Source organism: Triturus cristatus, chromosome 9, assembly GCF_964204655.1.
Source record: "Triturus cristatus chromosome 9, aTriCri1.1, whole genome shotgun sequence".
Taxonomy (NCBI): domain Eukaryota; kingdom Metazoa; phylum Chordata; class Amphibia; order Caudata; family Salamandridae; genus Triturus; species Triturus cristatus.
Genome location: NC_140592.1, coordinates 722,168,333 through 722,240,421, shown reverse-complemented (window position 1 = coordinate 722,240,421; position 72,089 = coordinate 722,168,333).

Here is a 72,089-nt window from a genome sequence, read left to right as displayed (position 1 = left end):
CTATGTGCAAAAACTTTTCTCGTTTGATCCAGAACGAGAATAGGAAACAACTGACCACGTAAACTGTTGGTCCTGTGGTATCAGTGTTCAGGATTCTGTAGGCAACCTGATGTTGCCTGACTCCAATGTTTAAGCAGATCAGTCGTATCAATCTCCTACGGATCTTTTGGTATTTTGTGCAGAAAAAGAGAATATGCTCTTCTGTCTCCAAAGTTTTGGCACATGGGGGCACAGTTCTAAAAATAGTCCTGCCACCTGATTGCTGGGGAACCGTAGTAAGAGGTTTCCATACCTAAATCTGATATGTAAACTTTTTGCAATTGGTGGCGTGATTTGGTCTAGAAAGGGCTCAAAGGAAGGGCATGGCTTAGCGCATAAAAATTGTGAAGTTAATTGGCCGTTTGCTGACTTAGTGGCATAATGTTCTTCCACAGCCGCCCAGTACCTAATCTTCACCTTTGGACAATATTCTCTATTTGCCTTCTCTGGTTGTTCCCATAATTCTGTCATACAGAGTGTTGCAAACCAACTTGCAACATGCTTAAACCAAGGGAGGCTTTTAGCACCACTAATCTTCAAGACCTCCTTTAGGGGGTTGCAATAATCAGAGAGCTGCGGTGTTGTCCACAAGCACAGCCAGTACATTAAAGGTTTCAGTGATGCCATATCACCAATTCTTTTTGTCCACCTAGATGTTCGCAGTCCAGGCTACTGGAGGTACCGGATATAAACATACAAATAATGCATAGATCCTAATATATAGATAAGGGTCAGCGAGTACATTGGGCCAAGTAACTCTTCTGCGATTATTGGTAACAAGAGGTTCATCCACCCTGGACAGACAGCAGGATGGCTGTCTGTCCAGTGGGGAGCCCCTCAATTTTAACAACAAGGGATTGTGGTCGCTGTCTGACCTCGGGGCAATTAGCATATCCTCAAATAGTGACCAAATTCTAACATCAACAAGGATGTAATCAATTACACTTGTGCTGGTGCCACGCTTAAAGGTGGTTTTCATGTTCACGTCAGAAAGGGTCCTCCTGTTACAAGCCCTCAAACGCCTACCTGCAACCAATGATGCAATCTGCAGGGACACAGCTGGTGTTCTATAGCAGTTTTTGGCTGGTACCAAACTCTGTATGCCCCAGATCTCATTCTCCTCCTCCAATAGGATACTCAGTAGGGCGGAGGGTTCAAAGGTGGTATTAAAGTCACCTGCAACTATGATCTTAGACTTGAGTTGGTATACCCCCAGCAGCTCATCTAGCTTTGATAATACAGCAGATTCATTATTCTAAGTTTCGGACCTAGCATAGATATTAACTATAGTTAGGTTAAAGCCTGTCGAAAAAGTACGCTGAATCCCTAATATATCTGGAGATTCTATTGTCAACTGTTCATATTTACAAGCTATAGTGTTCTTCACAACGATTATCAGTCCCCCACTCGTTCTGCCCATTTTTTCTAGGTGGTTTTGCTTCCACACTATAGGTCCTGTAGCCATTTATGTGTAAGTTAGCCACTGCTCAAGTTTCTTGGAAGATACAAATGTCATTAGATCTAACAAACAGGTACCATTCTGGGTCTTGCGGTTTAGACTGTATCCCCACCAAATTCAAGGATACTATTTTTAAGCCATTATTTGGCTCATTTTTAGATATAATTGGGCTTCTGCAGGATTCTATGATGGTCGAATGCCCGTTTTCAATGGTTGGGTTAGGCAATCCAATGGAAGAGTTAGTAAAGGGTACACAACTTCAGCTGCACCAGAAATACTAAAAAAGGATACATCATTACTTGCCTCAGGGTACAACATCGCTACAGGAGACTCCCTAATATTATCAGCCTCGGGAGGTATTGTGCATGAGGGTACATGTGTGAGGGAGGTAAGATTACTGGTGTTACTGAGTCAATCTACATCTTGTGCTGGAGATGAAAGCCCTACCTGAGATATATGACCCTGCCTTAAATCGTATCCCGCTCTGCAACACTTAAATCTGATATGGGAATTGTTTAAGGGATCTGTCCTGAAATCTAGTGCCACTAGATCATCCACCATCCTAGCATCTTTTCAATCGAATCAAACATAGGGTTCATGTTGGATGTCCTACGGGTGTGGAGAATGTCTTCTCTAATAATTGAGCGGCACCCTCTGGTAGGTCTTATCCAGGGAATGGTCTTATTTGTAAGGGAGCCTTCGGGTTCGAACTTCGCATGTGGCGGTAGTTTTGGCACATTTATCATGATTACTTTATTTCTCTGGGTACTGGGCCTATTTCTGGTATAGGATGGAGTTATCAGATTCAACCCTACATTAGTAGCAGCTGGGGTAAAGGGAGGTTGTAAGTAATGAAGGTTAGGCATCCTGGAATTATTTAAGTGACATTGGTTAAACTGAGTATTCAAATGGTATTGGGGTTTGGTCTGGCTGGGCGGTCCTCTCCTAGTCTGTCTTCCCACCTCTTTTGGGCGCGAGGCCCCCTGATGGTCACGAGCAGAGAGTTGGGATACAGATTGTTGCGTACCTAACTGTTGGATAGACTGGGCAGGTTGGGTGGTCTATGCACACCCGCTGTTCAATGTAATAGAAGTATCGATGTTATTCACACACTTTAGCCTGTTTATAATGAGGAACAAATTAGATATGGCAGTTTTTAATTCCCCCACTTCAGTCCTTAATTCATTGACTAGAATTGTACATTCCCAGTTTTTTTGTAATTTGGGATCAGATGGTGTTGTCCCCAGGGAGAGTGTGAGGGGAGAAGATACAGGGGAAGCAGGGGTTGCAATACTCTCTACAGTCCCATCGGGCAAGTCCAGCAATGGCAAAAATTGGTTCTTGCACTGGACGACTACTGCTGGTGTTGATGCATGAGATAGTCTCGATGCCTCCTGACTAGACAAATTCCCCATTGTTACCATCTTGTCTATAGGCAGTTTAGCTGCCTTTCCAAACATACTAGGTATGTGAGGCTGTAAGCTAGGTGTGGAAATGCCTGCTAGGGTAGGGTCCGGGGCGGTTATGGAGTTCCGAGGTGCCGATGGTTCAGATTGTAACAGATCTTCGCATTCGGTGATTAAATTATCAATGCGATCGATTACGCAGTTCCCATCGAAAGATTTAACTGTTCTTTTCTTTTTTTTTTGCTTGATGGGAACCGTAGGCCCTTCAGTAGCCTTCCTCTTTCCCATAGTGGATATGGTGGTCGATAATACAAAAACGGGAACGGGAAGAAGAGCACGGGGCACAGGGCAAAGTGACAATTGAGTATGCTTGAAACTATGTCAAGGTACAACCCAACCCCTAGGGCTATAATTGTCTGATAGCCAGGGGTAGGCTCCGTGAAGAGGGGGCCTGATATCAGTAATAGAAACAGTGAGTGTTACCAATACAATACAACAAAGTCTTCCTTCCAAGCTTCCTGGATCACAGTTGTTAGGGAGCCTCCTCCGGGCTGTGACAGGCTAGGACGGGCCCGCCCTTGACCCGAGCTTGGCCCAGGCGCGGTCCAGGCACACCCGCGTGCGTCCCGGGCTGCGGGAGCCCTGGCCATCCTAAAAGTGCCTCCAGGCGCAAAACGAACTCTTCGGTGGCGTCCTGCCGCGTGGCTGCCTGTGTGCTGTAGTTCCTGCTCCCAGGCTGTGTGGACTAGCTGGTGGCTCCGGTGCACCTCGGGCAGCAAGGAGGTGGCGGCGATGACAGAGAGCATTCCCGCTCCCACGGACACCCGCAGACCAGTATAAACAGCAACAATGAGCAGAGTCGGGTTCCCGCTCTGCGGGAGCCCTGGCCGTCCTAAAAGCGCCTCCAGACGCAAAATGAACTCGGCGGCGTCCTGCAAAGTGGCTGCCTGGGAGCTGTAGTTCCTGCTCCCAGGCTGTGTGGACTAGCTGGTGGCTCCGGTGCACCTCGGGCAGCAAGGAGGCGGCGGCGATGACAGAGAGCACTCCCGCGGACTCCTGCATACCGGTATCAGCAGCAACAATGAGCAGAGTCGGGCTCCCAATTCTTTTGCAACGCATTATCGTATATGTAGTTTAGTTTACTCACATTCCAGTCATGTTTTCGGTCAGGCTGTTGCTCACTTTACAAAGAAATCTCTTGACATTTGTTTAATGTTTTTACAATTCTTCAGGAGGGAATATTCCTTCACTTCAAGGGTGCTTACATGCTGTGTATATATTACTGTAGTGAAACACCTGGGGCCCTATTATATATATGGGGCACTTTCCCTGTTTATCCCCTGGTGCTAATTAAAACAGGTGCGCTGGGCGCAAACAGGGAAAGTGCACCCTATTACATAGAATGCGCTGACCTCAGGGCAGACGCGAACTCGTGCTGCCCTGTGGCAGCACATTCAAATGAAATGCGGAGCAGCTTTGAAGCAGTAGCTCCGTGTTTCACTGTGCAGGCGGCGACCCGCTGCACTTTGTTTTTGATAAACACATTTTTATTGATTTTGATGAATTGAAAGAAGACACCAGCCAGTTATCAAGACAGCATGAGAATCCAGGATCACATATAAGAGTTAGCGCTATCCAGTTTACAAATACTAATAAATGCAAAACAACATGAATTTGGACGTTCCCTTTGTGACTAAACCATACCCCACCAACCATTTCCCCCAGACCCTACAATATTTTTTGGCACACCCACGTGCCTCATACATAGCTTTCTCTTGCTTGGCGCACCAGTCCACCCCATTCCGCCATCGTCCAACACTCCGGGGTTCAGGGCATTTCCAGGAGGCCGCAATGTCGCTTTTAGCAACTACCATTGCTGTAGTGAAGAACAGCTTCTCGTTCCGAGACCCATCCAACCTGTCAGTGATGCCCAAGATCGTGTGTTTTGGGTCATGGGGAACCTCCCACCCCAAGACTTTGGTGAGCTCTTCCTCGATTTCCCCCCAGAACCGCGTCAAGCGGGGGCACGCCTATACCATGTGGAGGAAATCAGCTGGGTCGTGGCCACACCTAGTGCAGGCAGAAGTCGGGCTGAATCCCGCTCGATGACGGCGCACCGGGGTGAGGTAGGCAGCATGTAAATAATAGAGCTGTACCAATCGTAGCCAGGTGGATGCAGTGACCATCCTAGGGGCCATAAGGGCGTCGCACCAATCCTCTTCCTCCAGGGTGCCCACCCAATCCTCCCACTGAGCCCACAGTCGGTCTAGGGAAGTAGTGGTATTGTTGTTCAGTGTGCGATAAATGCGGGAGATGCCACCCTTCCCAGGTCCCCAAACATAATCTGAGCCTCAGGCGGGCTATGATCAGGAAGCCATGTACCTGTTGTGAGGTGCGTGCGGAGCGCGTGTCGCAGTTGCAAGTGCCTATAAAAGTGTGATTGGTGCAGGGAGTATATGTTTTGGAGGTCTTTGAAGGAACGCATGTGATCCCCCACCCATATATCGCCTAATTGTGAGATGCCTATAAGGTCCCAAGCCTTGAAACCCTGCAGCTCGTTAACCTCTTTGATCCAGGTCCCCTGCCACAAGGGTGTACATTGGGTCAGTGTGTGTGTCCATTTGGTGTGCCGCAGTGCAGCCCGCCAGACCAGTAACACAGAGCGTGTCACCTCTGGTAGGCGAGTTGGAATAGGGGCCCCGTACAACATGGACTGAATCTTGGTGAGGCCCAATTCTCCCAATTCGAGCCTGTAAGCCGGATCAGACCATCCCTCGTTGAACCAGTCATGTATGAGAGTAGTCGCGTGGCAAGGTAATACAGATAAAGGTGAGTCATCCCCAGACCCCTGTCAAACGAGGGGATCCTACAGACATTTAGCGCCATTCGGGTCCTACCTTTCCCCCACAGGAAGTTATTTGCCATGCTATCCAGTTTGCGTAACCAGGCCCTGGGAAAGCACATGGGGGTATTTTGGAGAACGTAGAGGAATCGGGGGAGCACCATCATTTTAAAGAGGTTGACCCTCCCCATGGGGTTCAGGGGCAATGATTGCCACTTCTGGAGGTCCGCCTTGGCCCGTTTCACCAGGGGAGTGACGTTGAGGGCCCAGCTAAGCTCAGGGAGTAAGGTCATCCATATCCCCAGGTATTTGAAAGATTGACGGCGAAGTTGGGTTGCCAGTTGAAGAATTTACGGGACAGGTGGAGGGGAACAAGAACCGATTTGTCAGGGTTCCGCCGGAGGCCTGAGGCCCGTTCGAAAGAATGCAGAATGCAGAGAAAATGAGGGCCTGACTGGGCGGGATCTGCTAAATAGATGAGAATGTCGTCTGCATAGAGGGCAATTTGTTCTGGTTCGGTGCTGGGCCATTCCCATCCCCGCACGTGCTCGCATGACCGCAACAGGGATGCCAAGGGCTCCATCACCAAAGCAAAGAGCAGGGGGGAAAGAGGACAACCCTGCCTCATTCCCCTGCAAACCGATAAGGGCCCTGAAAGAACCCCGTTCACCAGAACACAAGCCCGAGGAAGGGCGTAGAGAACCTTGACCATGGCACGAAAGCGGGGACCGAGTCCCATCTTATCAAGGACATCCTCTAGAAACCCCCTGTCCACTGAATCAAAGGCCTTCTCAAAGTCTACAAGAAGAATCGCAACGTATGGGGTGAGGAGATGGCGGTGGGCCAAGGCTGATTGCAATCTACGGAGACAGTGCCGGGTAACCCGCATTGGTCCGGATAAACCAGCGCGGACAAGTGGGGTTTGAGCCGATGGGCGAGGATCGTGGCAAACAGTTTAACCTCGGTATTGATGAGGGATATAGGACGGTAGTCTGCACATCGTGATGAGGGCGTCTGGGACTTAGGAAGAACCACAATGGTGGCCATGTCCGTCTCTTGGGGGAAGGAGCCTTTTTCAACAGCTTCCCGAAACAGTTCAGCAAGATGGGGGATGAGAATATCCCTGTAGTGAACATAGTATTCTTGAGGGAGACCGTCTGGACCTGGTGTCTTGCCAGAGGAAATAAGGGCGATTGCTTCCCCAATCTCCTCACGGGTGATGGGGCGGTCTAGATCATCATGAGTATCGGGGTCAGGCTAGGAAGGCGGCCGCTCCTAACCACCAGCAGACCCGCAAGAGAAACTGTTGGAGTTCTAGCTGCATATAGCTGGCGGTAATAGGAGGCAAAGGCATGGGCCATCTCTGCTGAGGAGCGGCACACTGAAACCATCCTGTGCCATGATTTCAGGAATTATGCGGTTTGTCCTAGGATATGTGGCTAGGCGGTGAAGGAGTGAGACATTTTTGTCGCCCCACCCATATACCCTGGCCACGGGTGAGCACCAAAGGAGTTTGGCAGCTTCCAGCGACAACTGCTTGATCTCTGAGCGGAGCTGGGTATGAAGTCTCGCATCAGAAGCATCCAGGGATTGGACGGAAGCTCGCTAAAGGCGCAGAGCCTGCGCATCCCGCGAGGTAATTTGTTCCAGCTGAGCCTGCCGCTGGAGCTTGAGCTGGCCCTTGGTGATCCCTCTAATGGTGGCCTTACCCGCCTCCCACAGGGTGCCCGGGGAGGAGACGGATCCGTCATTAGAGAGAAAGTGTTGTCTGAGTTCCCGTCCAACCACCTACCGAAATTCCCTGTCCTGAAGGAACCAAGCATTTAACCTCCATGTTTGCCACATAGAGGTGGGGGGGGGCGTGCGAATCATTACCGGGGAATGGTCAGAGATACCTCGAGGGAGGATAGCAACATCCAGAGTCATGAGGCAGTCCGTCAAAGGAACGAAGATGTCATCAATATGCGCCTGCGAGTGGTGCCTAGGCGTGTGTAAACTGTTCAGAATGTGGGTGCCATATATGCCATGCATCACATAGACCCAACGATTCGGACCAAGTCGTCAACTGTTTCGCCTGTGCGAGTCTAGTAGGGGAAGGGGGATCGGTCTCATCAAGGGCAGGTGAGGAGACCGCGTTGAAGTCGCCCCCGAGGAAAGTGGGACCCAGGGGCAGGGATGCCAAGAGGTCAGCAAATTTGGATAGGGTTGCCGTTAACATTGAGGGAGGAGAGTAGAGCGACACACGATTGAGGGGGCTACCGTTTAGTGTGCCACTGAGGGCCACAAAGGTGCCCTGAGCGTCAAGTAATACTTGCACAGGCACAAGGGGAAGGGAACGTTTTACCAAGATCGCCACCCCTCGGGATCCACGAGTGATTCCTGAATGCCAAATCCTGTCATAGCCGTAGCGTGTTAAAAAGGGGCAGTGATTACCCAACAAATCATCTCCTGTAACAGTCGAATGTTCACCCCAAGGCATTGCGCATAACGTAAGACAGCCATGCGCTTAAAACGGTCCAAGAGGCCAATATAATTCCAGGACATGATGCACAGGGAAGTGCTTAGTAGAGGTGTGTCAGGCATAGTGGCAGAGTGTGGCACTGTATCAGTAAAATTCCAAAGGGAGGCCCGGCATCGAAATGGGATGCTAGAAGGCCCAGTTAGGTGTCCAGAGAGAAGTCCGTGCATCCCACCGGGTGCAAATCAGGGTGCCATGTGACTGCTGGTGTGACAAAACTAAATAACAAATGAAACAAACTAAAAGAAAAACTCGGGACAATGGTCCCCCCGTCCCAACTCCCACCCCCCACCCTACACTTCAGGAACAGAAGTATCTGTCACCCTAACAATGAACAAGTGAAACAAAGACCAAACTAGAACGCTTGGGAATGGGGAAGTATGGAGGACCCCCCCTCATGACGGATATGCATAGTCGAGTCCATCAGGAAGAAAATAACTATATGAGTCTAAACACAGTCTCCGGCTGCGGAGCAAAGCCCGGCAGGCAGAGACGAGTTCAAGCAGGATCCATCAGGAGCATTGGGCTACGGGAATGGTCCGTGTCTGGGAGGTTCAGCAAGGACGGCCGGGGCGAAGCACCTCCACGGTCCAGGCGGCCGGATGAGCCAGAGCGCCGCCCAGCCAAGGATTCTTCAGAAAATAATATTGGTTGTCGGGAGGGTCCCGGTGGGGAGTCCGATCGGGCTCGTCTCTGTCCACGGCGCCTGCGGGAGCGGTTACGTTGAGGCTGGGGGGCAGAAGGCGCGGGATGGACGGGTCCACCATCCACCCCCCCTGGGAGTGGATTCCAGTCACAAGTCCTCAGAGGGCGCTCCTCTGTCGCCCAGGCTCAGGCCTCAGTAGGAGTGTAAAAAAACAAGGTCTTGTTAGCGAACACCACTCGCAGGCATGCCGGAAAAAGGAGCCGATATTGGATGTTGAGTGCCCTCTGTTTTTGCTTGACTTCACCGAAGCAGCAGTGCTGACCCTGGACCTCACGGGTATAATCCGGGAAGATCATGATTGTGTGGTTTTTGTAGTGGAGCCGCTGTTGTTTGCGAGCTTCAGCCTGGATGGCGTCGCGGTCTTGGTAATTGAGAACCCGCATTATGACTGGTCGGGGGGCCGCACCTGGCAGTGGTTTAGGGGCGAGAGATCGGTGGGCCCGCTCAATCGCGAACCATGGAGAGAGAGAGCCCTCAGGGACCCGGGATCGTAACCAATTTTCCAGGAAGTCCGCCGTGAGGCCCTGCTCCGCTCCCTCCAGGAAGCCAACCAGGCAGAGGTTGTTGCGCCGGGACCTGTTTTCTGCATCCTCCGCCCGGCGATGCAACTCTCGAGTGTATTACTGGAGACGAGCCATCTGTTCCTTAAGTTGCTGAACGTCATCTTCCACGGTGGAGATTCGAGTTCCAGTCTCCTTGATCCGGTCTGTGGCATTTCGAAGGTCCTGCGGGATGAGAGTCATGTCCACTCGCACCTCCGCGATCTTGCCTTCCACCGAGGTTTGTGAGGCATGGATGGCTTGTAGGATAATGGACAAATCCGCGGGCGGTGGAGGCTCCTGTTCAGCGGCACCCCTGGTCGCCCCCACATCCGAGGTGGTGAAACGGTCCATTTTTGTTTGGGTGGCAGGGGACTTTGCCGGTTTGTCTGTTCTGCCCATGGTGGCACTCCTTAGAGCTGAGGATTCCCACAGTCCCCGCAGGTGGATCCTGCAGCATGGGGCTAGTGGTCCACCCCAGATGGGCCAAGATTAGTTAGGGGGAGCAGCCAGAGCAAAGGTGAAGCCCACTCAAATCCGCCGCAGCCCGATATGTGCGGCCGACTCCACCTCCCCAGGCAGAATGAACCTTCAGCAGCAAAGAAGGAGGGGGGAGAGAAGGAGAGAATCCTGGACCAGGGCCACAGGGAGGCCCCCGCCCACCAGGGCCACAGAGCACACAGGTAGGGCAGCAGAGGAGAAGCCAGCAGTCGGCCGCACCCCTTTAGGCCACAACTCCGGTGTGCAATGGTACGGGGGAGGGGGCCGCTCCAGAACCTCGGCCACAGCAAGATGAAACCAGGACCCAGGAGATGCAGGACGAGGGCCACTTATGGAGCCCTTCATACGCAGCTGGGCACCACTCGGCATGCGTGGCCGAAAGCCCCTGTCGCCGGATTCTCCGTCTTTAATGATGGCGGGACGGAACCAGGATGTTGGGGCATGACCAGGGGGGGTCTTCCCCGCAACAGCTCCGGCGCTCTCTTCAGGTCAGGTGGCGGTAGGCCGGGGGACCAAGAAGGCGGTTAGGGGGCCCAGTCACAGGCTTCCTGCCGCTCGATTTATGCAGCCGATGACATCCCTCTGGCCACTGCCAGCCTGGGGACTGCTGCGTGCCGCAAGACGCTGCCTCGAGATGTCCCCAGGGCTCAGGGAGCCGGCCCAGATATCGCTTGGGTCCGGGGGGGGGAGGGAGATCCAGCCAGGCCAAATAGTGAATGGGGCTATTCGGGGCTGGCCCCCACCTCAGCCGGCCTCCCCCGCATGTGGGGGGCCTCCAAAAAAATGTCCCCGGACCCCCTCCGCCGCCAGGACTCACCCGCCTGATGATCCGCCACGCCTCGGCTCCCGGGCCGTCAGAGGCACCTCGTGGTGTGCAGGAGGCAATAGCCGCTGTCTTCCAACTCCCGCTGCCCGATGCGGCAACTGGTGTCGCGGACACGCCGCTGGGGGAGGCCGGGCGCAAATGGGAACGTAGTAGCAGGAGTAGGCAGTTGGGTCTCCGCACACCAGGCCCGCTCCCTCCAGCGCCGGCAAGGGAGACCAGGAGGCGCGGTGAAGGATGCGAGCACCGCCTAGGGCCGGCAATTTCCTCTGGGTGAGTCCGCAGCAGAGGAGCACCTCCGCACGCCCAGGTGCCCGGATACGGGGCCAGGCACAGCACTCCTAGGGCGGCAAGTGCCGCATTCAAGGCGAGGGAGCCGCAATCTTGGCCGCGAGATACGGCCGGCCGGTCTGCAACAGTGGGACGATGAGGCTCGAGGCTCCGCACTCCCAAGGGCTCAGCCAAAGTTGCTGCGCTGAGAGAGCAACCGATTCCAGGGCAGGATGGCTCTCATAGCGTGAGGATTACGGGCGGATGGCGGAGGGGTCCGGGAGCACTCTCAAGGTGCGTCCACCATCTTGGCTCGGTAAGTCACGCCCTCCCCCGCTGCACTTTTAAAGGGGATTAGAGATCCCCTTGCAGGCGGGTGTAGTTAGTGACTGCACCCACCTGCAAGAGGATGTCTGAGGGGTCCATGGGACCCCCTTTCCCCCCCGCCAGAGGGCTGCAATCAGGGGGCGTACTGTCAGTGCAGCTCCTGAGATCATCTTTGCCTCTGCGCCTGCGTCTGTAATACGGCGCATATGCAGAGGAAAAGGGATTCCCACATTTGCATGGAGCCAAGCCTCCATGCAATTGAGGGAACGCCCTCTTGAGGAAGCGCTGGCGCTATATGTGTGCCAGCACTTTCAGAATTACAGAAAGGGATGCACAAGTGTCTGCGGCCCCTTCGATAATGCCAAAGTGCCCAGAGGGTGCGAAAAAACGCATTGTGCCCTGGGGGCACTTCTATAATGCGGCCCCAGATGAAGCATGGTGTGTTCAAGTGACTAGGCTATTGATGTAGGACTTTCTTCCTTCTCAGAAGGAGCCCATTTAAAAACCTCAACAGGATGTGGATTACACTCTCTCATTTTGCACGAATCTTGCTACAATACATTAGGGTAGATGCGGTTCTGCTTACTGACATTGTAATAGTTTCACGACATTGATTCAAATTGGTCTCTTTTTTGGCCATTTGCAGTGAGTGGTGCAATAAGTCAACTGTGTAAGAGGACTTCATTTATGGAGTTCTTGCTCTATTCTCGGTATTGGTTAAAGAACCCTACTTTGGTAAGGGAAGAACATTTACAAGCTTTTGTATCAAGTGGTGGTCAAACTAACCAGTCTATCCTAAAACCAGAAAATATCCACAGCTTGTGCGGTTGTCAGCTGCTTATGTCCAGTGGACAGCTTTAGATGGGGTTGAGCTCTAATGTCAGGCTGATTCAATGGCTTCATTCCCACCATTCCTAGGCTTATTAGCTCCTGGTTGGGTAGGTTTTTGTAAACATTCCATGACATAAGTGAACCTCATCTTCCAGTCATTCCATGTAGGGATTTCTATCCCGGCCTAAACCGGCTATTTATGCAGATTCACAATTGTTCCTGCATTAAAAAATGGAGCAACATATTACTTTTCACTTGCAATAGTAAAACACCATATGTTGTAATGTGAATGGCTCCTCAAAGCGTACAGTCATGTCCCCCTTCCCTGAGTGCCTAACTTTGAGTATCTGGTCTCCTGGTGACTGATTTTTTACACTAGCCTCATACTAAATTAGTGTGTGTCTAGGCCCGTCCTTTGGCATAACTGAGGCCCAGACCTGCCCTGTGATTTGGAGGGCTGCACAGAGAGAGCTCTCATTTACTAGCAGTGGACTACTGTCTCTTTCGTAGGTTTAGCACGCAAAATGGTGGTGACAACAAACTGTGTTTTGTGAATCTACATTTGTGATCAGAACCTTTTACTTGTGTCACCAGAATCGATGCCTACTGGCTAATTTGTGTGAAGTTCTGCTTCTAGGTGCTAATCCAGATTCTAGTGCTAACATCCCAAGTGTATGCACGTGGCCTTTGTGGTACATGCATTTTGTGTATGGGAGACCTTTAGTAATGGAGGGCTCTGGGTTAAATTTTGGAAGCCCCTGGCATGTTTCTGTGCACAAATTGAAAGTGATGATGTTTTGACAGAGATTGAAAACGAATTGCTGACATACCTGAAGCTGGAGAGAGGAAACCTCAACACTGAAGTGGGGACACAGGAGACAAGGCTCCTTTAGAAATTCAATGAAGGCTTTTGCTCAGAGGAGCTGCTGATTAGCTTCATGAAGCACTGCCATTTGACAGATAGTTTGGGTGACCAGTGAAACTGCATTTTCTTGTTCAAGGGGAAAGGGTCCACTTTGGGTGAAACCAGGCTTTTGTTTCTTCTCTGATCACTGCTTCGTGTGGATTTTGATAGCCAGGTGCAGGAATATAATACCCCTTTCGCCTCTGTTGTGGGTTCTCCAGACTGGAGATCACCCAGTTGTGAGGGCCTTTATTCTACACAAGGTCTGTGTCTGAGGAGCAATCTAGAGAGGACAATTGAAAGAAGAACCCCCACCAACTGGTCTTGGAAATACAGACAAAAATCCACGTCACTGGTTTGCTTTGGCTATAAAAAAATGGGAGCTACTGGCCCACTTTTTGTTCCAGTTTCAAGTTCCCTTTGACCAAGGAAGGGTGTGCTATGCATAGCTGAGAGGATTGCTAATCAACCATAGCTGGTGTCAGCCTGACAGGTTACTACCCAGAGGTGATGAAACATCATTCATCCTCAGATCTGAAGTGACTAGAAGCCTACTTCCTGTTGGAAGGGGGAAGGTACCTACCAACCGTGCAGAAGGTATGACTGTTGAGGGAGAGCCAGAAGCCACTTGACCCTTGGTGGTGTACAGGTCTGCCAACACAGGGAGGCTGTGGAGAGCAATCTACATACCCTTAGGAGTGTGCGCACAATCTCTCCATACAAACAGTTCCAAATGGGAATCGTGGCAAATATTTTTGCTGAGGGGACTGTACTGCTGGAGTACAGAATTGTGCCTCAACATACTGCACCACTTCACCGAAGAATTGAGACCAAATGCACAGTGCCACCGCATTAAAGAATTGTGCCTGATCAGAGTGTTCTTCTACAATGAAGAAGTGTATAATACAATACAATGATTAGAAGTTGGTAACCCGCACTCCTTGCTAAGTTCAAGTTGATCAAAACGATTGATTTCGGGGTGCTATCCTGGTGCGTGCACCATCCCTGTGCCCCCAAGTATATGTTCAATGAAGCTGATACAATTCTGTAGCAGTCCCAGGAAGCACTCTCCAAGTAAGATGAAAAATCATTGTGACCCAAGTTTATCCATTTAACCAATTTTCTCTTTATTCGTTCTTTTTGCATTATCAAAGGGATGGTGCACGCACCAGGATAGCACCCCGAAATCAATCATTTTGATCAACTTGAACTTAGCAAGGAGTGCGGGTTACCAACTCCTGATCATTGTATTGCATTTTTCGGTCCCACCCGGGACCCAGCACCCACTGACTATTTGCATTCAAATGAACTTTCAACATCAATGGGATTGAACGCTCGCATCTCTAACGGATACTTGAAGTGTCATGTTCATGTTTATGTTTATTTTGCAATATTCATGCAATATTTCATGTACTTTCATAAGATTGTTTGTATCATATGCTTTTAGCTGGGTTGTTTATATGTCTACACGCAGGGAGGAATCACGTGTTTTTGTGGGTTACCTTTCAGGTTATAAAGGGAGGTATTTTTTAGTTTTTTGTTAACGTGAGGCGGATTAACACGGAGGTGTTTTCAGTTCATTAATTTGCTTTATGGAGGTAGGAGGAGACCAAAGGTTTAAATGTACAGTTGGGAATGTAAGGGTTACGGGTTTAAAAAAGCATTTTACTTTTTGGTTTTGAAGTGTAGCATTGTCATGAACACGAGGGTTATGAGCCTTTTGTTGAAAGCATGGTTTAAGGAGTATGTTTGTATTTCACTTTTTATAACACGGTTTTTAAAGTGAGGATTACGGGGTTTTCATTAAAGGTATGATTTAATGACTACGTTTGTATTTCACTGTTTGAATGACAGGGTGTAGCATTAGAGTGATGCTTTTCACATTATATAGTTTTACAGATAAAAGGCATCTTGAAGATGTAATTTTGTATGCGTTGAGAATGACGTTCCTTGACGTGCGTTTTTTAAATATTCACAGTTACCAGCGAAGAAGGGCAAAAATGGCCAAAATGCATTGGGTTTCATTACTTCATGTGACATAATGGATGGAGCATCTTAACATGCTGTAAAAAGGCCTGTATTGACATTTTACAAGCACTTGAAAATTGAGATTTTCTGTTCAAACATCAGATAACGCAAAAAGAATGAATAAAGAGAAAATTATTAAATGCATGAACTTGGGTCACAATGATTTTTCATCTTACTTGGAGAGTGCTTCCTGGGACTGCTACAGAATTGTATCAGCTTCATTGAACATATACTTGGGTGCACAGGGATGGTGCACGCACCAGGATAGCATCCCAAAATCAATATTTTTGATCAACTTGAACTTAGCAATGAGTGCAGGTTACCAACTTCTAATCATTGTATGGTTTTTCCCTGTGCACAGACAGCACAACTCTTAATATGCTGCAGAACATCCTGACGAAATTCGGCCACCAGAAATGACATGCAATCAAGGCAATGGTCTTGTGCATACCCAGATGCGCCCCCTATCATAGAATTGTGTGTCCAGGTCAATGCTTGGCTGTGCAATGCTTCAGGGGGTAGAAAAAGAGCCTGGGGGCGAAACAGGAAGTCCCCTTTTTGAGACAGAAGGGCTGGTTCTTCCTGGATCTAAGCATGTTGATCCATGAGCACTGAGTGAGCCTTTACTTCATCCAAGAAATCGGTGGTAGTGATAACCGCCTGTTCTGGGCTTGGGAACACCGCGTTTTGGGGGATAACAGGCTGTTCCTCTTTTTCAAGTTTGGTTGTGTGATTCTCCCTGGAGAGGGCGTCTGCCTTGCCGTTTTGTGGACCAGGCCTGTATTTGATCATGAAGTCATACTCCGAAAAGAATAGGGTCCACCTCACTTGTCTTGGAGTAAGAGCTCAAGCTGTCTTTAGGAAAAGCAGATTCCTATGATCGGTATAGATTTCTATGGTGTGGGTGGCTCCTAGCAAGTAATGTCTCCATTCCTCACATGCTCCTTTTATAGCCAGCTGTTCCTTGTCTGTAATGCTGTAGTTACATTCATTGGGGTTGAACTTCTTTGAAAAATACACTACTGGATGTAGTTGTCAATTGTCCGGATGTCGTTGCAATAAGATGTTCCCTAAAGCAAACTGAAAAGCCTCAGTTTCCAACACAAAGGGCACCTGAACGTCAGGATGACGTAGGATAGGGACCTCTGTAAATCTTGTTTTTAAGTCCTAGAATGCTGCTTCTGCTTCCTCACTCCTGATGAATTGTGCTCCTTTTCTCAATAGCCGGGTGATGGGTTGCACAATACAAGAGAAATCCTTAATGAACCTCCTTTAGAAGTTCACAAACCCAAGGAAGCTTTGGAGTTCTTTCACATTCTGAGGCGACTTCCATTCAGTGATGGCCTAGACTTATTTTTTTGTCCATTCGTAATCCTTTCTCATTTATTACCTACCCCAAGAACTCGGTCCCAGGCACATGGAACAGGCATTTTTCAAGCTTCGCATAGAGGGAGTTCTCCTGTAAGCGTTCCATCACGGCCCTCACATGTCCGACGTGTTATTCCATGGTGGTTGAGTAGATAAGGATGTCATCTATGTAAACTATGCAGAATGCATCGAGGTACCCATGTAACACCTCATCCATGAAATACTGAAAAGCTGCGGGGGCATTACAAAGCCCAAAGTGCATCACTTGATATTCGTAGAACCCAAACTTCGTGCGAAAGGCCGTTTTCCACTCGTCGCCTTGTTTTACTCGTACCAAATGATAGGCACCACAGAGATCTAATTTGGTAAAGACCCGAGCCCCCTTTAACTGGTCCAGCAGAACAAAATGAGTGGTAAGGGATATCGGTTCTTGACAGTGACTCAATTGATTGCCCTGTAATCAATACAATGCCTAAGGTCCCCCTCTTTCCCAGAGATGAAGATAGAGGTGAGGATGAAGGACAAATGAATCCCGATCAGAGGTTCTCCTCAATGTATTCCTTATAGTGTTGTGTTTCAGGCTCCGTTAGAGTATAGACTCATCTGAATGGAATGGTAGCTCCCAGGGACAGGCCAATGCGGCAGTCGCCTTCCCTATGTGGGGGCATTTGACTTGCTTGTTGTCTGCTAAATACAGCATGGTATTGGACATACTCTGGAGGGACGGAGACAACGGAACAACACAGAGGAATGCTACAACCTGCTGCAAAGTAACCTGGTTGTGTTATTCAGGTCTTCTGCTGACAGACTTTCATATTGCTACAATGTTCTTTGCAGAACGGAGAGTTCATGGTTACTGAACAAGCAGACCAACTCACGAAAGGATCATGCAAGGTTAACCATGGCATACCCAATATAAGGCGGAAATAAGCGACATCCTTTTGATCAAATTGAATGTATTCGTAGTGGTCTTCTCCATATTGCATCAACAGAGGCCGGGTGTGGTACTTCACTGATCCCGACGTCAACGCTGTCCCGTCCACAGCCTTCACAGGTTCGGGGTTGCGCTTTAGTTCACATTGTAATCCTAATAGTTGGGCATAGGTTTGATCAATGAAGTTACCAGTGGCACCGGAATCGAGTAGGGCTAGCACTCTTTGGCGGAGTTCATATCCCAACAACAAGGCGACGACCACATTGATATGGGCGACCAATGTTTGTACAGAGTTTGCCACAATTGAAGAGATCTCGGGGTAGTTTCCGCTCGAACAAGAGATCTCAGTCTTGTTCGAGTTCTGCAGTTTTCCAAATTCTCCCACTGTTTCCATCCTTGTTGCAGGACTGCATGCATCTGTACTGCTGGTGCCTTTTCCCCAGTCCTTGTTCGGGCTCTTGACTTCCTAAGAAAATGCCCTCCTTTACCACAATATCGACAAAGGCTTGTTTTGCGTCTCTTTTCCCTCTCCTCCAAGGTTAGCGGACCACGTATCCCAATAATCTGCATGGGTTCCAAAACATCGGAAGAGCGAGATGCCTCTTCCACCACTGGTTTGGATCGAGGGAAGTAATAGCGCAATTCTGTCTTCCCTTTGTCACCCTTCCGCTCCTGAAGACGACGGTCTAGCTGTACTGTGAGTTCGATTAACTCATCACAGGTCTGGGGCATGTGTACCACTTGGGCTAGTATGTCATCGCCAACTCGCCACATAAACCTTGGTAAAACAATGAGATACGCTTGTCCACAGGCCAATCCGTTTCAACCACAAGTCGATTGAAGATGGTTATGTAGGTCAGTAAGTCCTGTGTTCCCTTATTCAAGGTAATCAATTCTCTATACAGAGAGAGATGATGAGATCTCCGGTCAAATAGTTTCCGCATCTCATCACAGAAGGCTTTAAAGTCATACAGAACGGGAGCATCTCTTTCGATCAACGTAATAGACCAGCTTGCTGCACTCCCCCCCAGGTATGACATCACGAAGGCTGTCTTGTCTTGGTCATTATGAAAAACTATTGGTTTGCAAAGGAAATGTAATCAACACTGATTCAAGAAGATGCTAAACTTCTTTGGGTCCCCAAAGAACCGTTCACGAGGAGCAAGAGGTATCTGTGGCTGCTGTATCACATTAATAGGAGCATGGGTGCCGTTGTATTGAGGGGAGGTATGGTTCACAGCAAAAAACCTGGGGTTAGGGGTACTCCCTTCAATTGTCTGTGAAGGAAGATATTCAGAAGAGACTTCCTCTGAATGTAAGGGAGGTGGCAGAGCCCATTATCTAATGTAGGGCCCTCTGGTACTTTCCGTTTTTCCTCTCCTTGACAGCCCTGCTACTTCCCTGCACATAGTCCCTAGCTCCTTGCGCAAATCCTGATTTTCTGCTCTGAAGGCCTGAACTTCAATCTGCAAAGTGGTTAGGGTCTCTAGTAATGACGTTAGTGTTTCGTTGGGTTCCATCATCCAGGCCGGTAAAACAATGTGGACTTGTCGTTTTGTCAGGACTGGTATACAATTAGTCACTAACCTTCTAGAACGCCCAGCGGGGATGATGGAAAGATGCTTGACCCCCAGTTCACTCGCACACTGTCACACAGGGAGTATGCTGTACTACACTTCCCTGATAAGCAGTGCACCCGGGAAAAGGGGAAATGGGACAAAATAACAAACACAGCTGAGCTGCGGATTCGCCGGTCGGACCTCGCTGGATTATGGTAGACCACCAGGAAACATGTGCACATTTTCCAGGACAGAAGGACCCTTTGTGTAAGAGAGGGAACAAGAATCAAAACACATGCATACCAGTAAGCTTCCCCCTTAACCTGATACCCTCCTCCTATAGAAACATACTCACAATCTCAGCATACATCATAATAGTAAAACAAATGGTTTTCCACAATGTCCTGCAAAATTGTGCCCATAAACCAAAGAGAATGCCAAACACGTGAGGGAGTGTCTAATAGTGAGATCGGAAAGTCCTGCAACCCGGGCACTCTTCCCGTGCAAGGCTAAACAAGGATTAGTCTTGAGGTAATTGGCAAACGTCACCACCACAAAAATAGAACAAAAATGGTCAAGGAATAAAGAACGCCGTGTGTTCTAATCACTTATCTGTCCAGGAGGGAAGCTGCTCCCTGTTACGTCACAGGAGCAGGCGAATACGAAGGAAGATTGAAGGCACACTCTTCAGGACTCGTGCCGCCTTTCGATACAATGAAAGAAAACAGATCCAACGACAGGTATCAGCCGGCTTCCACGGCAGGAAAGAGGTACCCCAAGTGGAACAGCGAAACTCCGTAATCCACTTCGCTGTTCCCGGACAGGAAAACGGCACAGTAACCCAGCATGGCTTCAGCGCTGAAGGCAGAGCAGCACTCACACTCAAGAGTGCGAGTCAGGGATACCCCAAATGAAAGAAAATGCTAGAGCAAGTCCATGAATCCAAGCAGTAAACGGAACAACAAACCGTTTCCTTGACCAGGAGGTGCTAGATCCCGCACAGCTGACCTACCTAGCCACTTCCTGAGTCAACCCTAGAGGATGCTGGGGATTGCAGTATGGCAGGCACACGCTTCCCATTCACTCGGTATATCCTGAGGTCGTCTTTTAGTGTATCCTCAACTGGACCCCGCCTCATCCCTGCCACAATCATGACATTTTATACAGCTTCAGTATGTTTGCATGTCTGATATAAGGAGAATGCGGTAATGGAACCCACTAAAAGTCATGTAAGAACTGCTCCAGATAAATTGGTTCTCCGTAATGTCCAAAACATAAATTACCTTAACTGCAGGTAAATAATCCATTCATTTATCTCTTCAGGAATCGACAAGAAACAATGGAAAATCAAACCTCCATCAACTTGAAGCATCAATCAGATAAGTGTCATAAAGAAAATGAGCATGCTAGTATAAAGCTGTGAGCAAACACCATATCGACATAGGATTTATGCAGCTTTTCTTTTGTTTGTTCTTTAAAAATAGGTAAAACCTCCCAGAGGGGTTCGGGAGCCTACCGCGGTTGGAGAACAGATTCTAGGAAGCTTCCCATTGGGTTTAGAGCCTACCGCGATGAGGATACGACGATCAAGAGACGAGTGCCGTGCCTTGAACTAGGAAATCCATAGCCCGGGGAGCTGCGATGAGGAGCAAACCGACGATGAGACGCGACGACCTGGAAACACAGGTAAGAACCTGGAAGCAACTAAGCAGTCCCGAAGCGGAACGCGAAGTGTCCCTGCGGCTGGATTTGAAGCTCCTTTGCCGACTTCCGCGCATGTACAAACGAGGGAGTCGGCCATCTTTGTAGTTCGCTGGCCGCTCGCGCTCGGCACACCTGACCAGCGGGATTCAGCCCCATTCTACCACCCTGTATCCAAAGAGAAGGCGTGAGTGCGTCACAAAGTCAGTCGGTCTACCTCTACGTCCCTGTTTGCAAAGCCAAATCTCCAACTGATTCCAATGCACCTCAAGTTTACCGGGCCATCAGGTACTTTGGAGAAGATTGATACTTTTAAGGAGGCCATGCTGCAGATTTTTGGTGCACTTCTGGCTCCCTGTGGCATGTGTTTGGGCCCCAACAAACCTCAGGGGCTTCTAGCTCAAAGACCTACGCCAATCCGTTCCTTGTCTGCATAGTGCTGATTCCGCGCTAATGTCTGATACTGACCCAACTTCCGCCCGATCTCAACTGATGTCACATTATACAAAAGTGCAACCGGTTGTAATACAGCTTGACTCCGAACCAGTGCCTCTACCCCGCAGCACACCCCAGCAGAGGCTCAATTATCTTTCCAGGTCTGGGAAGTGGGGTCCTGGATTTGCAGCTGCCTAAAGATGACACACCAAAAAATGTCCTTACAGACATTTTGCAGCCAGGGCCAGCCATGCCTGAACTCCTACTCCCCTTTAACAAGGCCCTTACTAATACCTTGAGGGGCACTTGGTCAAAGCCTCGTTCCTGCCCACCAGTAAATAGGCAGGTAGACAGTCATCACAAACCAGTTCCAGGGGATCCCAATTTTTTGACTGAACATCCTTTTGCAGAAAGCCTGGTGGTTCAGACTTTAACCAGGAGGGTGAACACCAATTCGTTCCCCACGACTCCTTCGGTTAGGGACTTTAAGAGGATTGAGATGTTTGGAAAACATATCTTTTCTTCTCTGAGCCTGACATTGAGATCAGTCAATGGTGTTTATTTATCAAGTCGCTACACAAGTGCTCATGGGAACATGGCCCTCAAAATCTTGCCGTCAGTACCGGAAGACCTTTTATAATGGACAGAACATGACCACAAATGTGGTTTGTGCTGGCCTAGATGCCACTGATTGCCTGGAGCAGTTAAAACCTGTGTTGTGCTCCACTGATATGCATGGATGTGTTCAACTGGATTTTCTGGAGATGATCAAGCCTCTGTCATAGATATACCTGTTGATGGTTGGTAAAAATCAGATTCTTTCTAGGAACGTTTTAAAGGTAGTAGACCCAAAACATGCTCCATGGGTCTGTCAACCCCAGCCAAGCAGTTTCAGCATAATTTACGAAAATTCAAGGGCTACTCCAGGGTGCTAGCGTATAGGCAACAACAGTCTTCCCATCTACTGCTGTAATCACACCAATCATTGCGAGGCTGGGTACGTGGGTCTGGAAGGCAACATGCAGGCCAGTAGAAACAACAGTCATAACAGTCCCCAGCTCCTGCAGTCAACGTCACACTTTAATTTACCCTTAGTAGAACACACACATTCTGTCAGGGGCCCAACTCACCACTTCCTCCCAGTGTGATGTTCCACAGGTGCAATGTAACTTGTGGGAGCCCCCCTACAAGGTAGTTGGAGGGGCCCTCTCCGGACTCAATCGGGAGCTCACTGCCAGAGCACTGTGCTGAGAGGGCCCCCTGGAGCTTGGCCCCCGCACCACGGGCGATACAGGGGCCTGTGTTATGCCACTGTGGTGATCCATCACATCTGACAGATGAGTCTTAAAAATCATTCAGCATGGTTATGCCTGACCCCTTTTTTTGCCCCTTCAAATCTTTCCCCCACATCAGAGCTACTTTCAGAGGAGTCTCTGTCTATTCTGTTACAAGAGATGCAAGTGTCCAAAGTTTCCAATAAGGACTGGGGTCTCTGACCGGGCCCTTCAACCTCTCAATGCTTTCCTGCTGACGGACAAATTCGAAATGCTTACGCTGGCCCAAATCCTGTCTGCTCTTCACTGGGGGGAATGGATGGCATCCCTGTACCCTCAGGACGCATATTTTCATATACCCGTCATATACCAGAGGACAGGGATACCAATTTTCTCCTATTTCGATGGCTCACTGTTGAAGGCAGGCTCACCACAGTCAGTTGTTGACCACCTCCAGACGATGGCAAAGCTCCTGACATCGTTGGAGTTCACACTCAACAAGGTGAAGTCAAACTAGACACCGGCTGTTCATCACCACACTAGAGCTGAAATATTTCAACTCAATACCCCTAGAGCAGAAAGTGCATGCAAAAGCACAGTCAGATCATCCAAGCACTATTAAGTAACTGGATGAACTTACTGCATTGTTTGTCCCATACCATACCGAAGAACTAAGGGGGCAATCGTTATGTTGATTACTTTTTGCTGTCAATGTATAAAGGTAAACATCACATACTAAAAGTGAAGTATTTAGGGGTACATGCATCATTGTAAATACTGGTTGCAAAGGGGTATATTTGCAGAATCTGCCCCCTTGCGACCAGTATTTTTGCATTTGGGATGCATTAACTCAAATGCAATTTTGCAATTTAGGTAATCGCAAATTTAGCAATTTAGGTAGTAGCAAATTTTGCAATTAACTAAATGCAAATGCATTTAGGGAATCGTAAATTGCGATTTGCAATTAAGGAATATGTAGGAATCGCTAATATTTTAGCGAAACCTACATGCATAGGCAATTGCGATTCCATAATTGCGATTCCTTAATAAGCGCAATTATAGAATCGCAATTGCCTACATTGATGCATGTGCCCCATAGGGGCACATGCATTATTGTCAATACCGGTTGCAAAGGGGCAGATTCGCATCATCTGCCCCCTTGCGACCGGTATTTTTGCATTTGGGATGCATCAACCCAAATGCAATTCCGCAATTTAGGGAATCGCAAATTTTGCGATTACCTAAATAGCGAATGGATTTAGGGAATCACAAATTGCGACTCACAATTAAGGAAAATGTAGCAATCGCTAATATTTTAGCGAAACCTACATGCATAGGCAATTGCGATTCCATAATTGCGATTCATTAATAATTGCAATTATGGAATTGCAATTTCCTACATTGATGCATGTACCCCTTAATTTCCACTAAACTAACTGAAAGTTGTTGGAAGTCCTCACATATGTATTGTCATTCTGATGGCCAATATAAAGCAACACATGTGCCAGATTTTTCTACTAAATACATGAACTAGTGTTTCCTCACTAATATATTTAACACTTTTCCTAGGTAAGATATCAGTTCTCCTAGGATTCCAAAGTTACCCGATACTCAGAGATGAAAGTTGCACATGGCGTTATTTGCGCTTTGTTTAGAGGAATTTGTCAGTTAAAATGTGTGTCCACAGTATGACAATCCCAATCTTGCTCTCACTCCCTTAAAGGCAATTGCTCGAAACCACAGCTGAAAAGAACTTTTAAAAATGGACACGTTTCCCGTTCCCCTAAAAAAAGTTGCATTTCTTCTCACGCAACCGTATAATGTAATTAGCTTGCAATTCCCAATAAAGGCAATATCTGTTTCAAGTGCCTGGGGAAAGGATCTATGTGGTTTTAAACGTTACAAAATATAAAAATAGACTTCAGCCCAAGAAAGGTATCACGCTTGCAAGATTATATTGTTACATTTTCTTTGGACAGTGTACTTTTGCTCTGGCTGACACGATAATATCCTTATGTTGCAAAAAAGTTGATTTTTACGATCTGAATGTGTTTTCTACAGACATCTGTGCCATGAGTTTGCCCATTGCCCATTTGTAGGGGGGTCTCAGCTGAGGGGGATTCTCCTGTGAAAGAGAATGGTGAAGGAAAAGTCTCTTCACAAAATAGTTAGTCTGGCAAGGCTTGTCATGTTTTTTTTTCCCACTGACTTGAGTGAGCAGAGACTGAACAAGTGGAAGAATTTTTATGGTTTGATCAACAGCCAAAGTTGTTGCAAGTTAGTTCAGCCATGGAAGGTAGGTTGTGGCTTCAATTGCTTGGCCTTGTGACTAATTGGGTGGCCGCCTTACATGGAGGCAAATTCTGGGCAGTGACTCTAAAATTTCAGGACAAAGGCTCAAAATTCAGAACCAAAATCCTAGGCAAAACATCAATTTAATTTGACACCTTTGAGGAGGGGAAGAAATAAAGTAAGTAAACGGATGGTCAAAACGTAGAAATCAAAATAGGTTTATGTTCTTTCGGTTGTGTAATACATAGCAATGTAAAACTGCTCTTATTTCAAGATTAAAAAGTAGCACAAACATATTCACATCAAATAAAAAATGTGATGGCCAACATGACGAGCAAATAAAGGAAGATTTCACGCGGGATCCTGCTCAATTACCTTGAATGATAGTGACATCAGTTCTTGTTTGTTGCCAAGCACAGACTCTCAGCTCTTAGGCAGTTGTACTATTACTTTAAGTTTTCCTTTTTGAAAGAGGGTTTTTTGTCACAATTGTCAAACTTCAGAAATTCCTTGTTGCTAAGAAAAAATCAATAGAAATCTGAGATTGACTATTTCAAATTCAGTAGCACCTCTTTCATAAGTCCAACATCAGACCTAATTCTTGCGTCAGTGCAAGTGAATTACATTAGCGATATGGCTTCTACATCAGTAGCCTATGTGAAACATAGGGGCGTATTATCAAGAAAACGCAATAAATATCGCAAATCGCGCTTAGCGTGTTTTTCATTATCGCCCTCTATCGCTGAATTACATTGCCGTGTTAGTGGCGTATTAGCAACGCTTTGCTAACAGGCGATGTACAATCCAGCGATAGAGTGCGATAATCATCATTAGCGTGTGAAATCCTGCGATGATCTCACAGCGCTAATGAAATGCGTGTTAATAGGGGAGTGTGTACCTTACCACACAATCCACCTCCCATAGGCAATACTGCTAAGTCAGGTTTTTTTCAGGCATTAGAATCATGCGATAATGGGGGCTTAGCGTGTGTTTTGTTATCGCTTCGCTGTTCAGGGGCAGCGTTGTTGATACAGCGATGTCGTATTTGCGTCTTTTTACATGGTGTTTTTCTTGGGAACACCTATTTTGCATCTCATTAGCGATGTATATCACTAACATGAAAAGCGTTACCAAAACGGCAGCTAACATGCGCTAATGCATGTTAGCGCCACCTTGTTAATAGGGCGATATGAATATCGCCGCTTTAGCGGCAAAAAGTGCCGCTAAAGCAGCGATTCTGCCCTCGATAATATGCCCCATAGTGTGTTAGGTGAGCCAGTTGGTATGCTTCCCAAATGTCACCTGCTGCTTTGGTGTTTACACAGAATATTGGAACCAAAAATATCATGAGACAAAATATAGTCTAAAGAATATCGAGGACAAAAATATTTTGAAGGCAAGTTTCTCTAGGTAAATAAAGTTTTACAATATGTAACTCCCATATATCTACCTTGACGATGTAAATATCTTCAAGATACATAGATGTGGAGTTAAGAATAGTAAATCTATACTTACCTATTTGCACTTTACCTTCTAGATATTTTGGTCCTCAATACTTTTTGCACAATATGCTGACCACATGAAATTTTTGTTTTCTATATTACCTCAGTGATCCGTTGCTCTGTGGCACTTCATTGTAAAGTGTTCACATTTCTGCTTATTAGCAGCGGTAAAGATGAACATGTTTCTAAAGATTTGTTTTTGTTACAGCTTCTGTACTGCAGCCTCTCCTTCCTAATCTCCCATAATTTGATCACACACACTGGGTGCTGGCTGACACTTCTACATACTGCTCAGGCTCACAGTCTGCATGACAACATAGGGACATACTGCAAAAACAACAGTTGATGGACAGAATGCAAAACAATGTCATACATTCACCCCATTACAGAGATCTGGGCCTAAATCCATCGTTTTTTGCTCACCATGCCATTCCACTTTGAACCCAGCTATATGCAAATCAGTCTTGACCCTGTGCCTCATGGGAACAGTCCAGCCCGAACTGCCAAGCCAGGTCCTCCCTGGACTAGAACCAAGCATCCTAGGACCGGTTTCGGGGTTTTACCCCTCTTCAGCCAGGATAGCTTGATTACAGTGGCATGGAGAACACGGGACCTGACACAAATAGACATTCTTTTCTCTGGGCGGTTTTGAGGTTGAGCAAACGAGAAACCTGTCTGATCGTAGGAGACATACTCTAGGCATGCCTAGAACATACTGGGGCTTGGAGCCTGTCCATTGATTATTATTGGTTGGCTTTCCTATCACTCTCATTTGCTGGCTTCTTATTCCTGTCTCAGCTTGTCAATCTTGTGCTTGTCCTTCCCATGGAGCATAGCCTCTTCCCTATCTTTTTTGATTGGTTGGCATCTATTTTACCACTGCTTGCTCTTCAATCACTACTTTTCATCTTTTTGATTAAGTGTTCCACAAGAATGCATGTGTTTTCCAGCTCTCTCCCTCATGTACTTCTCTCCCCCTACACTCCATTGCTCACCGTCACCCTTCTGCATTTCCCCACCCCCCTGCATGTTGTGTCGATCTTTTGTCCTCCCAGGTGCATTCTCGCCGCGTGCTTCTCTCTCACCCGCTCCACATTGCTTCTCGCCCTCTGCTAAGTACACACATTAATATGGTGCATGTTTAAATCAATGCACTACATTTTAGTGAGTAGCCTTCCTTAATCAGCTATAAATGAGTACTAAGGTTTACATTATTCAAAGCACAACTGCCACATTAATCTCTTCACATTGCCCAAAATATTTCTATCATTTAACCCTCACATGTTATTACAATTTACGTTCTAATGACCCAAATGTTAACACAACGAAGAATAAATGCAGGTGCAAACTACTCATGATTATGATGCACCCCTACAGATGAAACAGCACAATCACGCTCCATCAGTCCCCCCCTCTAATGACAAGTATCATCACAATCAATCACAACTCCCTGTAGAAAGAACTGACCTAAACAGAAGTTGTAGCCAGTCTTTCATGTCAAAACCTTTCAAAGCTTTTGAGATTCTCACAGTGACTGTACTGCAATCTCTCTATTCTCCTCTCTTGCTGTCTAAGAGATCCCTCAGTCTGTCCCGCCTTCCCGCCTTATACCACTTATAAGCCTTTACCATTCCAATCAAGAGAATCACACAAACCACTACTATGATGATGGGCTTCAAAATGTAACCAAGGAGATTCCCTTACCAAGGTTGGCAAACCAGCTTCTAATCTTTCCAAAACCTTTCCTCCCTTGTCCCAGACTCCTTCTGTTGCCAAGTCATGCACGTCATGGTGAATGTCAGTGATGTTACTTATGTACTTCCTCAGATCCTTGCTATGGTCTGGGATAAAAGTACAGCACTGTTGGGCCCTCAACATTTTACAGACTCTGCCCTCTTTTGCTAACAAGACGTCTAGAGCAAGGTGGTTCTGCATCACCATAGCTCTTATCGACACCATCTCTCCATCTACAAGCAACAAAGACTGAGCTGTATTCGCTGACAGCTTATCCACAATAGTTGACAACCTTCTAATCTTTATATCATTCAGAACCACTCCCAGACTTGTTATCATTTCTCCAAATACATCTCCAACAATGTCTCCTGCACTCGCACCTCGCTTCTCCCTCTGATGTAACCCTCCTTCCAATGGTCCCAAATCTTCAACGTGGTAGATCTTAGGGAACACAACAGCCACATAACATGTACCATACCAATTCAGTGGCAATCGTACATAGGCATTTTTCCGACACATGACAAAATACACATTTGGTACTACTTGCACCGCATCTTGCAAAAACTTCTTTGCAGTGGCTTCAATTGTGAAAATGTGATCACACACGCTGTATCCCACAAAGATCTTATCATAGTAAGTCTGTACTTATCTGGTGCAAAGTTTTCCTCACTGTTCAAAATCTTAAACTATTGGACAATAACTCCCTTTCGCCTTGTGCGCTAACTCCTCCTTGGTACATTCAAATTTTCCTTCTCTATTACTACGTTTTACTGCTAATTGTCTATGTCTATCTTCCACTTGATCTAAAAACTTCTTTACCATATTGGTTAGTATGCATGTCAAATTATGATGATGTGCATAAGCTGTATCTAGCGTAACGGTAGATATGAAATACTTCCCCATTCTATTCTCCTGCTTGTAATAATCATACTTATTAAGATGCCTATAGGCTGGAACTTCTGAAAGCACCGCATAATAGTTGGAGAAATATTATTCATAATGACCCTTACCATAAATCATACTAAGCAACAGACTACATGTAATACCATACGCCAAGGGGAGGTGATGATAACAGATACACTCCTCCACTGACTCGGGCAAATGCACACACACATAACAATCTCTCACATCCATCATATTCACCTACTCACACAGCAACAACTAATGAACAGTGGTATAATGCCTAGGTATATTGGCGCCGCTCAGGAGAATAACACATGTATTTGTACTTAAAACCACTTATTTGGAAGACGGTGCTGTAAGGTGAGGAGAACCACCAAGCTCCCCAAAATAGCGGCCAAAGCCAACAAAATATACAAATAAATCCTCAGCACACGTCATAGGTGTATCAACAATTCGTGCATGATGTAAGCACAAATTATACACAAGTTATTTCAATTCTTATTTTCTTTCTTCTTTTGGTCTTGCTTCAGACAGCCAACACGTGTTTTGTCGCTTACAAAGGGAAATCGTCCTGCGACTTTCTCAAGGCTATGTCCTTTTTGATAAAGACCTTTCTTTTGTGGTGATATTTCCAACCCACAAAGGGATTCAGTATCTTGCGCGACATCAATAAGGCAGTCCATGCATCTGAGGGATACTATTTTGTCCCTAAATCTTCAGCTCGTGAGTCTGACAGTCTCATCCCAAACTTCGCTCTCTGTGTAGCTCGAGTACTCATACAACAACTTCGCATAGGCATTCAACGTATAGTTACCCTTAGACAGATCTACACGCAACATGCAACTAGTTTGGTCTAATATAGCTTTCTCAGTTCCTACGATACCCTCATTTGTGCTTGAAGTAACAGATGTGGATGTCCCTTGCACACCCACCATTCAACTTCCGAATCATTTAAAATTTTTACAGACACGATAATAACTACTGCTACCACTATTATCACTCCTACTATGAGTGTACCTATCACACACTTTGCTCTACGGTTCGAATTTCTAGACTCCATTTTCAATTGAGTACAGTTTAGCACAGCAAGAGGATCAACTCAAAGTCTCTTTCTCTGCCTCTGATTATTGTTCAACAAGCTCACACACAATTCATTGAAGTTCTGGAAATCAATTCACAGTTTGTTGCACTTTTATTTACCCAGTTCAAAAGACTTCCTTAGCCCTCTTTCTTCTTCAATGGAACATTTCAAAATGTTTTGTTCTTCCACTTGGACCTAAGTTATCTTCTTTAAAGCAAGTTTATTTACAGTTCACAGCTTAATCAACAGTCCCTTATAAGCTCAAAGCCAATTTCACCAATGACACGCTGTAGAATCTCAAGACGAAGGGCTGCAATCTCCTGAGCCGGTGGCTGATATCCGAAAGTTGGAAAAGACAAATCTCACAGAATCAAAATTTGCACCCTGCTCAATATCGGAGGTCTTAGTACAGTCACCGTCAACACCCGCTCTATTTCTAGTCCAGGGACTACTAGTTCGATCTCAATCTTCAGTTCTGGAATTCTGCTGACGACTCATGAAGACCACAGTCTCCCTGTCCCCACTGTTCCTGGCATCTGTGATCAGATAGGTCCACTCTGGGGCAGCGTACCTCTGACAGGGCACCCTTGCTCTTCTTGATCTCCTCAGGCCCTCTTGTGCTTGCTCTGCCTCACTTAACTTTGATTCAGATGTTTCAGACACAGGGGCAAGATCTCTTTCAGATGCCAGTCTCAAGTTTTGCCTCTTCTGTCTCACAGGCCCCGATTCCCTTGCAAAACTTGCTTTCCTTGTCTGTACCCGATCACCTTGAACACCAGTTCCTCCAGTTGAGTCTGGCTCTGTACCACTCGCAATGTTACCGTCCCCCTCAGAGTCAATACCTGGGCCTTGTGTAGCATGACCCCCCCCTCAGCTTGCTCTGGTGGGCAACCATCCTCTTCAGTAACCCTCACCACTTTGCTTGTCCTCTCTGGTGGCCTCGCAGCCGCCGCTGGATTCCATTTTGGGAGAGGAGCTATTTCTTCTAAGGGTCCTGAAACTCTGCGGGTGTGTGAGGCGTGAATACAGTTCGGCAAGCCTCCATACTGCACAGCTGTATTCTTCATCAGAATTACTTGGTATGGACCTCTCCAGTGAGCATCAGACAGTTCTTCCTCACATGCTTACGAAAAAGTATCCAGTCACCTGGACACAGGTCTTGGCAGAGGTCCTTTGAGGTCAGGGTATTCACAGCTTCAACCTGGTGAGACACAGAACGTACCACGTCAGCCAGCCCTTTGCAATAATCAAGGATCAAATCATCTGTGATGTTTATCAAGGCTGTAGGTGGAACTGCTGGCAAGCGCATCGCCCTCCCCTTCAAGATCTCGTGGGGTTAGAGTCCTGTCCTCCTATCGAGGATGCTACGCACACTCATCAACACCAGGGGCAACGCATCAAGCCATTTCAGAGACGTGGATGAACAAACCTTGGCCATTCGCATCATGAGAGTTCCATTGATCTGCTGCACAATACCAGACGCCTCCGGTCTGTAGCTATAATGCAGTCTTTGATCAACTTGTAAGGCAGTACAAAGCAACTTCATAATCTCACTATGAAAGTGAGTTCCTCTATCTGACTCCAATGAGGTTGGAAATCCAAACCGCAGTATCAACTCTCTAAGTAACAGCTTTGCCACTGTGACTCTATCACACCTTCTGGTTGGATATGCTTCCACCCACCGTGAGAAAACACACACCACCACTAGGATGTACCTCAATCCATTACACCTAGGCATCTCAATAAATGCAAGCTGAATCCTATTGAAGGGACCCCCAGATCTTCTATTGTGACTCAATCCGACAACATTTTTCTTTCCAGCTTTCATTTGTTGACATGTAACACATCTGTGACACACTGCTTCAGCAAACGCACGAAACAGTGGATTAAACCACGTCTGTCTGAACACTCGCAGCATGGCATCCCTTCCAATGTGAACTGCTCCATGAATCTGCCTCACCATAGAGCTCAATAAATCATCTGGCAGTGGCAACACCACTCAACCATCAGTTGAAACCTGAATACCATTGTCTCTCTTCTCACAATCTGTTTGAATCCATCCAGCTTCTTCCTGCAGGCGCTTGATCTCATCCCAAGTGTCCGCTATGGCTAACATCATGCTGAGCTCGGTTCTTTCTCTGCTCTCTGCAGTATATTCCACAGTGAAAATGCACCCTTGTTCAGCACTGAAATGTGCAACTTCATCGGCTTACCTAGGATCACAAAGTCCTCCCCCCTCCCATGGGCAACATATTTGACCACAGTTATCTCCTTTGGTCGTTGTAAGGCTCCCAACAATTGTCATACGTATTCTCCATATATGATGGGAGATCCTGATGATGTTAGGAACCCCCTCTGTCACCATAGCTGTCCGAAGTTATAAACCACACCAAACCCCTATTGGCTATTCGGTGTAGATGGTGACTCGGATCTGGTCAGAGACCAGGCGTGCAAGTGTCAAAGCAATGATCTCAGCCACCTGTGCAGAGTGTGCTCCCTGTAAACAAGCAGCTTCCACAACTCCAGAAATAGTACAGACAGCAAATGCTGCTCTCAAAGAACCCACATTGTCCCTTAAGAATGAACCATCTACAAAAAGGATTTAATCTGATTCAGGCAGAGGTTCATTGACACTGTCAGGTCTCGGTTTGGTGCAAAGTTCAGTCACATCGAGACTGTCATGGTCTTCACAATCTTCATCTTCAACATTCGGAATAAGCATCAAAATAGCAGGATTCAATACAGAACATCTTTTCAGAGTCACATTCTCTGAGGCAAGTATGACTTGCTCATAGCGTGTGAGTCTGTTATTTGTCAAATGCTGTGTCTTGGTTCTCGTCATCAAAAGCTCAACTGAATGTGGAACATATACAGTAAGAGGATGACCCATCACAGTACTTTCACACCTCTCAATGCTGACACCGGTTGCAGCAACGGATATGAGACATCTGGGCAACGCTGAAGCTACTGGATGTAGGGTAGCTGAAAAATAGGCAATTGGTCTACGGACACCTCCATGAGTTTTTTTAGGACTGCCAGTGCACAACCCTCACGCTCGCAATAAAATACCAGGAATCACTTATTGTAATCAGGCATTCCTAGAGCTGGAGTGCAACACAAGCTTTCTTTCAGCTTCAGAAAGGTAACCAAACAGTTGTTATCCCATGGTACCGGATCATTCACATCCTTGTGTGTCAGTCTCTGCAGAGGTTTTACATTCAACAAGAATTTGGGAATCCACTTTCGGCAGTACCCAACCATTCCCAAAAATATCCTGACTTCCTGTCAGGTTCTTACCGGATGGGATTCTGCAGGAGCGCCACCGAGTCCCCACGCTGCTGTTGCGAGGTGCAGAGGCTAATTCCCAACCGTCCCTTCTCACACCGTGTGGCTATCAAACCCTAGAACACACGGGTAAGAAGGGAAAGAGGGGAGACAAAACAAGGAAAGGAGGGTAGCATCCAGAGAACTGCCTTCTTTCTCGTCACTGCGGTCTTTAGAGAGCGGAAGTCTGAAAAAGGCACAAAGAACATATAATAATAATGAGAAGTGAGGTGATGATCCCTAAAAGCCCCCTCCCACCTGTCCTGGCTACCAACAGGAGGCTCGCCTACCTACTGGACTGGTTGTGAAGGGAATCCTAAGAAGTTTACTGGAACTGCCCCTGGTGTTATGTGAGACGCATCTATGAAACCATAAAAGGAACAGGATAAGGATGAATGCTCATAGTATGGGAACTAACACCCCCTCCCTCAATGCTCCCCCGGCACAGTACCTTGAGATGTGAAGAAAGGAGCCTTGTATGTAGTCCCGACTGCCAGCTGTAGTGAATATGGCCAGCTCTCCAAGTTAGGGAACGAAGGAAAGCGGGTCTCTGGAGGATGGGGCAGATAAGGAACGAAACAGGGAAGGAAGCGTGGAATGACAGAGGTGCAGGAGCAGTTAAACCCGGCCGGCCCACGAGACAAGGTCCGGTAAGGTGGGCGGAGTACACTACTGCCTGCTGAATTATGCTCGACAGAGCAAAGGAACAAGGCGCCAAACGGCGCGAAACAAAAAGGAGCCCCCGAGCGGGAGGAAACAGGCTCGGGTGTCAGAGCTCTGACAGAGAGGGTTGCGGTAAAAAATTGAGCAACCGCGGAATCCTCAGAAGAGGATGGGCGAAGGACACGGGAACAAAGCAACTACCGAGGTAGTCCAGGAAACTCAGAACGATGAGGATAAGTATCGCAACAGCCTGAGGAGCCCCACTGGAACGCGAAGCTCCGAGTAAACCGGAAGTCAGGCTTTTCAACTCGCCTGACCATGTTGCGCCTGCGCACTCGGGAGCGGCCATCTTGGACAGGGAACGGATTCATCCGGGGGCTGGAATCGGCAGGCGTGACAGTATACTCCCCCTAGAACCCCTCCCACAGGTTTAGGCTTGTGAGGATGACGTCTATGGAAAAGACGGATTAATCGAGGGGCGTGGACTTGACTAGCGGGTTCCCATGTACGTTCCTCTATACCGTAGCCTTTCCAGTGTATCAGATACTGTAATCGCCGTCTGTTTCTTCGTGAATCGATAATGGCTTCTACTTCATATTCGTCATCTCCCTCTATGGACACCGGAGCAGGTTTTGGGGGAAGCCGGGTCTCAGGTTCCATGGGCTTTAATAACGAAACATGAAAGACAGGGTGTACCTTGAATGACACTGGCAAGTGCAGTTCCATAGCTACTGGGTTGATTACTCTTTTGATCTTATAAGGCCCAAGGTACTTAGGTTTGAATTTACAAGGACCCTTTAAAGGTATATATTTTGATGATAGCCATACCTCATCCCCGGGTTGATACAAAGGTTCTGTCTGTCTGTGAGCATCCGCCCCTCTTTTATACTGTGCCTTAGCCTGGTCTAGATTATCCCGCGTGACCTTGTGTATATCTTGAATGTTATGAATGAAGTCACTGACCGCTGGGATGACACAGTCCGAGACGGTTACTGAGGGAAGGGTCTTTGGGTGGAAACCGTAAGAACAGTAGAAGGGTGTGTTTTTTGTGGATGCATGTTGATTGTTGTTGTATGCATACTCTGCTGTCCATACCATCTTGTCCCATTCTGTTCTAGAGTGTAGCGACTGGCTTCTTATGTATTGTTCGAAGCACTGGTTTACCCTCTCGGTCTGGCCATCGGTTTGGGGATGATGACTTGAGGACAATCTGACTTCTATCTGTAGCAGGGAGCACATTTTCCGCCAAAACCGAGAAACAAACTGAGCGCCTCTGTCTGAGATGACCAGGGAGGGAAACCCGTGTAACCTGACTACGTGATGGAGGAATACTGTAGCTAGTTCAGCCGCCGTAGGGAGGCCTGGTAATGGAACAAAATGGGCCATCTTAGTGAATAGGTCTACTACCACCAATAATGTAGTGTGGCCACTGGTCGTGAGAGGTAATTCCACTACGAAGTCCATGGACACTGTGTGCCACGGCATCGGGGGGGGTAGGGAGAGGTTGGAGTAACCCCATGGGCCTCTGTCTGGATGTTTTCCTTTGGGCACACACGTGACAGGTTTTCACAAACAGTTCTACATCCTTTCCTAGATTTGGCCACCAAAACCACCTTCTGACTGAGGCAAGAGTTTTCTTTATTCCAGGGTGTCCGGCCAGAGGGTGAGCATGACACCATTCCAGAGCCTGTCTTTGCAAATCCAAAGTAGGAAGAACCAGGCCTTCCTGCACATACAGGAACCCCTTCCTTGTAACGTGTTCAACTGAATCTACCATCTCTTGTCCGCTCCCTGTCTGTTGCTCTGTCCTTACTTTAGTGCAGAAATCCTCCTCTGAAAGTCCTCCCACTATTCTATGTTGTGGTATGATGTGGGGTGGATCTACCGGTTCTTCTGGCATCTCAAATCCTAACCGAGACAACGCATCAGCTTTACCATTCTGTCTGCCTGCTCTGTATTGAATAGTAAAATCATATTCACTAAAGAATTGGGCCCACCGTAATTGCCTCATGGATAGGGCCTTGGCTGATTTTAGAAATTGCAAGTTACGGTGATCTGTGAATACCATAACGGTATGTCTGGCTCCTAACAGGTACTGACGCCACTCCTCAAAGGCCTTCTTAATGGCTAACAGTTCCTTGTCTCCAACAGCATAGTTTAGTTCCGCGGGTGTGAATTTATGGGAAAAGAATGCCACTGGATGTAATTCGCCTGTAATGTGGTCTGCCTGGGATAGTACCCCACCCACCGCGGCCTGCGATGCATCCGCCTCCACTATGAACGGATACCTGGGATCCGGATGTTGGAGTACTGGTGCTTGGGTGAAAGCTGTCTTTAGTGTTTGAAATGCTGTCTCGGCTTCTGATGTCCAAAAAAAGGGAACCCCTTTTTTCAACAGTTTGGTAATAGGCGCTATCGTCTTGGAGAAGCCCGAGATAAAACGCCTATAAAAATTGGCGAAGCCGAGGAAACTTTGTATGTCTTTCACCTTTTGAGGAGTGGACCAACGATGGATGGCTTCAACCTTTTGGGGATCCATGCTTAACCCTGTTGGTGTTATAATGAAACCCAAAAAGGGGACCTCCTGGACATGAAACATACATTTCTCAAGTTTGCAATAGAGGTGGTTGTCCCTTAGTCGCTGCAACACATTTCTGACGTGGTGTACGTGTTCTTGCGGGGAAGAGGAATAGATTAGCAAGTCATCAATATAGGCAATGACGTAGACCTCCAGCATTTCCTTAAGAACCTCATTTATAAAAAATTGGAATGCTGAGGGGGCATTACACAGCCCAAAGGGCATTACAAGATACTCATAGAGGCCATATTTTGTACAAAAGGCCGTCTTCCACTCATCTCCCTCAGCTACCCTAACCAAGTGATAAGCACCCCGTAAATCTAGTTTAGTAAATATTTGGGCATTTCTCACTTGATCAAGGAGAGAAGAGATGAGCGGAAGAGGATACCTATTTTTGATCGTAATTTTGTTCAGAGACCTATAGTCAATGCAACAGCGCAAGCCCCCTTCCCACTTCGGTATGAAAAACAGCGAAGATGAGGCTGGGGAGCGGGAAGGACGTATAAACCCCATGGCCAGCATGGAATCCAGATATTCTCTTAAATACAGGTTTTCTTTCTCCGTGAGGGAGTAAACCCTGCTACAGGGTATTTTAGCTCCATTCTGTAGCTCAATCCGACAATCATATGGTCGGTGAGGGGGAAGATTAGTGGCCTCTTCCTCGTTAAAAATGGCTTTCAAATCTTGATATTCCTGTGGTAAGGAATTCTCTTCCTCCACCCTTGGTACCTCACTGACCTGACTAGACATTACCGTATGAGCCAAACAGTATTCAGGATTGAACTGGATTGTTGCCTTTTTCCAATCTATCAACGGGTTATGCAACCTCAACCAAGGGAGGCCCAACAAGACCGGGAACTGAGGGGATTGGATCAAGTCAAATACTATCACTTCTGTATGATTAGGCTCTAAGAGGACTTGTATGGCCTCCGTCTGATGTGTGATGGGACCTGATTTTAAGATGCTTCCATCAATCGTGGTGACATTTTCTATGTAACCTTTGTCATAAGCCTGAACGCCATGATCCTGAGCCCAGTCTTTGTCTACAAAATTCCCTGAAGCGCCCGAATCTATCATAATTTGAATCTCTGTCTTTCCTTGTTCCCAGATTAATTCAGCGGAGACAAAAAAATGACTGGGATGAGCCATACTAGGGTTAGCTGAAGAGACGCTTAAACCAGAATAACCCGGAGTCCTGGTCTCACTAGGCCCCGGGTTTTCTAGTTTTCCGACTTCTTGGTTACCACCAGTTTGGTAGGACAGTTTCTGAGAAAATGACCCGCCTTCCCACAATAAAGACACAGCTGATTGTCACGCCTTCTGCGTCTTTCTTCAGAGGTTAAAGGACCACGTAATGTCCCTATCTGCATAGGTTCCACTTCGTCAGCTGCAGAAGCGGCTTCTGTTCTTTTCTCCCGAAAAATCACTGTTCTACTCTCGGTCTTTCCTTTTTCTCTCTTTCGTTCTTGAAGACGATGGTCTATTTTGACCACTAGGTCAATAAGTTCTTTACAATCCCTGGGGAGATCTACAATCTGCGATAGAGAATCTTTGATGTCGTCTCTAAGGCCCCGATAAAATAAAGTACTGCGTTTTTCCTCTGGCCATTCAGCTTCAACCACTAACCTCTGAAATGAGGTGATATAGGTAATCAAATCTGTCGTCCCTTGTTTGAGAGCTAGTAACTCGGTATCTGCAGACTGCGTATAAGTGTGTTTGTCAAAAAGTTTTTTGAATTCTCTTTGGAATGCCCTAAAGTCCTGTAATAAAGGGTCGTCCCGTTCTATCAACGGAATCGCCCATTTTGCCGCTGAACCACCTAGATAAGAAATCATAAAAGCCACCTTTGCCTGGTCTGTAGGGAAACATTGTGTTTTACATGTGAATTGTAGTTGACACTGGCTAATAAAAGTGGCACATTTTGTAGAGTCTCCTGAAAATCTTTCGGGTGGTGCAAGAGGAATGGACGGAGGAGTAGTTACGTGTATAACCTGTGCTGAGCCCCTAGCACCGCCCTCCCCAGGCCTCTCTCTCTGTAGGGTATTTACTCGAGCGGTCAAGGCCTGTGTCTCTAACTGCAAATTCCCTATCATATTAGCTAAGTCCGTCATTGTAACCTGAGGTAAGTCCATGGCGCCCGGGCAGAACAAACCACTAGGGCTTCGCGTTCTGTCAGGTTCTTACCGGATGGGATTCTGCAGGAGCGCCACCGAGTCCCCACGCTGCTGTTGCGAGGTGCAGAGGCTAATTCCCAACCGTCCCTTCTCACACCGTGTGGCTATCAAACCCTAGAACACACGGGTAAGAAGGGAAAGAGGGGAGACAAAACAAGGAAAGGAGGGTAGCATCCAGAGAACTGCCTTCTTTCTCGTCACTGCGGTCTTTAGAGAGCGGAAGTCTGAAAAAGGCACAAAGAACATATAATAATAATGAGAAGTGAGGTGATGATCCCTAAAAGCCCCCTCCCACCTGTCCTGGCTACCAACAGGAGGCTCGCCTACCTACTGGACTGGTTGTGAATGGAATCCTAAGAAGTTTACTGGAACTGCCCCTGGTGTTATGTGAGACGCATCTTTGATTAGGATCTATGAAACCATAAAAGGAACAGGATAAGGATGAATGCTCATAGTATGGGAACTAACACCCCCTCCCTCAATGCTCCCCCGGCACAGTACCTTGAGATGTGAAGAAAGGAGCCTTGTATGTAGTCCCGACTGCCAGCTGTAGTGAATATGGCCAGCTCTCCAAGTTAGGGAACGAAGGAAAGCGGGTCTCTGGAGGATGGGGCAGATAAGGAACGAAACAGGGAAGGAAGCGTGGAATGACAGAGGTGCAGGAGCAGTTAAATCCGGCCGGCCCACGAGACAAGGTCCGGTAAGGTGGGCGGAGTACACTACTGCCTGCTGAATTATGCTCGACAGAGCAAAGGAACAAGGCGCCAAACGGCGCGAAACAAAAAGGAGCCCCCGAGCGGGAGGAAACAGGCTCGGGTGTCAGAGCTCTGACAGAGAGGGTTGCGGTAAAAAATAGAGCAACCGCGGAATCCTCAGAAGAGGATGGGCGAAGGACACGGGAACAAAGCAACTACCGAGGTAGTCCAGGAAACTCAGAACGATGAGGATAAGTATCGCAACAGCCTGAGGAGCCCCACTGGAACGCGAAGCTCCGAGTACACCGGAAGTCAGGCTTTTCAACTCGCCTGACCATGTTGCGCCTGCGCACTCGGGAGCGGCCATCTTGGACAGGGAACGGATTCATCCGGGGGCTAGAATCGGCAGGCGTGACACTTCCTTTTGTGTGGTAGGCGCAGTCATTTTCACGATCGCCTCAATGCGGTCTGGTGACACGTTCCTCTTGCCTTTCTCAATGCGATGACCCAAATAATTAACTTCAGGCAAACAGTACTGTAATTTGCCCGGGGGCACCTTGTGTCCATTCTTTGCCGGGTGATTTAATAGTGCAACAGTATCAATCCTACAAGCCTCTTCTGTTTCAGAGGCAATCAAAAGGTCATCAATATACTGCACAAGAACTGAACTCTGTGGCAGTACCAGACTCTCAAGATTCTTCTTCAAAATCTGATTAAAAATCATCAGACTCTCTGTATACCCTTGTGGGATACGACACCAAGTTAACACGATTTTCCAGATGGAAAGTGAATAAAAATTGGCTTTCCTCATGCAAGGGTATCGAGAAGAACGCCTGACATAGATCAATCACTGTAAACCATTCAGCTTCACAGGGGATCTGAAATAAGATCACAGATGGATTCGGTACCACAGGACAACATGGAACTACAATTGTGTTGACCTTTAACAGGTCTTGCATGATTCTGAAATTCCCACTCGGCTTCTGCAGTCCCATCATAGGGGAATTGCATGGGCTCCCCATTATTTCCTTCAACATGCCGTGGTCCATCCTGGACTCAATTACAGGCTTGATTCCTGCCACTGTTTCCGGGGTCAGGTAGTACTGAGGCGTTCTCAGGAATTCAGCATTCGGCTTAATCTGTATCTTAACTTGCTCAACCCCTCGAATCAGTCCTATCTCTTCTCCTGTGAAATCCCACACTTCCAGAGAGACCGAATCCCTCAGGTTGTATGGCAGGTCTTTGATTGTCAACACGGGGTACATCTCTATGCAGAGATTCTGGTTTGCCAGCTTGAATACAATGTCATCATCATTAGTCTGCATCTCCACTCCCTTGAGTGTGCAATAGATGGTACAATTCAATTTCCACAAAAGGTCTCGACCCAACAAACAGACTGAACTTCAGTCACACACCACAAATTGGTGTCAATCCTGGAAGTCTCCTATTCTCACGGGTATCTCATCTTTCAATGGATTGGTCATTTGGTGATTAGCAACTCCTATAACTTGGAACGATTGTCCCAAAAGGGTTATGTCTGGGACTACTGCAGATCTCACAGTAGAACGGGTAGCAACAGTATCAATCAAGAATGTGATAGCAACTGTGGGGAGCGACCCTTGACCCTGTTCTCAGGCAGGTCGCTCCCCACGCCGCGTAGCTCCACCTATCTGTGCCATGTCTCCCGCCCCGCTGCTGCTGTGAGTTCGCGCTGCCAGGACTTCTCAGAGGACTTCTGCCCTGTCGTCCCTGTTAATTAGATTTTATGCCTTCTTCCCAACTTTTCTGCTGTTCTTCTCTGCCATCCTCAGTTAAATTATTTTTCTGCCTTTTTTATCTGGTTTGCTGTTTTTCTCTGTCATCCTCTGTCTTTTATTTCACTACCACTTTTAACTGTTCTCATTTCCTTTCTCTGCCCGTCTTCCCTTGCTCATTCCTGCCCTCTTGCCTTTCCCGCTTCTTCTTCCCGCTCGTCTTCCCGCCACTCCATCTCCTGTGGCCCTGCCCCCCTCGCTCGCCCATTCGCCCCCATACCCGCCTCCCAGCTGCTCCTCCCTCCCACCTCCCCTTCTTAATACTGGCTGCTGCGCGGCCGCTGGGCGGCCGCGCGCAGCTGGTGTGCCGAAGGCGCACCTATGGCAAGCCCGTCTGCGCCTGTCTGCGCCCGTCTGTGCCAGTCTGCGCCCGTCTGCACCTGGACCATGCCCAGTGCCAGACCCCCTGGATCCCACGAGAGCCACGACACCCGACACCCACCTCCTCCACGCACTCAACGCCAGCCGCTCATCTACCTGCCTCCAGGCCACCCCGAAGCGCACCCACGGAGCTTTCACCTGCCGAAACTGCAGCTTCACCAGCCAGCATACACCAGCACGACCTGCCCCTCCCACCAGGGCAGGTCATAACCATCTCAGATGCATACTGCTCAACACCAGCTCCGTCCACAGGAACGCCATCGACATCTGGGACCTGCTCGACTCATCCTGCCCAGACGTCGCCTTCCTGACGAAGACCTGGATGAACCCCTCATTGGCACCCGACGTTGCCATAGCCATCTCGGATGGCTACAAGATCACCCTCCGGGTCCGCACCAACAGCCCGGGAGGAAGAATCGCCATCATCCACAGAAATACCCTCAGAATCTTGACCAATACTGAAGATACCCTCAGCACCGCCAAACACCTGCACTTCCAGATCCACATTGATCCCAACACCACCCTCAGAGGAACCCTCATCTACAGACCCCCCGGACCAAGGCCACAGTCCAGCGACTCCATCACAGACATCGTCAGATTGCACGCCTTGGCCCCCACAGACTACATCCTCCTCGGAGACCTAAACTTCCACCTCGAGGACGCCAGCGACAGCAACTTCACCACACTGCTGGACAGCCTCGCCAACCTCGGTCTCAAACAGCTTGTCACGACACCCACACACTCCACTGGTCACACGCTCAACCCCATCTTCTCCGCCAGCAGCCACGTCACCTTCAGCCACACCACCGAACTCCACTGGACCGACCACCGCTGCATCCACTTCTCCTTCGAGAAAAACACCACACACAACCACTCGCAATGAATCCCCTACCGCAGCTGGAACAAGGTCACCGAAGACCAGCTAAACACCACCCTCGCCCGAAACCCACCAACCGACCACACCGGTACTGACACAGCCACCTGCAACCTCAGGCAATGGATTGACGACTGCACCAACACTCTCGTCCGATCAAGAAAACCTCAAACAGACGCACAGAAAGAAGGGCCATCTGGTTCACCGCCAACCTCCAGGCATCCAAGCAGACCTGCCATGAACAGACACTGGACAACCACGCAGCCCTCAAGAACGCCAGCCGCAGGCACCACCAACTCATTCAGACCGCCAAAAGGACCTCATTCAAGGAACGTATCGACAACAATGCACACAACAGCAAAGAGCTCTTCAACATTGTGAAGGAACTCGCCAACCCCAGCTCCAGCTCCACCGACATCCCTCCGTCACAAGACCTCTGCGGCTCTCTAGCCACCTTCTTCCACCACAAGATCATAGACATCCACAACAGCTTCAACACTCAGACCCCCCCAACAGCCACCAACACCTTAGACTCACCGCCCCCAGTCACACCGGCCTCCTGCTCTCCTGGAACCACGTCAACAACGAAGACACCATCAAAACCATGAACACCATCTACTCCAGTTCACCGTCAGACCCCTTCCCTCACCACATCTTCAACAAAGTGAGCTCCATCATCACACCCCAAGTCCGAAAGATCTTCAACAGCTCTTTCGAGACCGCCACCTCCCTGGAAAGCTGGAAACACGTAGAGATCAATGCCCTACTCAAGAAACCCAAGGCAGACCCAAAGGACCTCAAGATCTTCCGGCCCATCTCTCTGCTCCCGTTCCTGGCAAAAGTCATCGAGAAGATCTTCAACAGACAACTGACCCGCTTCCTCAAAGAGAACAACACCTTGGACTCATCCCAGTCCGGATTCCGCAGCAACCACAGCACCGAAACCACCCTCATCACTGCCACCGACGACATCAGGACCCTACCGGACAACGGCGAAACCGTGGCCCTCATCCTCCTAGATCTCTCGGCTGCCTTTGACACCGTCTGCCACCACACCCTAGCACACGCCCCCACAATGCAGGGATCTGCGACAAAGCCCTGGACTGGATCACCTCCTTCCTCACCGACAGAACCCAGAGAGTCCGCCTCCCTCCATTCCTATCCGAAGGAACCAAGATCACCTGCGGCGTACCCCAAGGATCATCCCTCACCCTGTCCCTCTTCAACATCTAGATGACACCGCTCGCCAATATTGTCCGATCGTACAACCTCAACATCATCTCATACGCTGACGACACCCAGCTGATCCTCTGCCTCACCAAAGAACCCGCCACCGCCAAAACCAACTTCCACGAAGGAATGAAGGCCGTCGCCGAATGGATGAAGAGCAGTCACCTGAAACTGAACTTGGACAAGACGGAGGTCCTCATCCCTGGCTCCACCCCCTCCGCCTGGGATGACTCCTGGTGGCCGGCCACGCTGGGAGTAGCGCCAACACTCACCGACCACGCACGCAACCTGGGGTTTATCCTGGACTCATCACTGTCAATGACCCAGCAAGTCAACGCCGTTTCCACCACCTGCTTAAAAACCCTCTGCATGCTTCACAAGATATACAGATGGATCCCAACTGGAACCAGAAGGACGGTCACCCAGGCCCTCGTCACCAGCAGGTTGGACTACGGCAACACCCTCTATGCGGGAACCACGGCCAAACTCCAGAAGAGACTTCAACGCATACAGAACGCCTCGGCACGCCTCATCCTCGACATCCCCCGCCACAGTCACATCACTGCACACCTGTGGGACCTGCACTGGCTCCCCGCCAACAAGAGGATCACCTTCAAACTCCTTACCCATGCTCACAAAGCACTCCACGATGCCGGACCAACTTACCTCAGCAAACGACTCACCTTCTACGCTCCCAACCGCCAGCTCCACTCCGCTGACCTCACCCTTGCCACCGTTCCACGCATCCACCAAACGACCACCGGCGGCAGATCCTTCTTCCACCTCGCTGCCAAGACATGGAACACCCTCCCAACCCACCTGCGACAGACCCAGGACCTGCTGACCTTCAGGAGACATCTCAAGACCTGGTTGTTCGAACAGTAGCAGCTCCCCCCCCTCAGCGCCTTGAGACCCTCATGGGTGAGTAGTGCGCTCAACAAATATCTGATTGATTGATTGATGGATTGATTGAGAGGATGACCGTCAATATCTGCCTCCATATACGGTCCTCTCTGGTCTACCTCTAAGACTGCTCCCTGGGTACAGTCTTCCTCCCCCCTCAGGCACCGTCATTGTAACAGATCAGAATCAAATTCATCAAAAGCTTCGATAAAGCGCATCTGCTGGTACACCCGATTTCCCTGTGGATTTCTCGAAGGTTGGGGAACTTGCACTTGTGGACTTAGACCCCCTTTGTGTACAGACCTGGGCCTTGTCACTGTATTTACGACCTCAGGTGCCTGCACTGCTCCCTCATCTTGGATCTGATCAGCTGGGTTTAATCTACAGTCGTGCTTCCAATGCCCAATTTTGTGACAATAATGACATGCGGTGGTTCTCTTTAGGGTACCAACGTCTTTCCATGTCTTGGGATCTATCGGTTTCCCTCTTCCCTGAGCTGACGTGTTCTGGGCTCCTCCATGATTGTTTCCCTGCTTCCGTCTGAAAGTTCCTCCACTCGACTGCACTTGGTCTACCCTATCTGCATTACCCATCTGGACCAACATTAGCTTATCCTTGAGTTTACTATGCTTTGAATCTACTTCATCGCTACAATATCTGGCATATTGTAGAATCTTGTCCATGGATTTGTTCTGCCAACGGATCAAAAGCTGCCGAATCATAAAGCTAATTTCTGGCCTTAATCCTAGGAGAAATATGGAAACAAACTGTTCCGTGTCTTTTGAGTCTAAATTGTCCAATCCACTGTACTGCTTAAAGTCCTGCAAGAGCCTTTCATAATGAGCATGTTCTGATTCCTTGGGCTCTTGGGTAGTTCGACCAATTTTAACCCAATCAATATCTTGTGGTGGAATCTTGGACGGTATCCATGTGATTACCTGCTCAAATGTTTTCATTACTATAAGTGAAGGACCATGTGTTATGGGGTCTCGGTCGGGTTCAGCAGATGGACATCCAACAGCAATTTTGCAAGCAGACCACAAATCACTCGGTACCACAATATCAGAGTATTCAAATCAATCCACAGTACTTTTGAAATCTTGACAAAGCTATCAACTTGCTTGTACCATTCAACAGGTTTCTTCCTCAGCCAAGGAAAATAATTTGTAAAAATGGCCAAATCACCCCTGCTTTAAGGCACATGCACATACCCTCCGCTTGGTACCTCTCGCAATGGGTAAGCTTCCACTCCTGCTGTCCCCCCTCCTGGAGGCGGCGTATCTCCTATGCCTTTTTTAACACTCTTTTTCTTGGACCACCTTTCCTCACACTTATCAAGCATGCTCCATGCGTGTATCCCCACATTAAATTCTCAAATTTGGGTCTTCAATCCTATGACTCTTTTCTCCTCTTGATCACTATAATTTAACCTATGACCTCCCTGTAACATTTTGGTTTTGGACAAATCCACATCATACTTCTGTCAGCTTCTCATGTGCTTTCCTTGCCTTACGGGTAACGCCCTTCACCACAAGCAACAATTATTCTTGCTCATAAAGTTCCATCCTTTCCAGGGGTAAATTTCCACTTATGATCTCATTCACTTCTGCCTTCAACTTCACTACATCTAGCACCTTAACCTTTTTTGCAGCTTTAATCACTCCCTGACTTGATTCACTACTCAGCTCCCCGCTTTCTCAGCTCTGATTCCTTTTGGGGATTTCCTTCTGCTATGTTCCTTGGGACATACTGACTCGCAGAAGCGCCCTGATCAAATCCTCCTCCTGTTGTCCTCCCCATGGGTCCTCTAACTGGGGCTCCCCACATCCTCAAGTCCGAACGTGAGCCTACCAACGACACTGATCTTACTGCACTAGACACAATACGTCCCCTAGAAGAGTCTGCAGTAGCTGGCAACGGAGTGCTGACTTCCACAGACACTAAAAATTGACCCTTTCCGCTCACAGTACCAGTTCCTCCAGCATTACTCCTTTCTCCTACCACTGACTGTGGTTGACTATTGGTTTCTCCCTGACATGGATCATACACTGACACTATGGGTCCAATGGTGACTGGCACCGTAAGGGCTTACGGTAACCGCGTAGTAGCATTAACTCCATTTATCTCTGTACCTCTCGATGCTGGTATCCCTGTTCCTTCCATTCCTGTTGAAATCTTTCCCACTACTCCTGCATTAGGGCTCGTCTGTGGTTCTCCCATTTTCTCCATAGGTCCGCGCCTTCCCTCACCTGAGTCTGGATTGTATGGAGGCGGAGGCTCTACTAGCAACCTATCTAACAAGCTATCATCGGTGTCACTATCATCCTCTTCCAACCATCTCCTGCTTTCACTAACAGTGGAAATAGCCTCTCTCTCTCTCAATGGTATCTACCCTTCACTTCTTCAACTGTGTTTCCCTGACTTCGCTCCCTACTCTTTGCCTGTGCTTCTCTCATCCATGCATCTAATGCCTCAAACTGTGTTAGTCTAGGTGGAGGTCGTAATGTAGCCATCAATCCCCTCAACTGATACAGCACCTCTGATCTAAATGAACCATAATGTGGAAAAGCCAACTCTCCCTCTTTTTCAGTAATCTTATGCAATTTTGAAGTGAAACTATGATATGAAGTCCTACATTTGTGGCCATGTAATGTGCTGGGGTATCCTCGAGTGGTGCTTCCTCACCCACTCGAATCATTACACCTCTATCTCCTCTACAAAGATCTTGTAACACCCTAAAGCAATGCATGATTGAATTAAACTTTCTTACCCAGAAGACTTTCTTGTTCCCACTTCCTGATGTCAATCCACCAATCCCAGCATGGATTTCCACCAACCGACCTATTGCACCGCAGCACCCCCGACATCACTTCTCCTCCTTACACAGCAGTTCACCCTCCTTCACAATCTCACTTTACGCAATCACTCACTTCACTCATTGCATCTAGTAACTGTCTGTCCACAAAACGATTGGACAGCCTCGAGTAATTGTCTGACTCTCCTCTGGCAACTGTCTGTCCGTGAAATGACCGGACAGCTGCACCTCAGACTGTCTGCCCACTAAACCGCCGGACAGTCATATAAATGAATTCGACAGGATCCAATCTCTCAACACCATTCACACACCGTGACCCACGACCTGCATTGGCCACTCGAATCGTTGTGGTCTGCCCTTGTGCACTAGCTTCCCACACAACTCTAACAAGCTCTCTCACACACGTTCCCTATCTTCAAAGGGTGGTCGATAGCACTTCATGACTCCCACAGTCACTGGTCAGACAATTATATCACTCTGTGTCTTCTACATCTCTAATATATCCGGGGATCTTAGGCTATTCCTTGAACCTGACATCAAAATCATCAAATCGTATCACATGGACCGCGTACGTTCTGCCCGATAACCACATTCCCTCGACTCTCATCCGAACTCTTCAACACATCACACAATCAGATCATCCCGGCAATCTAACACACACATCCCTATTCATACTCAATCCACTGTGAACCACTGTCACACTGTCACTTTTCTTCGTTCTCTGCCAATGCCTGTCGTTCTCCGCTCTCGATCTTTTGGGCTCTCATCCTTTGGGCTCTTTGGGGGCTCTATGGCTAAACTTTCCTTAATGTTCTAATCCCTCCTCTCACTCCAGAGGTAACCATCCGATATTGCTACCATCTAAAGGAGCCGGGTTCCTCTCCGTCAATGTACTCTGGAACCCCTAGTCAATGGACCGTTTGTACCTGCTGGGAAGTGTAGCGGGGAAAAATCACTCACCTCGGTTATGCTCACAATTGAAAGAATTATGGCTCAGAAGAATCACAGACTTCAGATTCCAAGTTAGGGGGTATTACAAAGCCAAAAACAATGGGACATACAGGCACCTCAAGACGAAGTTTTAGAAATACATCGGAACTAATGCAAATCCAAACCTGCGTACAATGTTCCCTCTATGGAACATGAAAAGGATGACTATTTCCAAGAACAGAATGCAGGCAATGATTGCCCCCACATCAAGATCAGTCTTCATTTGAGGTTCATAAGTAAAATGCATTAGTCTGTCCCTACACTACTACCAACGTGACATCCCTATTTAGCATATCCCAAACCAAGTTAGGAAAAAGGTGTCAGTGCGTGAAGACTTCCTAAGAAGTGCACTCATGTTGTATGGGTCAAGTAGCACGGGGTTACAGAGCTCATTCTATGATGCCCCTTCTCCCTCCATCGATCTCTTTTCCTTCTCTTCTAACTCAACCCCCGGGGCACTGTCCCTAATTTAAAAAAAACAAATCATAGAACACGCCCACTAGGCATCGTCTGATCTCCTCCACCCGCTGGGCACCTCCTGATAGGTGATTTTCCATTTGGTTTTGATGCTCCCAGCTCCTGGCTCGATGACCTTGATTCCCAGGCCTTCTCCAGTGAGAAAGAACACTGTCCCAGCTTATCAGCACTCCTGTATAATTGTATCCTCTCCTCCCTGAGCCTAACTCCTAAAGCAAAAGCATTATTCTAACTAACAAAAACGAGTTTCTCGACCTTCAACAGAAACATGAGAAAGAAAAGATTCTACATGCACATGAACATTACAAACAAAGCCCTTCTATGAGAGCCAGGGAAAATGTGTTTTAAGCCTACAGAAATCGGCCAACATAAGAAAATAGTGCATAGGCCTCATGAAACCTAATTAAATGAACACTTTACTAAAATTGTAAATCACCACGTTACATGAACACATCAAATACATGAAGAATTATAAGTAGCCTACACAAATCCCACACGTTAAACTTCCATCAAACACGCCTAAATACAGACATTAATATGGTGCACATTTAAATTAATGCATTACATTTTAGTGAGTAACCTTCATTAATCAGCTATAAACGAGTACTAAGGTTTACATTATTCAAAACACAACGCCACGTTAATCTCTTCACATTGCCCAACATATTTATATCATTTCACCCTCACATGTTATTACAATTTACGTTCTAATGACCCAAATGTTAACACAATGAAGAATAAATGCAGGTGCAAACTACTCATGATTATAATACACCCCTACAGATGAAACAGCACAATCGCGCTTCATCACCCTGTAGGGGCATATTGCTGAGTCAGCTATACCCTCACCTGTGGTATAGTGCACCCTGCCTTATGGGTGACTTACCTATGCCACAGGCAGTGGGGTGTAGGCATGGTACCCAGGAATGTGTGCCATGTCGAATCTTTTAGTTAAGCAACACCACAACACAGCCTACAATGGAAGTGTGTATGTGTTTGGTGTGGGGTTATTTAGGGTGGCACAATACATGTTGAAACCCTAAGGCACCCTCTCTGGGCACAAGACCCTTGGTACCACTAGTACCTTTCACAAGGGACTTATTTGTGGGCCAGAGGTGTGCCAATTGTGGAAACAATGGTACAGTTTAAGGAAAGAACACAGGTGCTGGGGCCTGGATAGCAGGACCCCAGCACACACTCAGAGTGTATCAGAAATCTGGCAAAAAGTGTGGGCGGCTACTGCAATAGAAACTTACTTTCCTACATCTATAAAATGAAATAAAAATTGATAGAACATTGACCCTTGGTAGTTTAACATGATCAAACTGCTAATATTCATGGTATCTGTAATTTCGGTGTGCACAATTATTTAATTGGTAATTCCTTATCACTCAAAATGAGGACCCAAGACTTTTGCAGAATTTTCTTCTGCGATCCTACCTCTAGTGGAAGTTTTCCCCCAACATTATTTTAAAAGTTTGTAAAGTTCCCAGCAATTGCGAAGTAAAAAAACAAAACATTACGACATTGTGGTAAAGCGTCTGCAAATTCCTATGCCTCCAGTTTACCACACATGGAACATCCGCCTAGAAAAGTACATTATGCATTGACTGAAAATTCCGAAAATGCTTTTTACAAAAGTAGGCACCCGATGCTTTTGTTCAGGTAGGTACCTGTCTGTGCTCTGCCGAGCCCTCAAGGGCCTGCTGGAAATAATCAACCAGCTCTTCTACCTTTAAAAGGCAAACATAGAGTGCAGCCATTTCGCAAGTGGATTATCCAGCCTACGACTAATGCTGAAAATGCCTTCCCTTACATCACAGACCTAGGGCCTTATTGACAAGAAATGATGCATCGCAGCGCTAATGCATCTCTGCGCCAAAATTACTTGTGCCTTTGGCAAAAATCCTTACAACACCATGGATGCGCAGTATTTACATTACGGGGCTCCATAGCGCAAGGACCCATGGATGTGTGAGAAATACTAATGCATATATGGGAAGGATGCCGCAAGGCTTGAGGTCCAAAAGTGAAGTTGGTCATAAGACGGATGCAACTACAGCAATGCGTCAAAAAACAGAGGTGATGCGACAGCATTGACTGACACAAGTAGCCTACCATATGGGGACCAATGTAATAGAGTGTGAAAAGGAGAACAACTCACCTTGGACTCTACTACATTGGTCCTTGATGTCTCACATATAAGTGGGAAAAGTGTACTTCTGTGTACCATACCTATGTATGTGTAACATGTTGTGTGCGACTAATATGTGTGTGGATACAAGTGTGTAATGTGACATTTACTGTGTTAGGTACCTTATGTGTGCATTTACCTGTTGAGGGGACGTGATTCCCTCGCAGATTACATTGTTGGAAGAGACTTCAGCTGGTCAGATTCTGCCAATGCGTCATTCCTACGCCTGGGTTTTAGAGGCAAAGGAATTTTGAGGCATTGCAAGTCTAGTAGCCCACTTCCCGACGATGAGTCACTTTTCCAAATAGTCATAAATACTATTGCAACAGTTTTACTGGGGATTTTACGTGGGAATGCCTACCTTGCATATGTTACTTCTTGCGAAGCAAAGCTGTTTCCGACGAAGCTAAGAACTGAAAAAAAGCAGGTGAAACGTGACTCATTTTCCTAGATGCGTCACCTTGTACATATGGAGCAACGAAAGAGCCGCTGGTGCAACGGCGGCACAGGCTCCTTGTAAATAAGCCCCCTAGTCTCTGTGGCAAATCTGAGTACTTTTAATTCGGGAAACCACATTTTTTTAAGGCTCCTCATCAAATACATGTCTAACCGAAGCCATGAAACTTCTAAAGGACCTTCAGGCTTTCTACTGGATTTTAGGGCAACTTTTTGGCCTGTGCCTTGCACCCTGAAAAGCCTGTGAAGTAGCGTCACGTCCCCTTTTGGAGTTTGTGGTTGGAAGAGTGTTGTGTGGTTCATATCAAGATGTTGACGAAGAGCGTAAAGTTGAGTGACACTCCCCCAACATGGGGGCAGATTTACGTTCCCTGGCGCATCCCTGCAAATCAGCAGGGATGCGCCAGGGAAGATGCGTCACGCAAGTTTGCCCTTGCGCCACCCCAGATGCGCCGCATTTAGAATGCGGTGCATCGTGGCGCAAGGACAAGCAGATGCCTGACGCATCTGCCGGCGTAAGGTTGGCGCAGTGCTGAAGTTGTGTCGCAAGCTGCCCTATCCCTTACATGGTGCGTCACGCCTTACGCCTGCTTGAAGCAGGCGTAAGGATTTGACGCACAAGCGTCGGAAAAGTGACTGCGTGAAATCTTGTAGATTTCACTGCGTCACTTTTCCGAGGCTTTTTCGGACGTAACGTCCACCCTGCATACATTAAACCTGACGCGGGTTTAATGTGGCGCAGGGCTTTACAACGTGACGCATCTCCCTAGATGCGTCACGTTGTAAATCTGTCACAGCATGGCGCTAGCTTTGCGCCGCCGCTGCGTCACAAAAGTGACGCAACGGCGGCGCTAAAGTGGCGCATGGGGCTTGTAAATCTGCCCCATGGTGTGCACAAGTGTGAAGTGTTGAAGGAGTGTACAAATAGACAACGTCTACAACAGGCTAGACTCTGATTCAATCCGACTGAATTTTTCTCGTTCTTACTGGGGTCTGCTGTTTTGCGCACTGAAGCAACCTAGCCGACATGCAGCGCTATATACCACTTAATAAATAAATAAATAAATACATAACAAAATATCAAACCGCACAGAATTCCCTCAGCGGAGAGGCAACCTTAGGTAGTGGTGGACTTTAATGTCTTTTAAAAGGAAGGGCTCCAAGGCTGCCTTAATCTTAATATTGTGGGGACGTCTCAGATAAAGCAAGTTTTGCTGAACTGTGTGCATTGTACAGCTGCGTGCATTCTTCATAACATATTGCATCGAATTGAGGTCACTTCCAGTGCACTGCTCCCAAAGTAGTTGACTCTACCTTGCAGGCAGGGTGCCATGATACCAGTACAGTCAACATTTTTCCTATTATAACCAACGAGGAAACTTTACTAGCTCATGTAGCTACGTGTATTACATTGCTTCAAAATCTTCCACGCTGTTGTGATATTGACCTGTTCAACACTTTTTGCTGTTGCTCAGGTGTCGGCATCTTCCATTTTTTCAGGTCCCTCCCAGGCATTCCCAGAGCCCTATATATTTTATATTATTCGTATCGAATTTGTTGAATAGCTGTTTCGCTAAGGTCGATAAATTGATTACCCTAAAATCTCGCATTTGTAGTGCAAAGAAGCAACAGGAAGAGTGATTTGAAGCGCTATATATAAATACCTTCTTACCATTAATGAATGGTGAGCAACCTCCTCCGTGTTTTCTATGGTGAGGGATAAACTGCATTTGCTGGTTACAGGATGCATTCAGGGCGTATCTGTTGGGTTTGGGTCCCAGATCATGCACTGCCAGTGTGTGAGCCAGAGTGCTTTGACATGATGCATGTAACATGCATGTAATGGACAGCGGGGGGATCTTGTTTCGATTCGATGTGATTTGATTTCAGTTGCCTGTTGTCTGGACATTTGGCAGAGCAAGCCTGCCAGGTCCGGCCGGCCGCCCTGAGGCCTGAATGCGGTGTTGGCGCGCTGGATCTGCCGGGGTTTCAGTGTGGGTGCTTGAGCCCGGCAGAAGACCTGACTTCATGGCACTGATCCACCTGCCCTGAGCGTCCTACCCCTTCCCACAGCTGGAGCCCAGCACAAGCTCAAGATCTGCCCGGGAATCCAGCATGCTGCCTCCACCCACCACTGCCCGGCCTTCTACCCCTACAGCCATCATCAGCTCGGGGATCCCTCCAGGCCCAAGATCACCGCCCATGACAGCAACAGCACCCTGAAGGCCTGGCTGAACAACGGCAAGAAGTTCATGCTCTGTAAATATGTAATATATAATTGTCCAACCCTAATCTCTTCTTAAAATCTAATCTTGAGTGAATTTGCAACTTGTATATATTTAACTCTAACCACTAGTATCTGTAGTAGACTTATGCACTTACTACCATTCTCATGTGAGTTTAGAGTTTATCTGTTTGTATCTTTTATGTTATTCATGTACTCTGAAGTCCTTACGTAATGTAACTAGTTCTTTTGTAAAGTGCTCTGACACCGTCAGGTGAAGTTTGCGCTATGTAAAAATGCATAAATAAATACATAAACAAATCTGTAGTTCTTACGCGTAGGATAAATATCACTGTTCTACCTTGGACTTCCTATTGTTATAGCAAAGTAGGTAGTTTGGCAGGTCAGGGAGCCCCAAGAATGAGCAGAAATGTGTTGAATGGGGTCTGTACGATGAGGCCATGGGACGAAAGCTACGGCGCCTCTATTCCCCCTGGACGGTTGAAGGCCCATGCGGCTGAGGTGCTAGCATGTTGTTGTGCCTTCTTGGGCGGAAGCCAGCTTTCCTAGAATATGGGGTCTGGATGGGGGCACACTTGAAAAAGACAACACCAGAAGCCAAGTAATACCTGGTGAATGGAATCAATTCGGGTGGCTACTCAGTTTAGGTCAACGCCTTGTTCACCTGCCCCCAGTTCGCATGTACATTAACGTAAACCCGTATTTTTTAATAAACTTATATTAGATGCTTTTATCCATCAAAATCTGTGTTGCATCACTTTTACAGGTACTCAAGTTGCGTAAAGATGGCTATGGTATGACATCACTGTCTAAAATGCGAGGAAACGAAAAAGTTGCCTTATATTTTTCAGTTGAGAAAAAAGCTACTATTACTGAATTAAAATGGGGTGAGACTGCAGTGCTTAATTTGAGCAGGGTTTCTGTTGTTGGGCACCAGCGCTTAATTGCCAACACCAGTGCTTGTGACAGTCTGCTACAAGGTGGCACTGTCTGGCTAATTTAGAGATGGCACCAACAACAGTCAATTATTAATTCAATATACATAAAAATGACTATTGCCTGCCACCCAAGCCATTCTTATAGCTTTGGGGGCCTGGAATAGTCCGCATTGTCACACTTTTTAGGAGTGTGATGGTTGTTAGTTGTGTTGTGTCACTATCATTGGCAGCATGGCAGTAGCAATGTGTGGCGCAAGCTGCTGTGGCCTCCTGACGAAGGCCCTGGCACTTATTTCTTTTTTTTTTTTTAATTAAGCCCTGGGTGTGAGCTGTACCATTGGGATTATATTGAAATGCAGTATAAAATTATGGGGCAGGTATGAATGAATCATGTAACAAGGAGAAGGCAAATTATATGGGATGTTGCTAAGTAAAAGTTAAGGTGTTTGCAGTTTGGCGTCAACATACCATAAATCATTTAGCAATATATCAAGTTTATCCATTCGTTTAATTTCAGTCACTCAGCAGATGGTTTAAGAGTGGAAGAACAGCTGCTGTAATTGGCAAAGATTTATAAGAGTGCGAGCAATCATATTGTTGAATAAACTCCTAGGACACGTGCTCTTGCCGTCTCGATTTCATAATAATGAGAAGGGATGGCAGACTTGGCAGGTAACTAGAGCCAGGACACCCCAGGGTAACCGCTGCGCTTTACAAATTAATTAACATAACATAACATAACATTGGCAGTGAGGTCCGAGTTTTTTTTTTTTATAGCGCAAAGTTGAGCCAAAGATATAGGCAGCGACGGCCCGTGTAGGGCGTTTTACCGGGCGGTGACGTGGGGCAGAGGAGGGGCAGGGTGGGGGGTTGCAAAATGCGGCATACGGCCGATTGCAGGTAAGTTCCGTAAAAAATAAATAAAACACATTTTGTTACGCGCGCTGCATCGCATTTGGCGATGCTGCACGCGCAACGAAATTCTTTTTTTTTTTGTAATTTACCTGCAATCGGCCGTATGACACACTTTGCAACCCCCCACCCTGCCCCTCCTCTGCCCCACGTCACCGCCCCGGTAAAACGCCCTACACGGGCCGTCACTGGATATAGGGCATCAGAGCGCTTTACATGAGCACCAGTTGCCTTACATAAGGACACATTAATGTTTGTTAGGCACGGGCAGATTGAGTGATTTTCCCAGAATCACAGGAATCTCTGACTCAAACACGGTTCCCCAGGTTTCAGGTCGACAGCTCTAGCTGTTAGGCTACATCCTCTTATCATGCACGTGATGAGTGGGTAGAAAGGCACCCTGTTGCTCCTTCTTTGGAACAGGTCGAGGGTCAAACGCCTTTTTATTTTTGCTTTCCATTGATCACCTCCCAGAAACTGCCCAGATTCTGTCAACTGAAGGGAACGTGAGCTCGATGGTGTCTACTTACATCTGAAATCTTTTTAAATGGAAGTATGTAAATACATCATCACCGTGAACAAACACACATTTCCGGAGTCTCCATGCAGAACAGTTGCATTTTTTTACATCCTTATTTGACATTCAGTCATAAAGTGTAGGCAAATAGAGTATGTTACGTGTTAATTTACATTTACAATTTTTATGTGCACATGATTCCATGTGATGAGGAAAGGACTCGCGCCTCAGGGAAACCTGTTTGGCGGTTACCATTTTTGTAAACTACAGTAATCGCTTGCTAAAATATTGTATTAAAAAAACTCTCTAGATTTATTCTTCTTTGACAATATGCCCACCCCTGCACGACTTATAGGTTTTAATTATAAAATATGGTACTAAAGCATCATTTCATTCTTAACACCATTCAGCTGAAGGCCGCTGTCTCCCATCCACACTAAAGTTATCCAGTCTTGCGGAACTCTAACATTTTGAACAATCTGTGCCTCATTTACATTAAAAAGGGGGTTATTTAGGAGAAACGCCACCGGCGCGTCACTTTTTGTGACGCACCGGCGGCATAAAATATGCATCACACTGCGACATATTTACAAAGTGACGCATCTAAGCAGATGCGTCACTTTGTAAACCACTGCGCTACATTATACCTGTGTCAGGTATAATGTATGCAGGGTGGGCGTTCTGACGCAAGTAAGCCTCGCAGAAGTGACGCAGTGAAATCTATAAGATTTCACTGCGACACTTCTAGGACGCCACTGCGCCAAATCCTTACACCTGCCTGACAGCAGGCGTAAGACTGACGCAGGCCCTTTCACATGGGGCTTGCCCCATGCGAAAGGACACATTGCTGTCAATTTTGTGCCAACAGATACGTCAGGAATACTGACGTATCTGTAAATCCTTGCGCCATGGAGCGCCATACAGTAAATATGGTGCATCCATGGTGTCGCTAAGGAGGGTACGCTGAAAAGTGTAGCATCACTGTTTTCACACAGCGATGCAGCCATTTTCATATATGAGGCACCAGGCTCCCTGGAGATGCGTCATATAGATTTTCAAAGAAGCTGGAATACCGGACACTCTTGTGGAACCTCTAACCATCTCCACAACTGTAGATACATCAGTCTCATCTCCGGCTCCTTGTCAATGAGGAAGGGTCAGAACTACTCATATAGGCCCATATGTACAAGGCAGTGAAAAGTCACACAGGGTGACTTTAGGTGGCCTTGTAAATATGGGCAGGCACACTGCGCCGTCGTTGCGTCAAAAACAGTGACCCACCAGCGGCGCAATGGCCGTGTGAACAAAGCCTATAATGTGCTGGACACCAGAAGGTGAATTGAACCACCACAGTTTTAAAGGCAGCCAATAGATGCAGGAGATTGCCTATAAAAGGCGCTTTTATCCAGCACACAGCTGCAGGAAGCAACCACCTTCTAAGAGGCGCAGTAAGGTTTCACCAATCTACAAACGTTGACTGGGTTTGTTCATCGTTAGAGAGATGCAACCCTACGTGAAATCCTCTTTTTCCAAGTATCCACCCCTGTGCACTAGCGAACCCCCTAAGCTCTTCTAACCGTCACCCTCTTGCTGTACCTATACCGTCATGCACCTCCTACAGTTTCAGATCACTAAAACTACTTTGTCCTTTCTTCATGGGCGCTGTAAGGTACCAACGCGCAGTCCACCACCCATCGTTCATGAGTGTAAAAGCAACCCTTAATCCCACATACCTAAAGGGGACAGGCTGTCTAATAAAAGCTAACTCTTCCTCCTACTCCTCCCAGAAAGCTTAGTTAATTATATAATGTAAATAATGCACGCCTAAGGTACTTCGTAATGTGTTTATTCGTATCTTACTTACCTTGTCTGCATCTCACTGCAAAAATCATTATATATCATAACCCATCCTTATCTCACCAGCTCATCTGTAAATGTCCTCATGTGCCATATGATGCTAAGTACAGAACGTTTGTTTAGAGGAGTTATAGATTATTGAATGAATGAATGAATATAAACTTTATTCGGATTGTTTACGATCCATAAAAGCATTACAATTACAATTTAAAAAGTCTTTCAAGGAGATCTAGTTTTAAAAGTTAAAAAAGCAGAAAATAAATTACGGTACTGTTTAAAGGTTTTTCCGATGTCTATAAATACATTTCAGAAAATTAAGGACATGATAACATGTGGCTTCGGTGTCCAAAAGCTGCAAACTTAACATGGCTGCTCTGCATTGTCTGAGACCCCAGGATTTTAAAAGGGTCAGTAGCCAGAGTTTACGGTGTTCCTGATAAAATTTACAAAATAGGACTGTGTGAATAGAAGATTGACTTGATGTCCCATCACATGGGCATGGGGGTGGATTTAGATCCCACACATTTGGCGTTGGGAAGGCCACCAGTTTATGAAATATGTTCAATCTAAATCTTATCAGGAGAAAACGTTCAAAGGTGCCAATGTCAAGTTTTAAATACGGCTGCATTGAAAGAGTAGCTTGGACCAGCGTAGCATGCTGCACCGACTGTTTTCCAGCTTCTGCCTGAAGTCTCATATTTGTCAGATGGTCCAACGCTCGCTTCTTTAAATTGTCGTTTGTGATTTCCCCGAGTTTTTCGGGATTACAATAATATTTTTCCAGTCCGAGATCGCCAAGAAAGGTCCGGATATAGGCCAGCCATTTGATTTTAAAAGCATAGTGCAGAGACATTGCATCCGCCAGTATTGTTTTTGTGACGTCGTTTGTGTCTGCCACCCAAATTCGTCGCCAGAGTAGAAGAGGTTGGATTTTGGCAAGATCTTCAATATATGATGCCCCTAATTCTAAGTGGCAGGCGTAAACGGAAGATGTTTTGGGGGCAGACAGGATAAATCTGAAGAACTTATTTTCTGCAGTTTGCAGAGAAGTAACGTCCGTGTATCCCCATAGTCCTGCTCCATATAGGGCTGTAGGTTGGCACTTGGCTCTATATATGGTTAGCAGTTCTCTGGGTGGACGTTTTCCTAATTTTTGAGAAAACGACATCAGAGGTGCTAGAGCTCTTTTAAAACAATGCTTTCTAGCTTCTATTGCTGGTTTCCAGGAAAGTTTATTGTCTATCGTGACCCCCAGATAACAATAATCGTTTGTTGAGGCAATTTTTTGGCTGTCGAGGTAGATGGATGTTTGCTGTTTTTTCCCGACCCCAGCCTTCATTACGAAAGTTTTTTTCACATTTATGTGGAGGTCAAGAGTTTTCATATACCGGGAATATCTGTTTAGGGACCTTTGGAGTTCACGGGGAGTTTGTGCAAGGAGGACGGCGTCATCCGCATACAGCAGGGCGGGGATCGGGCGATGATTGGCCCTTGGGAGGTCACAGGCACCCTTTAGTAACTCAACCTCCAAGTTGTTGGTGTAGAGGGAGAAAAGAAAGGGTGCCAGGACGCATCCCTGTCTGACCCCCCGCTCTACTGTGAAAGTCTCCGTCAGTTCTCCCTTTGTCCCGAAGCGAACTCTTGCGGATGGATTGGAGTAGAGTTCCCTTAAAAAGTTCAAAAGTGGTTGGTCTACCCCAATCTGAGCTAGAAGGGACCACAATTTTGTGTGGGAGACGCAGTCAAAGGCCGCGGACAGATCTACGTAAGTCATATAAAGTTTTGCCTTCTTTGCGTGCACATATTTTCCGACAATTATTGATAGATTTAAGGCTTGCTCGACCGTGCCTAATCCTTTTCTGAATCCGAATTGGAGATCGGATAGGATACCTTTTTCTTCCGCCCAGTCCTGTAATCTTTCTAGTATCACTCTTCCTGCTATTTTCCCCAGTGAGTCCAACAGGGAGATTGGGCGATAGCAGGCGGGGTCCATACGATTACCTTTTTTAAAAATCGGGACCATTATAGATTTGGTCCAGGACTCTAAAATTCCTACTTTTGCCGTGGCGCTACAAACCCTTGTTAAAATTGGTGCCCAGAGGTCTATCTGGTATTTAAAAAAGTCTGCTGGGACGCCGTCCGGCCCTGGAGCCTTGCCTTTTTTGGTGGAGTTCAATGCCGCAAGAATTTCAGAAATTTCGAATTTAATATCTATTGGGTAAGGTGGGAGTATTTTTTCTCCTACTTCTAGCTCTAGATCGTAAGTTGGTTTTTGGAAGATGCTAGTGAAGTGTGATACCCAGGTTGCAGCATCTATGGCGACTTCGATTTTTGGGCCCGATTCGGCCGCCAGGAAGGGGGTTCTGATGATTCTCCAGAAGGCTGTTGGATTTTTTTCTTGAGCACTAGTATGGAGTTCGTGCCACAGCGCTTGCTTCAGTTCCTCTTTCCTCTTTTTCCTTATTTTTAGGTATTCGCTCCTGAGAATGGCTATTGCACTGAAGTCCCTATCATTTTTATTTAAGGCTAATTTTAGTCTTGTATGTGCCTTGGTGCACTCTTGATTGAACCATCCTGTGGTCCGCGATGAGTCAGTTTTTTGTTTTCTTGTAAGTAACAATTTTATTTTATCCATGATTTTGGCGAAGTTAGTTAAAAGCTCCATGTCGTTAGTATCTGGGTCCAAACAGGTTTCAATTTGTGGGTGAACTGACCTTATTAATTCTTTAGTGAGTTCTTCAGGGTTGATCCTCACCCACTTTATAGTATACCCATTTAGTTTGTCCACGTTGATGTTTTCCTGGGTCAGGGCATTTGCTATTATTGCTGGGGAGCATTTTTGATGAATTAATAAGACTTTCAGAGTTAGTATTGCGTGGTCACTCTGCGAATTCGGTAGCACTTCGAAGTTCTTTACTCTTGTTTGCAGAGAGGCTGATATGATTATAAAGTCTACCGTGGTTTGATGACCTCGTCCTATGTAGGTAGGTGCAAGTGAGTTTTCCCCATGTTCCGAGGTGTTTACTATCTGGAGATCCAGATCGGATAGGAGATCATTCATTTGCCTTCCCATTTTGGTGTGCGAAAAATGTGTGAGTAAGAGGCCATCTTCTGTTACCATGCCTGGGCATTTACTTCTTGGTTGGGTACAGGCGTGAAGATTAAAATCGCCTGCCCATACTATTGATGCCGGGCCTCCTACTCCTTGCTGCATTATAAGGGTGGTTAATGTTCCGTGGAGATTGGCCAAAACTCTCTCTAAGTCCAGTTCCCCCGGATTATTATAAAAGTTAATAATGATCATCGTCTCTCTTTTCTGAAAAAAAAGACCTAGGATCTGCAGGGTTGGTGTCAATTCAATAACCTTTATTCTAACATTTTGAATAGTGTTAGCTAGGTAAATACACAGACCTCCCTTTGGTCTACCTAGGTGTCCCGACTGCGCGAGGGATGAGTACGTCTTGAACCCCTGCAGGTGATATTCTTGTAGTGACCATGTCTCCTGTATACATAGTGCTTGGTGATTGAGCGTATGATGCAGGATTGTCCCATCCTCTATTTTTGTCCTTAAACCAGCAATGTTCCATGAAATCAGGCTCAGGTTTGCTGAGCTGTCATCTGAGCTTTGTGTTCTTTTTAGTTTCACGGGGGCAGGTGGAATCTCTCGGTCTGGAGAGACTGATGGGAGATCAATGGTTTCCGTGCGGTCTGTATGGTTTTGGGAATATGCCTGTAATTGTGGTGGTCAATCGACGCCGTCCAGGGGACTATATCTGTTTGTTAAGTGGAGGCCGTTCCAACTGTCCCAGCGGGTAGGGTCGTTGTTCTTTAACCGATGGTCCTGTCCACTCCATTCATTCATGTCTCTATCTTGGCGATTTGGACCTAGTGATTTGAATGGGGGAAGCCATCCTTGCCGCGGCTGTTGCCATAAGTGGTTGTTATAGTGCGTAGATTGCTGAGGTTGCCACCATTGTTGGGTATTATGATGTGACCATGGAGGTGGGTTTACCGGGGGTGGGGTAACAAAAGGAGTGGTTTGGGGAAATGCAGCAGGTGGATGCCACTGAAAGGCTGAATACTGTAAGTTATGCAGGGGTCTAAACCTCTCTGAGTGGTGTTGGGGGTGGTAGATATTGTGGTCAGAGGGGTTTATAAAGTTGGGGTTTATTGGGTGTGCGAACGAGGAGAAATTTTGCCTTGTGGATGGAGGTAGGAAGTAAGAGAGAGGAAAGGGGTTTATTTGTGTGGCAGGTCCTCTATTGGACGAGTTACAAATGTAGTTTGCTGCCCCTATCTCCCTGAATTTGATACTGATGACATCCCCCGTGATTGTCTTCGTGCTTCTACCAACCCAATCTCCTCTACGTGCAGAGAAGATGTCGCCCCTGATGTGGGCGGGTAGTGGTCTGTGGATGTGGAGCCATTGGGCACATTTATTCCTCAGCTCTGCGAAGGTTTCTTTTACGCCCTCCTTCAGTGGGGGAACTGCTGTTAACACCACCACGAAGGGAGAAGCTTCCGGGGGTAAGTTGATTATTTTGGGCCGAGGTTGCTTGGTCTTCAGATCTGGTGGATTTTCTTGGGAGGGGGTCTCTGCTGTAATGGTGAGATTTCCTTTCGTTTGCCTGTTATTTGTTTTTGATTTTGCTTGAGCTTCTGGGCCTGTTTGGGTAGTGGTCGAAAGATCTACCGCGCCCAGGGTGTTTTTGGGGACATCCAGATTGGTCGCTTTTTTGTCTAATGGATGAGGTACTGCCGCTTTTTTGGTTAGTGATAAGTTAGTCTTGTTTATTGTGCTGGTTACTTGTTTAGTGTTGGATGGTTTTTTTTGGGGTATTTCCTGTATGCCCTGCGTTGGGGCGAAACCATTCCTGCTTGATTTACAACTACATTTGGTGTTGATTAATGACGTGAGTCTGTCCAATTTTGAAATGAGTGGTTTAATCTGCGCTGTGATTTTTGCCTCAAGGTCGGATTTTAAGTCCATAACCATATTTTCCACCCAGCAGGGTATACCTGCCGAGGTATTAGGGGTTGGTGTAGTCAAATTATGGTTCTTTCCTTTTGTCTTTGGTTTTTCCTTGCTGGTTGGCATTGCCATGAGATTGGTGGAGACGATTTCCCTTATTTTTGTTGTATCTCGGATCGTTTCTGGGTCAGGTGGTACAGGATTATTAGCGTCACTCTGGTCTAATTTCTCGACCGATGATTGGCAGGCTTCTAGGTCTGGGGTTGCATCGAGATCGACGTATGATAAATCAGAGTCCGATTGGGTTACGGACAAATCGACAGAATTTGGAACAGTCAGCGTTGGAGCGGTATTTGTTGGTAGTGGCAATGAGCAATTGTTGGCTACCGGGTGAACGGGAGAATTTGCAGTTGCAAGTGAACCGAGCGATGATCGTTTTGCCTGCATGAGGTCCAAGGAGACTCTTTTCTCCAGTAAGATGATGCTTTTGTCAATGGTATCATTGACCCTGGATATAAAGAGATCTATTGGGCCGGTTACTTGTGTGACCAGAGCCACTTTCTTAGTAGCGCTTCTTGTTTTGGGACGCATCTTAAGTCCCAAAAATGTGCGTTTGGCTTCAAGAGGGGCTAGGGGGATCGTCGTAGGGCTCAGGGTGACAGGGCCGTGGCCGTCCTCTAACGGCCCTGTCTTTGCCCTGTCTTTGCCCTGTCTTCGCCCAAGCTGCGTCCCGCTCTGCGGGAGAGGGGTGTTGTTATGTGGGAGGCGTAAAGGGCGGGAGGCGGGCCCAGCAGGGAGAGCGGACCGGAAGCTCTTCCGTGGTCTTGCAGGGACTTCTGGGAAATGAAGTCCCCGCACGCTCGCAGCCCCGCTGGTCCCTCGCGCCCCTTACCGCCTTGCTGTCTTTGTGCTGGATTCCTCGCCTCTGATCCTCTGGATGGTGCCTCTACCGACACCCACCGACGAAGCGGCACCCGCGGAGCGGGTGCGGCGAGAGGTGGGCTGGGAGGCTGGGAGGCTGGGAGGCTGGGAGGCTGGTACGCTGGGAGGCTGGTACGCTGTTTGTTCCGTTAAAGTGGAGTCCTTGCCGCTGGGTTGGGCTGCAGCGCTGTCCGGGTCCGAGGGAGGGGGCTGTAGGGGGCCCGGCCGCGGTTAGAGGGGTCACCGGCCTGTATCCCTCCTTTTGGCTCTGACTGCAGCCTGCCTGCTCCGGTCACTTCCTGCCTTCCAAGATCTCAGATTATAGATTATTAATAAATACATATGCAAGTGCTTTTAGCATGAGTTGTTAATTTACTTTTCCTGTGTCAGACCCAGTTTGGGGGCCACTGGGCTTTTACTGTTGGGTTTAATGTTTGTCACTGGTTTTCTGAACCCATTTTACTTTGGCTCTGCAATCTGGGTTAAGTACGCCCCCTACAGCACCTGTCAGGGTAGTGACTGTGAGCATTCATGGGCTTCTCAGGAGGGAAGTGTGGGTGTGTGTGAGTTCAGCCAACAGACACAATAAAGCAATTGATAAAGTTAGTTAGTTTTATTTGCAAGAAAGAAAGGACTTTAATCGCACAGATGTACTAAATGCGACACATTTAAAAGAACATGCACAGCTAGTGATGCTGAGTGCTATCTCGTGTAGGCGTTACATCCACCCAGCTCCCTCTCTGTTCCCTCCCAGGCCTACTCATTGGGTTCAGGGTTCCTCCTTTCTCTTAAGGGCAACCAGGAGTAGCGTGAATCAGGTTCAGCTGCAGTTTGGTTACCACAGTAAAAAAATGTGCTCAATCATTATCTTCCCCAATCCTGGGAAATGTGAGTTCTCAGAAGTTTGTTGCGCTGCCGCCATGCACGAGAGCCATTGTTCCATGTGCTCAAAAGAGCTGCGGAGAAATGCCAAGTGCTTGGCAGAGTGTGTTGGAACTGGGCCTGGCCCTGGTCAGCGTTGAGTAGTGTGTCCACCAAGCCTCTCCTTCAGTGGCCGCGATGCTGTCTCTTGTGAGGATCAGGTTAAGGATCCTTCTGAGATGGTATTCATGGTGTGGCTTTGCCTAAAAGTCATGAGATCAACAGATCTGAAAGGTTGCAGTCTTAACCATTTGCAACCCTAGCTAAAGCCTTCTGTATTCAGCAGATGCAACCCTGACTGAGACTTCAGAAAACGGCAGTTGTATCCCCCATAGAGGCCTGCTGTACATGGCAAATGCAACCCTGGCTAGGTCTTCTGCAATAGGCTCTTGCAGCCCCCATTAGGACTTACTGTTATCAGCAGATGCAGCCTAAACTAGGCCTTCTGTGTTCATGCAATTGCAGCCTAGGCTGGACCTTTGGCAATAAGACAGTTATGTGTTCACGCTTTGGTCAGGAATTGGTGAGAGTTTGGGGATGGGGGAATCACAGGTATCACAGTCCCTCCAATTTGTTTTGTGCATCTACTTGTTGTTGGGCAGTGAGGTATTCAAGGCACTACGATATGATTAGCGCAGTATATCTAATGATAGTTTGACTAGTTATGGTGTATTAAACGGTTCGAAATCCCCGATTATGTTTAGCACGACAAAAAGGGCCGAGAAACCGAACCGCCTCCATCTTGGATTGCGGCTCTCTCTCACTTGGGAGTCACGTGGTCTTTTCCGCACACCCTCTGCTTCCCCCTTTCCTTGCATTTAATTAGGAGACAGGCTGAGTTGCTGAGAAGCAAGGTCACATCTGCTAAAAGGGAGTATCAGGCAAATTCCTCTAGACCTGGGACGAGAAGGGAGTCACCCTTTCGACCTTCTCTGTAAAGATAGTAACCCTTTGTATGTGTAACCGAAACTAGAAATAGGCATGAGCTCATTAGGGGCGCCAGGACTAACTGGTACTTTTCCACATATAAGGTTTTGTATGCTGTACTGATAATGTATAAAAGTGTGTTACTGTCAAGGAGCCAGCAGTCTTCCTCGGCGCACCTGATGGGTGAGGATCGACGAGGCTCCTCTATATAGAGTTCTGTGGTGGCTAATAAACGTTTGAACCTTCCACGTTGCCAACTGCTCCTTTTTGCATAATATTGCGGGCCAGTGGTAAGTGTGGCCCTTGGAATAATTATTTGGACACAACAGTTGGCGACCACGAAGGGACCCCGTGAAAGGGTCTCCCCCCCCCCCCGTATTCGGGTGGTGGGATTGGGGGCGTCCTGACCGGTTGGCGGGAGAGGAGCCTGAGGATTTCTCCCACCCTGCGCGACTTTTCGGTACGTCCCCTGCTGCTAGTTACCCTTCGCCGGGGTCCTACGGGCTTAACCCAGAAACTGGACTGATTTGGTCGGGAGGAGTTGGCAGCGGAGAATGAACATTCGTATCTGGGTGCACCCGGTGAGTATTGATTTGATTTGACGCACGCGTTATAAACGGTGCATTATTGGTTGAGGCACGCGTTGAAGACGGTGTGCTATTTGATTGATTTGAGAGCATTCGTTGAGAACGATGCATTTTTGATTTTGAACACGGATTGCATTTGTTTGAAGCTCGCGCTGGACAGCGGTGCATTGATTTGAAGGCACGCACCGGAGGGTGGTGTCTTGCATGATCGGGTTAGCATTACCGTGGTTTGACTCGAAGTACGTACAGGTGGTATTCGATTTGAGTAAAAACGGCGCGCCGAAGGATTATAAACGGATTGCACGTGGAAGGACCCGCGACCTAGACTGGGTAGCCACAGGGCATACTCCTGACGGGGCAAGTCCTCGTTGGGGGCTGGTCTTAGTGGTGAGCCAGGAGGGTGGCCGGAATCCCGCGTGCAGTTTGGTGTTTGGACTGTGAACCAGAGTCGATGGGCTTGGTTCTCTGATACTGATTGTATGTTGTGTATGATTCGTGTTGATTGTTGTTTGTGTATACATGTCTGAAAACTAACCAAAATGTCCTGTTTTAGTAAATTGAATTGTTTTGGCTGCTGCTGTCGAACAAGTGACTCCAGACTAGCTGAGAGCCAACCCGCCCCGCCGGAGGGCAGTCCTAGCCATTTTATGTATGTCAAACATGGGATCTCTCCGTTGTTGTTCTGCACTCTGTGGCATAAGTATACCAAGGGCAATGAGGAGTTACGATGGCCCAAAACGGGTTCGTTTGATGAGAAGAAAATTGCGTTCCTACAGGAACAGCTGTTTTCTAGGCGAAGTAGGCAGGCCATGTTTGATGCTCTAATTGCATGGCAGAAGGAGGCCAAACAACGGCGAATAAGGGAAGAGAAAGTAGCCAGAGCCAAGGCAGGACAGAATGTTACTCAGAAAGCTATGGCCTATGACCGAGAAAGAGTAGAAAAAGGATTGGATTGCATGAATCGCGAATTTAGATTAAAGGTTGATAAGAGCTATGTGACCCGCCCGAATGCAGAAGATGAAATAGAGGATTTATTGGACACCAGGCCACCACCCCCTTATGTACCGCAGAGGATATATCCGGAGGTATCAGGGGCCTCGGCCCCGGCCCCAAATATGTCCCTGGGGGCCTCGGCTTCGGCTCCCCCGGCCACTACTACCCCTCCCTCCCTGCCGAACCTCTCCCGGTTACCGACATCTGTGTCTGAAGTTATGGCCATGCTGCCTAATTTATTGACGGCAGCTGCAGCCGGGACCCCTCAGCTGTTGCCGGGGTCAATGCCTTCCCCTTCTGTTCTGCCCTCCTCCTCCGCCAGTACCACGCCGGTAACAGCTGTGACTACTCCAATACGTCCGGCCAGTCTAACAGAGGGTAGGAAGTTGTTCACTCGTTCGGCCTTGGGAACGGAAGAAAGGGAAACTATTGCTACACAAGCATCCCAGTGGATGCGACATCCCATTTATACTCTTGCTGATATTTGGAGTACCATGAGAGACTATGAACCGGTGATGCAACAGCATGCCCTGGAGCATATGGCCAACCGTCTTATTTCTGTGTGGGAACAGGTACACCAGGAAGGGAAGGCTCCGGCTATATTATATGATATTCTTGATCAGGTCCACAAATCTCAGTTGACACCGGAAGAGGTGTATGGGAAGGTGCAGACTTTGGTCTCTTATAGAACTCGTTTGCAGCCTGCCACTCCCGCCGGATTCTCCCAGTTCCCTATGCGAGAAGTGCACCCTATCTTCCATCCAGAAGTTGCCGCAGTAGTGGATGCCCACGGTGTCGTTACCCGCCCGGGAATAGACGCCCGGTTCCAGGAACAATGGGTCTATACCCCCTGGAAGCGGAGTGAGGTACTATCCCTAAAAAGCCAGTTGCCAGATCCTAGAAAAAACCCCACCGCATATTACAAGGAACTGACCGAGGCCGCCTCGTCAGCAGTAATGACGTTGGCAGATATTGAATTATTCTTTGCCTTATTAGTACCGGTGGACATTTGGCGCCAGGTACATGACCAGGACCATGTTACAGAATTTGGTGGGACATGGGATCAACTGAGAAACTGGGATAGAGATCGTAAACCAGGGAACAAGCCCCGACCTGAGATACTGACCTTGCCTGAGAAAATAATAACTTATATGCATTCGCTGATCCCACCCAGGAAAGTAGATTGGGACAAGCTGACGGCCTGTAAGCAAAAGAAGGACGAGAGTGTATCTGATTTTTTCACGAGGTTTGAGGGAGTGTTCATTGACTTCAGCGGACAGGACTTGGCAACGGAGGGGGGTGTACGTTTATTTGTTAATAGATTTGTAACCAATTTGCTACCTGAGGTATCGGCCCGGTTACAGGCAGCTGAGAGTACCTGGACGACCACCACGCCCTCCACGATACTAAGCATGGCTCAGTATTATGAGCATCGGGAGAATGAGAGCAAGGATAAGACAGAAAGAAAGTCGAAAGAGTTGAAAACACGAGTGTTACTGCAGCAAGTGGAGAGGGGTAGAGGAAGAGGACGAGGGTTGCAGAATTTCGCTCCAAGAGGGGCGGGACCGACGCAAACAGCTGGGCGAACAGATCTAGGCATAAATCAATGTGCTTTTTGTAAAGAGGAGGGGCATTGGAGAGCACAGTGCCCGTTGCTGTATGAACAGAATACTGCTTCAAGGGGTCGTGGACGGGGAAGGATGAGTGGGCATCGAGGTGGATACACGAGACAAGAACAGGCAGCCCGAGGTGAGAACAGTCAGAATTATTTCGACCAAAGCCAAGGTAAACAGTACTACAATGACGGACGTGTAACGGACGAAGACACCGGGTATACTCAAGCATAGGACAGCCAAGGGCAGAGTAAGGGGCATGTGTCAATCCCGATAGATCAAGCTGGACCTTATGTCCATGCACGATTGTTGGATGCATCAGGTAAGTTTTTGGTTGACACAGGGGCTATGAACAGTTCTGTTTCACGTGCCCTGGTCCCGGGGGCCGCTCTGTCTGGCCAGACTAATGTGTCCGTGGGGTTCTCTGGAACTCCGGTGGTGAGCCCCATTTCTAAGCCACTTTCCCTTACTCTGGGACCGGTTACGATAGAATCGCCTTTCCTCCTCACCTCCCAGTGTGGGGAAAATCTCCTGGGTATGGATATATTAAAAAGATTGCATGCCCGCATCTATTGCTCCCCCGATGGAGTTTACCTGACCATTCGGAATACCTCTATCCCCTCCATTCAATGTTTTTCAAAAACGGACTCACTACCTCCTGAGCTTGCAAAACTCCCGAGGGATCTTTGGGCCCTGGGGGACACTGACGTAGGATTCCTACAAATTCCCCCGGTGTCCATCACCCTGAAACAGAATGCCAAATTGCCGAGGATCCCACAGTACAAAATAGCCCCCGCGGGAGAACGCGCTTTACTGGCCATTATTTCTGATTTGATTAGAACCGGGGTGGTGGAGGAAACGACTTCCAATATCTGCAACAGTCCAATTCTTCCGATTCTTAAACGAGCCCCCGTACCCCAGTCCCCTGATTATGCTGATACCTACCGATTTGTGATTGATTTGCGAGAGATTAACAAGATTGTGGTACCCCAATATCCGGTGGTACCAGACATTAATTCCATTTTGACCATGATTCCTCCCACTGCAACATTTTTCTCGGTGATTGATTTGAAGAATGCTTTCTTTAGTATTCCCATACATCCAGATAGCAGACATTTGTTCGGTTTCTCATTGGGGGGCCGCAGCTTTAGATTCTGTCGCGCCCCCCAGGGGTATACCGAAAGCCCTAGTATCTACAGCCAAGCCCTAAAAAGAGTATTGGATTCTTTACAATTGCCGCCAGGTAATGTCCTATTGCAGTATGTTGACGACCTCTTTGTGGCCTCTGATACAGAACATGGTTGCCGCGATGCCACGGTTACCCTGCTACGGCGTTTGGCCACTCATGGTAACAAGGTGTCGCTCTCTAAATTTCAATATTGTCGACCGGAGGTGACCTATCTCGGTCATCTCCTGTCGAAGGAGGGAAGACGGTTGACTTCTGAGCGCATCGCAACCATAACTAACATGCCTGTTCCTCGCACGCAACGTGATGTCCGCGCTTTGCTTGGTATAACCTCCTACTGTCGCCAATGGATTGCTAACTATTCTCTCTTGACTAAACCTTTCCTGTATCTAACTACGAAGGATGTGCATGAGCCTTTACCTTGGACCGATGAATGCCAGACTGCCTTTTCCGCTCTGAAAACTGCTCTTTGCTCTGCTCCTGTGCTTGGCACCCCTGACTACCGGAAACCTTTTGTGCTCTACGTGCATGAGGTGGACGGTTGTTCTCTTTCAGTGTTGACACAAGACTTTGGTGGTAAGCAAAGGCCTTGTGCATATTTCTCGGCGGTTTTGGACAATGTCGCCAGAGCACTTCCCAGTTGTCTGAGGGCTGCAGCGGCAGTGGCCGTAGTGATCAGACAATCGGAAGGGCTAGTCCTGAATACGGATCTGACAGTGATGGTGCCTCATGCTGTGGACGTATTATTAAACAGGACACACACGCAGCACTTAACTAGTGCGCGTCTTACAGGGTACGAATTGACCCTGTTTGCACCTCATATAACGATCAAAAGATGTGTTAATTTGAACCCTGCCACGTTGTTACCCCTCCCTTCGGGAGATGGTGGACAAGACATACATGATTGTATCTTTCGAACTGAAGAAGAAACCAAGGGCCGGATAGATCTAACTGACACCCCACTATCTGATGCCCAAGGAGAATTGTATGTTGATGGGTCCTGTTTTAGATTACCGGATGGTACGACAGCTGCGGCTTATGCGATCACTAGCCTGCAAACGGTATTCGAGGCAGCAAAGATACCATACCGGTCGGCCCAGGCGGCTGAATTGGTTGCATTATTCAGGGCCTGCGAGTTGGGGAAAGGCTTGAGGCTAAATGTCTACACCGATAGCCAGTATGCGTTCGGTGTAGCACATGGCTTCGGGAGGTTATGGGCGGAAAGAGGATTCTTGACATCTCATGGCGAAAAGATAAAGAATGGACCATTAGTTGACTGATTACTGGCTGCATTAACATTGCCTAAAACCTTGGCCATAGTCAAATGCAGTGCACACAAGGTTATAGTGGATGATGTAGGGATGGAAAATTTATTTGCGGATAGAATCGCCAAAGAAACAGCCCAGTCTGACACCACTTCCATGTTTGTAGTGACAAGAATGATAGAAGCAGTGGTTTTTAACAACACCATAGACAGTGTGAAAGAGCTACAAAAGGAGGTGACCCTGGAAGAACTGACATACTGGCAAGAACAGGTGGGGAGGCTTGATGAGAATGGATGTTGGACTGACTTGTCAGAGAGGTGTAGATGGTTACTGCCAAACGCATTTGTAAATGCGGTAGTAACTATGGCACACGGACCTTCACATGTAGGGGTTCAGGGCATCTGTGCCACATTGGATCCTGTCTGGTATAATGTTAATATCCATAAGACAGCTAGGAACTTGGTTCAGCATTGCATGATTTGTCTCCAGCATAATCCTGGGGTTAGCATTCCCGTCTTGGCGGGTAATTTTGCGTCACCCACCCTGCCCTTTGAAGTACTCCAAATGGATTACATACAGCTAGAGCGAGTTAACAATCTGAAATACGTGCTGGTGGTGATTTGTACTTTTAGTAAATGGGTGGAGGCGTATCCCACAAAGGAAAATACTGCCCTGGCAACCGCGAAAGCTC